The sequence below is a fragment of the Crotalus tigris genome, unplaced genomic scaffold, assembly GCF_016545835.1.
Source record: "Crotalus tigris isolate CLP2741 ecotype Arizona unplaced genomic scaffold, ASM1654583v1 scf7180000017613.987060, whole genome shotgun sequence".
NCBI lineage: Eukaryota > Metazoa > Chordata > Lepidosauria > Squamata > Viperidae > Crotalus > Crotalus tigris.
This window is the reverse complement of record NW_024096512.1, coordinates 289367-350314: the sequence shown is the minus strand read 5'-3', so window position 1 is coordinate 350314 and position 60948 is coordinate 289367. Positions and strand designations below refer to the sequence as shown.

Here is a 60948-nt window from a genome sequence, read left to right as displayed (position 1 = left end):
CCCCATTTGGGGTCAAACGACCATTTCACGGGGGTCGCCAAACAAGGCTGTCCACCATTTTTTCCCCCTTTTCTTTAGCTGTGCTACTCCCTCTTATTCTATTGGCTTTTGAAAGCCAATAGAATAGACTCTATTCAAGAGACTCTATTCTATTGGTGTTCGAAAGCCAATAGAATCTATTGGCTTTCAAAAGCCAATAGAATAGACTCTCTTGAATAGAGTCTAATTCTATTGGCTTTCAAAAGCCAATAAGAATTGTCCAGGCTGTCTCTGCCCTGCTGAGCCCATCAAAAGCCCCAGTCTGCAAAGGGTGCTGCAAGGTGAACTTTCTGGAAAGCTTCCCTCCCTGCTGAGCAACTACTAAAAGTAAGTAAAAGAGGGCTAGGGGTGGGAGGTGGGAGGCTGGGGGGGCACAGGGAGGGTTGCTGGCGCGTGTGGGGCCCGGCGGGTGCCTTACCTCCCTTGGGCTGGGCCAGCTGGTGGCCCAGCCGGTGGTCGGCCTGCGCCCTCGCTACCGCATGCCATGGCCTCCCAGGAGCGCCTGGGCCTGCCTGCCGCTGCACCGAACATGCGGTGGCCAAGGTAAGGCTAGTTGGGCAGCGGTGGGTACAGGGAGGGTTGCTGGCACACGTGGGGCCTGGCGGGTGGTTTACCTCCCTTGGGCTGGGCCAGCTGGTGGCCCAGCCGCTGGTTGCCCTGCGTCTCGCTGCAGCAAATCTAGAAGGACGCGAGACGGAGAGCAGAGGAGGGGGTGAGAGGTTCGACTACCACCGAACCGCCCTTTCCACACGGCAGGAGCCAGGCCCGCTTTCCCACAGGTGCCTTCCCAACACCCTCCACGCCAGCTGGCTCCGTCACCAGACCTCCCAGCTGATGGGTGCAGGAGTTTGGCGCTGCAGCGGCCTCCCCTTCGCCCTCCGCACTGGCCAAAGTGTTGCCTGGCATTCCAGCTTGTTCGTGGGAAGGGGCCGAGGCCAGCGTGCCTGGCAGGTGTCCCGTGGTCCCTCCACACACGCGCTCGTCGCTTCCGGCTGCGGCTGCTCGGGAACTGGGGCGCCCCTCGGCCTGGGAGTCAGGCGGGACCATCCCTGGTGGCATTATTGGCAGCCTCTCCTGCTTTGCAAGCGGGCAGTGTCTGAAGAGAGTGCTCGGCGCGGCGAAAACTCCCACGGGGAGCGAGGCAGCCAGGGCCAAGGCAGCACTGGGCGGGAGTCGTCCGTTGATCTCAGGGCCAGCCGTGGGAAGCCGGTCAGAGGCCGGTGGTACCAGGGTCGGAGCTCCGGGCTGCCGTCGGGTGGGAAGGGAGGGCGGGAAGGGAGATGTGGTGGGCGCGGCAGCTTTTCTGCAGACCCGCCTTCCTCCTTGGCGTCTTCGGGGCCCATGGCGGTGGCTGGCCGGGAACCACCGTGCTTGGGTGAGGAGTTGGCAGCGGCCGGCATGGCCCGCGGGTGCTGGTGCTGCACCTGTGGGAAAGCGGGCCTGGCTCCTGCCACGTGGAAAGGGCGAGGCGGCCGTGCCTCTCCGGACCCCACTCCCGGCCGGCCTCCCCCTCGATCCTGGGGTGGGCAGGCGGCCATAGGAAGGCCCTACGGAGCATCGCCGGCCACGCTGCGCCTGGCAGGAAGATGCCGAGGCTGCTTCTTTGGCTGGAGCAGTTGCCAGGGCTTGCATGGTCCTCAAGGGCCGCTGACGCGCTCCCTGCAGCCGGCGACCATGCAAGCCCTGGCATCTGCTCCAGCTGAAGAAGTAGGCGGCTGGGAGGCTGCTGCGGCACCTACCTCTTGCGCCGTCAGCTGGCAATCCCCGGACCTGCCCCCATCAGCTGTAACGTCAGGCAATGCTTTGGCCGGTGCGGAAGGTGATGGTGCTCAGTAGGCTGGAGGGGCGGGCAGGTCCCAGAGGGCAGCTGGGAGAGGGCAAGAGGTGCCAGGATGAAGATGGGGGGCTCCAGGTTGGCGGGTGTGAGAGGGCAGCCGGCGGTTCTGAGGCGTGCGAATCCTCCGCGCAGCTTCCAAGGCCCCAGATGTGCCGCTGCTTGGCTCTCCGCCAAGCTCTCCGCCAGAGCCTCCCCCACCGTCCCCGGGCAATTGTGCAGAGCTGCTTGTGCATCCTTGGCAGCACCTCCCCCCTTCAATCTCCTTCCTTCTCCATCTCCTTCCTTTCCCCTTCAATCTTCCTTCCTTCCTTCCATCTCCAACTCCATCCCTTCCCCTTCAATCTCCCTCTTCCTTCCTTCTTTCCTTCCTTTCTCTTCAATCTCTCTTCCTTCCTTCCTTCCTTCCCCCTTCAATCTCCTTCCTTCTCCATCTCCTTCCTTTCCCCTTCAATCTTCCTTCCTTCCTTCCTTCTTTCCTTCCTTCCCCTTCAATCTCTCTCTCCTTCCTTCCTTCCCCCTTCAATCTCCTTCCTTCTCCATCTCCTTCCTTTCTCCTTCAATCTTCCTTCCTTTCTTCCTTCCTTCCCCTTCAATCTCTCTCTTCCTTCCCTTTCAATCTCCTTCCTTCTCCATCTCCTTCCTTTCCCCTTCAATCTTCCTTCCTTCCTTCCTTTCCCTTCAATCTCTCTCTCCTTCCTTCCTTCCCCCTTCAATCTCCTTTCTTCTCCATCTCTTTCCTTTCCCCTGCAATCTTCCTTCCTTCCTTCCTTCCTTCCTTCCTTCCTTCCTTCCTTCCTTCCTTCCTTCCTTCCATCTCCATCCCTTCCCCTTCATAAACTGCTTATAAACTGCTTTGATTCTTCCATTTATTGTTTAAAGTGGTTCAATACTTCCATTTATTTCTTTTTATTCCCTTAAAACTAGTTTGAATCTTCCATTTGTTGCCATTTATTCTCTTAAAACTGATTTAATTGTTTTGTTTATTTCTGATCCACAAAACCTATAACCTCCATGCCATTTCTCACTCTTCTTATTCCTTTCTGCTTTGCTTTTTATTCCCTCTCTTTCATATACTTTCTTTCATCTTCACTGAAAGAAAATCCCTCCAGGTGCCCACTATAATCTATGGTTCAAATGAAAGCAGCCTGTTCTTATTTATTATTTATTAAATTTCTGTAAATTTTGGTCCCACATTTAAAGGCAGGGTAAACATGCATTAAAATACATGCAGCGGCGGCACAGCATTAATGATGGCCGGGCTGTTTTTCTTGCCATGCCCACTTGGTGGCCACGCCCACTTGGCCACGCCCCTGGCACCCGGTGATGTATAAGTGGTTGAGGGTCACCACAACATGGGGAACTGTATTATGGGGTCGCGGCATTAGAAAGGTTGAGAACCACTGTTCTAGTCCATCATCAGCCACAGAAGTGCAGTAATGATCTGAGACCAGCCACTCAGTATCAGAGTTGCTGTGGGGGAAAAATAGATCTTGTGCTGTGTTTAGATCTAAGTGCATAATAAATTAAATTATATACCATAATAAAACAATGATTGATTTCACTCAACTTCTGAAAAGAACAGGCAAAAGCATTACCCATTTCACATTTTATCCTGTGAATCCAAAACAGTGTGATTAGTTAATGATAATTCTTTAGAATTTTTAAAATTTTTAATGATCAAAGGGGGGGGGGAAAGGGAGACAAGACACTTAAAACAGGGAAGCTGATGAATTTTTCAAGAACTATTGTAAACTATTGTAAACTTTGCAACACAGAGAATATTTAAATTTTAGAAATTTTAATTTTTTTAGCAAACAAAGAAAAAAAGTCATGGAGATAGACAATATAGCGACTTGCAAAGTGTGCCATGATTCACCTTATGCTCACAGAAGACCCAAACTATGTATGTATCAAATGTAATCTGTTTGAATTACTAGAAAAGGTAAAGTTTTAGAGGCAACTATAGCCACTCTGAAAAATCAATGAGCAAAGCAAGAAATCCCAACTTAAACAAGAAGACTACAACAAAATAAAACACAATAGGGAGCAAACAGCTTCTAAAAAAATGATGACACCATATATAAAGAAGAAAACCAATATACCCAAATCGAACAAAATAGGGAACAAACAACTTCCATAAAAAAATGAGACTACATATTTACCTAAAGAGCAAGACCAATGGAAACATGTCACTCTTCAGTATGAATTTCATACTGGAATTCAATATAATGTAAACACAAGCAATAGAATATAATCCCACCAGTGTCCTAAACTTTAAGAGAGATGGTTTTAACAAACTCAAAGACAGCCTAAGCAAAATTTCATGAATAAAAATCCTAAAGAGGAAAACAACTAAAGAAGCATGGGAAACACTGAAAAATACAAACATAAAAGCCCAGTCCAACACAATACAACTGAAAAAGAAAAACAAGAAATCCAGCCTGATTGCACAAAGATCTCTCTGATAAACTGAAAGACAAAAAGGATAAGTACAAAAAATGGAAAGAGGGAAATCACCGGGACCTGATGGATTACATCCCAGGGTTTTGAAGGAGCTGACAGACGTTATCTCAGAACCATTGTATCATATCTTTAAAAAATCTTGGAGCACTGGGGAACTACCTGTAGATTGGAAAAGAACTGATGTGGTTTCTGTTTTCAAAAAAAAAAAGGGGGGGGGGAGGGGGAAACAGATCCAGGAAACTACAGACCAATCAGCCTGACATCAATACATGGGAAGATCCTGGAAAAAATAATAAAAAATCCAAATAAAATTATAACTTAATAGCCAGCAAGGTGGGTTAAAAACAGATCATGCCAAACCAATCTTATTTCATTCTTTGACAAAGTGACTAAATTAGTAGGCCAGTAAAATGCTGTGGACATAGTATATTTAGACTTCAGCAAGGCATTTCACAAAGTATACAACTTACTTCTTGGAAAGCTGTAAAAATGTGGGATAGATAGCATCACCACCAGATGGATTTGTAACTGGCTGAAACGAATAGTCCTTAATGGTACTGCATCTACATGGAGGGAAGTAAGCATTGGGGTATCACAAGGCTCCATCTTAGTACTCTTCAATATCTTCAAAAATGACTTAGATGAAGGAATAGAAGGGGAACTGATCAAATTTGCAGAAGACACCAAACTGACAGAAGTAGCCATTACCCCAGAAGACAAGCTCAAAATCCAAAAAGATCTTGAAAGACTTGAACAATGGGCCCTACCTAAGAAAATGATATTTAATGTGGAGAAAAGCAGGGTTTTACACGTGGGCAGGAAAAACCAAAGGTACAAGTACAGATTAGATGAAACCTGGCTCAAAAACAGTAACTGTGAAAGGAACCTTGGAGTCCTAGTGGACGATCACTTAAACATGAGTCAGCAATGTGCAGTAGCAGCCAAAATATCTTGGTTGTATACAGAGGCATAGAATCAAAATCATTTGAAGTATTAGTACCGCTTTATAAAGCTTTAGTAAGGCCACATCTGGAATACTGCATCCAGTTTTGGTCACATTACAAAAAGATGTTGAGACTTTGGAAAAAGTGCAAAGAAGAGCAACTAAGATTATTAAAGGTCTGGAGCTAAAACATATGAAGAATGGTTGCAGGATTTGGGAATGGCCAGTCTAGAGAAAAGAAGCACTAGGGGGGAGATGATAACAGTATTCCAGTATTTGAGAGGCTCCCACAAGGAAGAGGGGGTCAATTTATTTTCCAAAGCACCAGAAGGCAAGATAAGAAACAACAGACGGAAATTAATCAAGAAGAGAAGCAATCTGGAATTAAGGAGAAACTTTCTAACAGTGAGGACAATTAACCAGTGGAACAGGTTGCCTTCAGACATTGTGGGTGCTTCATCCCTCAAGGTTTTTAAGAGACTGGACAGCCACCCCTCTGAAATGTTATAGGGACTCCTGCTTGAGCAGGGGGCTGGACTAGAAGAACTCCAAGGTCCCTTCCAGCTCTATTCTATTCTGATTGAATATTGAAATCTTTTACCTTTGCAAAGGGGCTTCTTTGCTCACCCAAAAGTACAAATCATCAAGTAATTCAGACAAAGCAAAAAGCCCATCTCAAATTCATGGATCAAGTTCTTATCAGCTCCACACCAAACACAGGATGTCTGAATTTGGAGGCAACAATGTGAACCTCCAAAATTGGCTTCATTCCATAAATTAATTTTGTACCATAATTCCAATCTTGATTTATGTTCAAAAGATCAGAGAAGAAACTGTCAGCAAAATGATCAGGAGACAAAGTAGCTTTATTTGTGGTTGAATTCACAAATGTTAAGCTCTTCAGTGGGTAAAAGTTAAATATATAAAATCAATTATTTAGTGATAAATTCCACGCTGAGTGGCTAAATTGCACTATGTTTGATTAATAAGATTAATGTAAAAATTATCATTACATCATCAGGCAATATATGGTATCTTAAATATAGGTAGTCCTTAACATATGGCCACAATTGAGCCTAAAATTTATGTTGCTAAGTGAGACAGTTAAGTGAATTTTGCCCCATTTTATGACCTTTTTTGCCACAATTGTTAAGTGAATCACTGTAGCTATTAATTTTAACACAGTTGTTAAGTGAATCTGGCTTCCCCGTTGACTTTGCTTGTCAAAAGGTTGCAAAAGGCAATTATATGACCCTGGATTACTGCAACCACCATGAATATGAACCAATTGCCAGGTATCCAAATTTTGATCACATGACCACGGAGATGCTGCAATAACTGTAAATGTGGAAAATGGTCTTTAGTTACTTATTTCAGTGATGTAACTTCAAGTAGTCACTAAATGAAACTATTGTAAGTCGAGGACTACCTGTACAGCAAAACGTACTAGGGATTTCGTCAGCATATTCCTAATATCAGCACCGCAGACTTTGCTTTTTCCTCTTTCTCAGATCAAAAGGGCCACCCGTCTTCTTCCTCTTCCTCCCGATTTCGAAGTTCGCTCTTCCATAGAAGGCCCTAACCCTAACAGTACTTAATTATAAAGACTACTGAACGAGCGGAGAAGACGGGCTTTCCGCACGCTGTACCGAACCACCCTCCGACTCGGTAAGTCACGCGAGACTCCTGGACGCACTAGCACGCCTCCCTCGCGCGCCTTTAGAGGCACAAGACACGCCAGCCAAAACTTCCGGGTTCATGCCGTTTTACGTTAAGACGGTGCTTGGTTCAAATAAAGCTTATTCATGCGCGCGCGCCCACTCCCACGCGGTTTAGCAACCGGCAGCAGCGCTTTGTCGGGCTTTAAAGCGACTCTCAACCGACCTGTCGTCGTTTTCGTGGATTCTTACATCTCTGTATTGGTTTCTGTCATATTTATTACTGTTTTTTTTACAGCTACCCATTATTCTGCTGTCTGTGACCGATGAACAGTGCTCTAACATACGCGCGCTGAAACTTCAGCGCAACGCGTCCTCGTTTCACCCAGTTTTTTCCCCGTCAGCTACAACGAGTGACTTTAATGACCTCCAATATCACGTGACAACGCCCCCATCGTTGTAATCGTTCGCGCTTTTAACTTCCAAAACGCAGCGAAGTTACAAAGTTGCGCCTATTAAAAGCAAGTCTAGGGAATGGGTTTTTATGAACAAATTTATTTCGCTTTTCTCTTGGGAATTTTCTGTGAGGCAAGTTCATCTCTACCGCAGTGGGTAGAACAAAACCGTTTGGGCCTGCAGAGGAGAGATGAGTCTGTTTCTATTCAGGCGGATTCGGGGACAACCTACACGGGGTCCTAGTGGAGCTGGGTCCTGACGTGACCTTTGTAGGCTCGAAAGGCGTGAGCCGGGCAGTAGAAACCGGCGCTGGCTAAGAAATAGGCTCTTGAGCACCGGCAGATCCCACTTTGAGGATTTATGAGCTGGGTGTGGGGAGCGCACGTGAGGAGGCGGCGGCGGTGGTGGAGGCGGCGGCCGTTGGGACAGCATGGTGAGTTTGGAGGGTAAGCTGGGGAAGTAGAAGGAAGAGAGGGAGTTTGGGTTGGCTTCATCTAGTTATTCTGTTCTCGGTTAAAAAAGAGGATAACGCTTATAGAATTCTCAGTTTGTTCACATTTGGGTTATAGGACTCTTTCAATTTCAAGGTATTTCTGAAATATTTGTAAACAGTGGGACTCTAATGTTGCTTGTTTATATATTATTGATCACAAATATTTGCATCCTACTTTTCATGGTAGCATACTTTACAAGCAATACAAACGGTTGTAAAATAAAAATGCAATATGTATTATGTAAAACAAGCTTATGATCCTTCCCATAGGGCAGCTGGTCATGTTATAATTTACTTCGTAGGGAGGAAAAAGTCCACCTGAATAGGCTTCCATGTTTGTTGCTTGCCTTTCTTCATCTCTTAAGCAATCTTTTCCATGTTTTTCTCTGTTAATATGATTGGCCTTGGAAGTAGGCTGTGGCATGTTTATACTTGTAAACAACAAAAAGGAATCCAGTGATTAATGATTAGCAGATGTTATTACTCTATTAGGAATTTTGGATGATTCATTTAATCAGTAATAGTTTCGATATAAAAAATGTAGATCTGAATGTTCAGCAACATAGTTTAACTAATTAAAACAAATATGAGAAGACAAACATTTTTGTTTAATACTCTAAATCAGTGGTTCTCAACCTGTGGGTCGGGACCCCATTTGGAGTCGAACGACCATTTCACGGGGTTCGCCAAACAATGCAATGTCCGCCATTTTTTTCACCCTTTTCCTTAGCTGTGCTACTCCCTTTTATTAGAACAGAGTCTAATTTCAAAAGCCAATAGGAATTGTCCAGGCTGTCTCTGCCCTGTTGAGCCCGCCAAAAGCCCCAGTCTGCAAACGGTGCTGCACCAGTTGAGTAGTCCTCGACTTACGACCAGTTGAGTAGTCCTCGACTTATGACCGGTTGGGGGTCGCGGCATTAAAAAGGTTGAGAACCACTGCTCTATACGTTACTCCTGGTTATTTTTCAAAGAAGATAATTCAATTATTTGCTTGTTCAGTATTGATTAGTCAGTATAATCCATTTGCCATAGTGGAAGTTAAATCATACAAAAGGTTAAAGAACATAAAAGGGTATATACTGACATTCTGCGGACATTAATGAAAACATGAATTTTTATTTACACAATTGCCCACGTGTCCAAGGGCTACTATGATTAGTATTATTTTAAATTGATATGCTATCCAACTCCCAATGACTCTGGGCACCTCACAAATAAAAATATTGAAAATAAGAAAAATTAATACAATAATAGAGAAAAGTAAAAGTAAAGGAATAAAACAGTAACAATGAAATAGGAACAAAAGAGAATCAAACCTCCATAATTCAAAGAGATTTTAATAAAGATGTGGTCAATGAGCCAGGTCTTTAAACTCTTTGAAACACAGCATCAGGATTTCAGGGAGAAGGAAACTTCATTGGAGATGACGTGGATTACTACAGTGAAGGCACAGTTCTGGAGTCTCAGTAGATGGCATTTGTAAATCAAAGGAATTCAGAGTGTGTCAACCCTGCCATATAGGCTAGGCAGATACTAGGAGAGTTCCCCTCAGGTAACCAGGCCTTATGCACAGCAACATTCCATGCTATTTTAATCTTACAGAAGGAGGAAATCTTCGTTGATCAGAGAAGGATTTGATGTTAATTGAAGAACTAAGTAAAGTTCAGTCTTATGAATGGTTATTTGTTTTTCTCCTAACTAAACCAACTGTCGAACATTAGTTTGGTGTAGTGATTAAGGCATCAAGCTAAAACTGAGAGACACTGAGTTCTTGTCTTGCCTTAGACACAAATCCAGCTGGGTAATCTTGAGCCAGGCAGTCTCTCTCAGTCCTAGAAAATAAGCAATGGTAAACCACTTCCAAAGAACCTTGGGAAGGGACTGGTCCAAGCAATTGCCAGGAATAAACACTGAGTTGAACCTAACCCCATCCCTCAAAAAAGCAAAAGCCAAATCTAATGACACATCTGTAATCTACCAAAATCTTGATTTTAGTCTAGTTTTAATTCTGCCTACCTTTGCAGAAGAAAAATGTGGTTCCCATTATGTTAAATTTTAGATATCATTATGAAAAGCTAGTTTTTTTTTCATTTTAATACAGAATCTTTGCAAATGGTCATGTATTTGCATTTGATTGTTATATTAGCTTATGAAGTTGCATTGACAGTGACATTTGGGAATAATTATGTATCATGTGGGTGAGGTATATATGTATCAGACTTAATTTTCTTGTGTCGTGTTTTATTTCTATAGTGTATACTCCCAACATTATGAAAACTCTAAGCCTCGAATACAATATTCCAAATTCAAAATATTAAAATTAGATGGGAAGTTTAAAATAAACCAGAAGTAAGTTAAAGGGGCCATGCTAAGCATATTGTTGGGTAAGGGTGGATAACCTTTGGCCATACTTCCTGACACAAAAGGAACTGGTATTAAAACCACTGTTGCTTGAGTAGAAGCACAAGCTCTGTATCAAATAAAAGAAAGGTGAAACTATGCTCAACCCTGACATTTTTCCTTCTCAGATTACCACCCAGAACTTTTCATAGGAAAAAAGGTTGCCACTTCTGTACTCTCTATACCAGTGATGGCGAACCTTGTAGAGACCGAGTGTCCAAACTGCAACCTAAAACCCAGTTACGTACCGCCGGGTGCCGGATGGGCATGGCCTGTTGGGTGAGCGTGGCTGCGGTGGTCACGGCACACTGGGCGGGCGTGGGCAGGGTGGGCGTGGCCACCATTTCTCCTTCACAATCCAGCGCCACCACGTGCAAGGAAACAAAGGAAGTTTTTTGGGGGAAAAAAGGTCAATTCCAACTTCGCGATCTTTCACGAGAAGTTGGAATTGATTGACCTTTTGTTCCCTTTCTTTCCTTACTTGCCCCACTTTTTCCGAGGCCGCTTTCCACTCAGACGCGTTGCTGTTGCCAATGGCCCAACCGCCCACTTCAGTGCCCTTCCTCCCCAAGCCTCCGGCACTCCACCTACTGCTTTGGTCAGCCTGCTGACTCCCACCTCAATACCCTGCCCACTGCCGCCTAGCACAGCTGCCCCAGGACTGCAGGGGCTGGCCTGGCATGGGAAGGGCACGCGCCCCACCCTCCCGCCACCATGCAGGGTAAGGTTGCCACCCCCACCCAGATGCCCTCGCCTCCCCCAAGCGTTTTTTTACTAACCTGCCTTTCAGCTGCATTCTGTTTCTCCATTCGCTTCTCAGCCTTTGCCGCATGTTTGTGGGACTATTGGTAAAAAAAAAAAGTTCCATCAGACTTTCTAACTTCTTGAGATCTCGCAAGAATTTAGAAAGTCTGATGGGACTTTTTTTTTTAACCAATAGTCCCACAAACATGCGGCGAAGGCTCAGAAGTGAACAGAGTAATGGAATGCAGCTGAAAGGCAGGTTAGTAAAAAAACGCTTGCGGGTGCGGCAACCTTATCCTGCGCGGGTATTGATGCAGGTTGCTCATGGACGGGACTGAAGACCTAGGACTGAGGTGATGGCGCGCGTGCCCACAGAGAGGGCTCTGCGTGCTGCCTGTGGCACGCGTGTCATAGGTTTACCACCACTGGTCTGTACTGTATAACAGATAAATTTTGTGAACTAGAAATAAAGTTCTATTTTCAAAAATAGATTGATATGTCTAAGGACTTGTTGCATATAGTAGAATTCTTGCTTTTAGTTTTTCTGGCCCTTTAGAATATATTGCTACTGATACTGAATCTCAAAAACGCTTCTCTTGACCCAAGGATCTTTTTCTTCACACAATAAAAAAGGTAAATGTCTACAGAAACTGATTTATAGTCATGTTTCCTGGTTTATAGATCTTAGCCAAATATGTTCACTGGCTCTATCCCTTCCTTCCCTTTCTCCTCCCCCCCCCCCTAATCTTATTTTGTTATTTCATGCCCTTCGTATTTAACCTGATCTATCAACCTAGAAAAGGTACCTGGCATGATATGGTCCCTTACTGTTGACTTATAGATATTGCTTTAAAATTGTTTCTTATTATCTAACATAAATAGTTGCTTAGGTTAATATGGGGCACAAAAATATGTAATCAGTTTTCATGTCCTTGAAAAAGTACAATTATTTCCTGTAAGAAGTTTAATGATACAACTGTGTTATTTTCCCTCCCTTTTTGTACTACATTTGATAATGGTTTTTCTCAAAAAAGTATGATTAACAGATTTGTTTAATGGTGAAAGCTTTGAAAAAGAGTACAGTTTATTGATAAACTATATTGATTCACAACTGTTGTTACAAAATAAGTTCAATAGAATGAATAACAGACTTGGAAGTCTTCTAGACCAGAGGTCCCCAACTTTTGGGCACCAGAAACCGGTTCTGTGGAGAGAGGTTTTTCCGTGGACTGGAGGGTGTGTGGTTTTGTGTGCTGTCTGCATCTCATGGATGGGGCTCTGCTTATTTGTGCAGACCGGTTGCTGGCATGCCATGGACTGATACTGGTCCACGGACCGGGGGTTGGGGACCCCTGTTCTAGACAAATCCCCTGCTCAAGCAAGAGTCCCTATACCATTTTAGTTGTCCAAAAAAAAAAAAAACCCTCCAGTGATGGAATACCCATAATTTCTGAAGGCAAGCTGTTCCACTGATTAATTATTGTAAATGTCAGGAAATTTCTCCTTATTTGTAGGCTCGAAAGGCGTGAGCCGGGCAGTAGAAACCGGCGCTGACTGAGGAATAGGCTCTTGAGCACCGGCAAGATCCCGCTTTGAGGATTTATGAGCTGGGTGTGGGGAGCGCATGTGAGGAGGCGGCGGCGCCTATTGGTTCTCTCCATTAGTTTTCATCCATTGTTTCTTGTTCTCCCCCAGGTGTTTGGAATGTAGCTTGACCCTCCTCTTCTTTGTATCAGCCCCTTAGATAGTGTAATACTGCTATCATGTCACCCCTAGTCCTTCTTTTCATATCCAAATCTGCAATCGTTCTTAATATGTTTAGCCTCCAGTTTCCTAATTCTTGTTGCTCTTCTCTGCGCCCTTTCTAGAATTTCAACATCTTTTTTATATTACGGTGACCAAAACTGGATGCATTATTTCAAATGTCTCATGAAGGCATTATAAAGAATGTTCTTTGCTCATTCGAAATAGAGATTAATAGCAGCAAGGAACACTTTTTATTATATAAATATTTAAATTAGAAGAATATCAAAAAACAAAAAAATATACATCAATATCATATACAGTGTAAATTGAAAAATCTTCAACTTTTACTGTTGTGTAGTTAAGTCGGAATTTGATGTGAAAGCTGACTGCTTTATGGTCCTACATAATCCTCTTTATGAAACAGTGAAATGGTTTGTTCATTTGCTAACACATTGCTGTTTGTATAGTAAGTGTTTTGGACTAGCACTGGAAAAACCCCAGTTCAAGTACTTCCTCAAACCGTGGAAGCTTGCTAGGTGATTTATTCTCATTCCTATTTTAAAGAGTATGTGTGCTAAGGAAATATAGGAATGGATACTGTCTACTATGCTTTGATTTCTTGAATGAAAGGTGGGGAATAAATCCATTAAAAATGATTTGAATATTATACTGCTCATATTTGATATAGCTTAAGATTCTCTAACTGAAACATTCCAGTCGATAGCTAGAGTATCTTTGGTCAGGTTTCAGGGGATAATTTATAGTTAAATCTAAGGATGTGTACAATCTTCCTTGAGAAAGTTAACAGACCACTGTTGTAGTTATTTTTGATATATAACAATTAATTACAACTCCTTAATACATCTTATGAGAGTGGGGTATTTTTTTGCTACCTTGAAAATTATCAATATTTAAGAAAATCTCTATAGACTCTATTATAAGTGTGGGATTAATTGCACAAATATGCCCATAGACATGCTCCCACAGGGTCCTTGAGATAACAAACGGACTGCTCCAGACACAGAGTACATTCATCAACCATTTGGACAGAGTCTGATAAGAACACCTGCATAGCCTTGCATCTGGAGAGTGTCTGTTATGTGATACATTGTAACCACCCCTATACACGTCTTTTGATTACGCTGTGTGATGTAAAAACTATAGTAACAATAAAATAGGGTGTTGGAGTCAGCTCTGAGCTCCCATCCCGAGATACCTGCGTGTGTGTCTCATTCTCCATGGGAGACCACCACATCTGGTGACCCCGACGTGATCCACTGAGGGATATGTCCCTGCCGACTCTTTACTTATCGCCTGGAATAGGCTTGGTGCACCCGACGAAGTTGCTGGCAACTGACTCCTCTTCGTAAGTATGGGGGGGTGGAATGTCTCATGCTCAAAAGCAGCATGTGGAAGAGCTGAGGCTACTTGGCAGGAAAAAATATCTTACTGATCAGGAACAGAAATTAACCCGTCACCTTTCTAAATCTGAGGCTGTTAAATTGCTTGCTTACGTATGGGCTAACTGCTCATCCTATCCGGAGTCTGGATCTTTAAAAGTAGATACATGGAGGAAAATTGGTGCCGTCCTCCATCAGTCTCCGAGAGCCCCCCCAGAGATTTTGTGCCTTTGGAAAATTGCCTATACCCTGATTCAAACCCATGCTGACTCGCCTCATCAGCCTTTATTAGACCCTCCACCGTACAAAAGTCCGTCTGTTATGTTGGCCACTCCCTTACCACCTGGAGCAGGTTTTAACCCTCCTTCTGCCCCTGCAAATTCTATGGATCCTGATAAACAACAAACAGCCTCTCCTGTTCCTGCCACGTTCCCGCCTGTCTCCCGGCCCGGAATCATCCGTGGTGCTTTTCAAAAGGCTTTGAACAATGGTGATTTGAGCGTTTCTGAACTATCCGAGACAGAGTTGTTCCCTGTTACTTATCAACAGACTGCAGCAGGCATAGTGGTTGATTGGGAAGCACTTCCTCGGGCTATGATCCGAGAATTGAAAAAGGCTACAAAAGATTATGGCATAACCAGTCCCTATACTAGAGGACTGATACACTCAGTTGCTAGTGCATATCGAATGTTGCTTCAAGATTGGAAAGATCTGTTCCACATGCTTCTTAACGGAATGCAATATGTAGTTTTTGAATCTGAATATAAGAGAGAGGCACAAAACAGAGCTAATCACCCAGGTTCACAATGGTCAGCAGAACAACTCTTCGGAGAAGGCAATTTTGCTATCCTTAATGCTCAGGCTCAAACTTTCACCCCCTTTGCATTTCCGATCATTAATACTTGTGTTCTTTCTGCCATGGCTCGTGTTGATGAGTCTGGCACCCCGATTTAATCTTTTTCTGCCATTCGCCAAACTGCAACTGAATCCTATGCAGACTTTGTGAATCGCCTGCAAGTTGCCATTGAGGGTCAAATTTCAAACAGAGATGCAGCAAATGAAATCCTCATAAAATTGGCTTATGAACATGCAAATGTGGACTGCCAGTCCATTCTTAAACCACTTGTTTCCAGTCCCACGGCCACCCTAGCGGACTTTCTTAAAGCCTGCCGCATTGTGGGAACCAATGCTTTTCAAATGGACACTCTTGCAGCTGCAATCCAAAAGGGGAATCAACCCCAAGGCACTTGCTTCAATTGTGGAAAACCTGGTCATTTTAAAAAGCAATGCAGAGCCCCAGGAGGCGGCGCGGCTCAACCCGCTGCCATCCCCGGAGCCAAGCCCAAAACTGTGTGCCCAAAATGTAAAAAGGGTTTTCATTGGGCCAATCAGTGCCGTTCCTCTCAGTCCAATCGGGGAAACTAACAGAGGGGTCTGCAGCTAACCCCTCTCCAAAGGCTGCATCCTTTTCAGACTTCACTCCTGCTTCGCAATATTTTTCTGGCATTGATTTAAAATTGGCTTCTGATCTTTCTGTTACTTTTCCTAACCTACTCATGGTTGCTGAAACCCTTTATTCTGGACCCTTGCCTCCAGAAACGGAGGGAATAATCCTTCCCACACCTGTTGCTCAGGAACAAGGAGTGTTTGTGCTTCCAGGTATGATAGATCCCACGTGTAGAGACACCCTAAAAGTCCAATTTTATACCAGTCTCCCTGTCACAATGAACCGGGGGGATACGGTGGCACGCTTGGTTTTATTACCACGTGCAGCACCATCCATTCCAGAGGCTGCATATGCACCTCACTCTGGGAATTCTTCCTCTGATTTATTGGCACTAACAAAGCAAATTACTCCCCAAAAACTGGTGATGCCTTTTTTAATCAATGGCATTCTCTTCTCTGGTCTTGTAGACTCTGGTGCGGATGTCTCAGTCATAAGAACAGCTGAATGGCCCTCTAACTGGCCCCTTGAATCCTCACCGGCAGTCAGGGGAGTGGGAGGACTTCAACAAGCAAGCTCCAGTAAAAATTGGCTTACTGCACAACGAATCACAAAAGGCATTTCTGCTAAATTTAAACCTGTCATCCTCCCTCTTCACACAAATTTATGGGGCAGAGACTTACTCTCTCAATTTAATGCGAAGTTAACTCTGGAAGACTAATAATACCTCCTTCACCCATGAAGCAGGGGAAAATACCCCCGGCTTGCCTGGGATACAAAACACTCTTAATCTTGTACTTTTTACCTTAAACTTTTTGAATGTTTCTGGCACCCCTGGCTCAACTGCCACAAGCAGGCATTTTTCTGCTTCTCCCACAGATTCTTCACGCCCCCAGGTATACTATCGACGTTTGCCTGATCCCACCTGGCAAGGGCCTGCCTCCCTCATTACCTGGGGTCGAGGTTACGCTGCAATAGACGACCATGGCGAGATCATTTGGACTCCAGCTCATTGTGTTCGTCCTTATATGGCTCAACGTACACCACCTCAGCCAGGCATATGAGGATCAGGGACTGTGGGCCTTTAATGCTTTTGTACGGGATGCCAGGCGCACTGCTCTTACACTTAACGTCACGAACTGTTGGATTTGCATGCAAATTCCTGGTGACAGTTGTGGTGGCCTTATTTTCCATGCCATCCCGTTCAATGAAACAGGATGGAAGCAGCTGTGGAACATAACTACAGAGACATTGAATATGACATATGCTGTGGGCGCTCGTATAATGGAACCTGCCAGATTTTGTTTTTATAGCACAGGACTATTCCTTAATGCCACTTATTTGGGAAATTATAGTAATTGTCAACAAGTTATTTTATGGAATTCAGCAAAGAAATGTAAATCCATCAAAAGCAATCTTACTAAAATAAACAACACTTATCGAAGCAATCAATGGACAAACGTCAGTACCTACATGGCTTGCCTTGACATGGAATCCATAATAACATTTGCTAATGAGTCTCACCAGGGTTATTATGAGTTACCCGATATGTGGCTACTATGTGGCCGTAGAGCCTATCGCCAGGTGCCTAAGGATTGGAAAGGCACCTGTACACTGGGCCTTTTGACCCCTGCTGTATATGCCTTGCCTCATCTCCCTGATGGACGCCTGCGGAACAAACGTGATACTGGTTCCTCGGATCCACCCCTAACATTGGGTGGTAGTTTAGAGACTCAAATCAGCAGAGGAATATTGCCCAATCTAGGAGTTGCCATGAACTATAGGGACCTTCATTTGCTTAACAATTGGACTGTTCATATGTTTAATGAAACAATCAACAGCATTAAAATGATTAATCAAGAAATGGGGGAAATAAGGGAAGTAGTTTTGCAAAATCGGTATGCTTTAGATATTATTTTATCAGCAAAAGGCGGTGTATGTGCTTTAATTCATTCTCATTGTTGTATGTATATACATGATTTTCAACCTAATATTTCTGCTACAGCGAGGAAAATGGAATCTATGATCCAAAATAATCCCTTACGCAGCGATGGATCAGGCACCGTGGATATCTGGGGTGCCCTTTGGTCCTGGCTACCGGATGGATCCTGGCTACGATCTTTGATTTCTATTATAGTAACCATTTTGATATTAATTGTATTGCTATGTTGTTGCATTCACTGTATTCCCTCCCTCCTGCAAATGTGCAAAAATGTTACGCCCTCCACTAGGAAGGACGCCTTAATTAGTGAATCAAGATCCCTTCTGGAACTGGAAGTGAGTAACATTAAAAAAACACAAAAGCAGGAGATGTGGGATTAATTGCACAAATATGCCCATAGACATGCTCCCACAGGGTCCTTGAGATAACAAACGGACTGTTCCAGACACAGAATACATTCATCAACCATTTGGACAGAGTTTGGTAAGAACACCTGCATAGCCTTGCATCTGGAGAGTGTCTGTTATGTGATACATTGTAACCACCCCTATACACGTCTTTTGATTACGCTGTGTGATGTAAAAACTATAGTAACAATAAAATAGGGTGTTGGAGTCAGCTCTGGGCTCCCATCCCGAGATATCTACGTGTGTGTCTCATTCTCCATGGGAGACCACCACAATAAGAATTATTGATAAGTTGCAAACTTTATCAAAGAGGAAGACAACTCTGAATTTAAAAGTTCCTTATTAATGGCATATTGGCATATAAATTAAATAAATAAATGTCTCTCTCCCCATTCCCTTGAAATTAAGATTAAGAGAAACAATAATTACTAATTTATGTCCACTGCCATAACTCAGTGGATCTCTTTTAAAGCTGAGTTATTTCAATGGAAAAAAACAATTTTCCTTTTAGATAGACTAGCCAAGATAATCTAACATAGTGGGTAAGCAGCTTGAGAATTTCTTTGATGAAATTGATTTTGTAGGGCAATTTCAGTTGGATTCTTATCTAGACTTGCTCAATGTAATGATCTAACTTAACCAGAATTAAAATAATATAATTCTATTGATTCTTCTCGATATTTTCACAGCATCATCATTGAGCATAGTAACATGTAGAATCATTTGAATGAAAAGACTTGAGAGCCATAATTTGAGTTTATTAATTGGCCGAAGTTTGCATAGGAAGGGAAAATTCAGTATGTTTTTGAGAGGATTGTATTCTTCCTAAAATTGTTAGATTTATAGATTTTCAATGGTCTCCCACTTAACAACTATAATGGAGCCTGTCCATCACTGTGATAAGTCATGATAGTCATAAACTGGGCCAGTCATGTGATCAACCCAATTTTACACCCTATTTTGTGGTCATTAGGCAAACGTGATCATAAAGTAAATACAATAATCGTTAAGCAAACCAATTGTACTTGTAGGCATGATTTTGCTGAAAACTGGAAGTAAATGCTGGTTTTCAACAAAACTGTCGTAAAACATGATCACATGGCCATGGGATGCTGCAAACAGCCATAAATGTGGCCCAGTTGCCAAATGTCTGAGTTAAGCTAGTAAGTTGAGAGCTATCTATAGGTCACTTGATAGCACAGAGGTAATCTGACAATAATGGTAGACTTTGAAGATAGTTCAGAAGCTGCTATTAATTTAAAGCACATCCATTATTTTTGAACTGAGTAAATATTTTCCTAGGGTTTGAAATATTTGGAATGGTTATAAGATAAATTCTGAAACAAGTTTTGGGACTCAATTAATAACAAGTTTTGGGACTCAAATAATTTTAAAGTTGTTCTCTTACATCAACAATTTGTGTATTAATATATTTATTAAAGGCCTGTCCGAATGCTGTCAATTTCAAAGATTAAACTATGTGACATCAATTTAAAAAAAACTAATATTCTAGATTATGCCTTCACTTCCTTGTTAATCACTTTATTATTTTTGAAAATAATTTAATATTTTGTATTTGTAAATAGTGTTTAAAATGTATTGTTATTTCTAAATACAGGTATCTTTGACTTACTACCATTCATTTAGTGACTGTTCAGAGTTACAACAACATGGAAAAAAGTGACATGACCGTTTTTCATATCTATGACCATTGCAGGATCCCCATGATCAAAATTTGAGTGCTTGGTAACTGGCATGTATTTATGATGGTTGCAGTGTCCTGGGGTCATATGATCACCTTTTGTGACTTTCTGACAGGCAAAGCCAATGGGGAAGCCAGATTCACTTAACTATGTTACTAACTTAATTGCAGGGATTCACAATAACTGTAGCAAGAAAAGTTGTAAAAATGGGATAAAACTCCCTTAACAACTGTCTTGCTTAGCAACAGAAATTTTGGACTCAGTTGTAGTTGTAAGTCGAGAGCTATCTGTATAATAATTCTCAATAAGACATGTCCATCTTGATTTCTCATCCTTCAATGGCCCCAGTGCCATAGCTTGGATAGGTGGAGGCCTTTATATATAATAAGTGACTGGGGACTGTGCTGCTAAGATAGCTTATGTGTTGCTTGTTACATTGGGCCACAGAGAAAAAAATGCTATTCAGCAGGGCTCCACAGCATTCCATAAGTTGTTCTAACTAATCTTGGGACCTAATTCATGTAGGCAGGCACATGTTAGACACTGTCTCTCTCAAATCAGATATCTATATACAAAGGGCAGTTCCACAAACCCTTTGTTATGAGCAGATCATTTCTTGGTCCTGGTGAGATTCATTACCTTTTGGGATCCCCCAGAGAAAATGGCCTTACTAAGGTGACACATGTTTGGACATCTTATGGACCTTGATGGTTTATGTTGGGGCCTTAAAAGTTATCCCAGTAATCTTACGGGTGCACCTGGCCACTTGACAGTATTATCAAGTCAAACATGTCAAACACAAGACCCGGGGGCCAGATACAGCCCGCAAAGCCATCCTGGAAACAGTGAGGGAACGTCCTCTGCTGCCTTGGCCCTAGCCCAGGCCGGCCAGGAGCCAATGTACAATTTTGTGGTGGCTATCTATGCTGAAACGCATTCAGTCTTAGCTCCACAAGGCTGTCTGGAAACAGTGAGGAACCAGCCCCTGCTGCATTGGCTCCACCCCTGGGTGCATGCTGGGGAGGTGTCACCCTTTGTGGGGAATGAAGAAATGCATCATCGCCTGGAAGTGGCCAGCAAATGGCCCTCGCCTACTTCACATATCCAGCTTGATAGGCTCTGGGGGAGGGGTTTCGGCAGGCAGCGGAGTGCTCTCCTCACAGTGCCGAGAGGCTGAGCCAGGCAGCACAAATCCAAAAAGAAATGCGAGGCCGCCCAGCTCCCACCCTGCCCGGTTTCAGCAGGCAGTAGGGCAATCTCCTCACAGCACCAAGAGCTGAGCCGGGTGGCGTGAATCTGATGAGAAGTGCAATGCTGCCTAGCCCCAAAGCCTGCCCAGTTTCAGCAGGCAGCAAGGTGCAAAGCTGGCGAACTTCGCATCACCCGGCTCAATATCTCAGTGCTGTGAGGAGAGCATCCCGCTGCCTGCCAAAACCAGGCAGGCTAGGGGCTGGGCGGCATCATGCTTCTTTTTGGATTTGCGCCGCTGGGTTCAGCCTTTTGGCGCTGTGAGGAAAGCGCCCCGTTGCCTGCCGAAACCAGGCAGGCTGGGGACTGGGCAGCATTGTGCAGGTAACGTTGACTCTCACGCTGCTCATGACATCCCCTCTCCCAGAGCCCACCAAGCCAGATATGTGAAATAGGTGAGGGCCATGTGCTGGCCACTTCCAGGCGATGGTGCATTTCTTCATTCGTCACGAAGGATGACACCACCCCAGCTACGTTTCTTGCCTGTTTTTCTCCCTCCCTCATCTCAAATATTTTCCCACCATTCTGTACCTAGGAAGGAAAGAAGGAGAGAGAGGGTCTGAGGGAAGTCCTGCCTTAGTCCTGCTCTGCTGCCCTTTCACCATCCCCTTGCCCCCTCCTCCTGGCCTATCCTGGGGGTGTCCCATTTTATTGTTAAGGAAGCTTTGGATACAAAGCTGGGTCTCCTCCCATGGAGAGGGAATGGGCTTCCCTCTGACTTTGCCCTCATACCCATCATGAGCAACCTGGGTAAGGAGAGCAAGCACAGCAGCAGCAGCCTTGAGGAGGAGGTAAGCGCAGCTGGGTGTCCTCTCGGGGAAGTGGGGCTGGGCTTGGTGCCTTGGGTGCTGGAGGGCCAGGCTGGGCATTTGACCTCTGCTGTCCAGGGCTCCTGACAGCCCGCACCACCATCCAGGCCCCCCCGCATGGCCTGAGAGGAATAGTGAGGTTCTTCCAGTGGACCATGCCTTGGCACTTGCCCTGGTCCCACCCCCTTCTGCCAGAGACCCTCAGATCTGTCCCACTCCTGCCCAGGCCCCCACAGGCACCCTTGAGGAGAATGATATAGAACTGGCCACACCCACTCCATCCACGCCCACCCAGTAGGCTGTACCCACTCTGGCCACACCCACCTGGCCCCCGAGGGTAACCGCAGTGCTGATGCGGCCCTCAATGAAATTGAGTTTGACACCCCTGAAGTAGCCTTTCCCTTTTGGTCAGAGTGGTCCCTGGTTTTTCAACGATCTGAGAGAGAAGTAGTGGAAGAAAAGTTGCCTGTAATGCCAATTACTTTATAGGCTGGCAAGTAGATCTCCCTACCTAGCCTCTCTGACTATTAGCAAAATGCTGTGACAAAGTCTTGACTTTCTATGGATGGAGTCAATTGTGGTGACTAGGATTACAACTGATTGTGTTGCCTGAGGCTGCTTCTGATCTGTGAACTCTAATGGAGTGGATAGGATACTCTGTTGTTGTCTCTGACCATTTGAAAACCTGATCTCTGTCTCCTGTGGCTCTTTAACAGCTCTGAGGGGGACTATTATAGATTGATCCAGGATGTGGTCAACATCTCATTCAAAGATAGATGATGCCAGCTGTTTTGAAAGAGGCTGTGATATGCCTTCTCATTAAAATATTCTCCTTGGATCCCACTAGTTTTCATAGCTATTGTCCACAGCATCTATTTTTAGGGAAGGTTAGTGCCACTGTAGTTTTCTTATGGGGTGGTCAGTTTGTATGGCTATTTCTAAACTGGTGTTTGATGTCAAAATCTAAATTAGCAGCCTAGGGGATTCCATCCTGTTTCAGCCATATTTTCTGAGAAGAATCTTTGATTTAAAGGCCCGATATAAAAAAACAAAAAGGAAACCAAAATGCAGAGCAAGATAGAAAATTCTGGTCGGCAGTTGCCATTATTCCCTGCTCCAGAATTTATCATGGAAGCATTCTTGCTATAGTAAATTTAAGAACTGAAGCTATAAAACCTTGTAGAGAATACATCCTCACATCTAATTTATGGTCATAATCAGCTTTGTGAAGAAAAGTCTAAATTAAACTGTAGGATTTTTTGTAAAGAGCTTGAATATAGATAATCAAATCACATCCACTGTATCAGTGGAGAGTTATAAATGATGAAACATATAGACACACTTTCCCCTTTTTGCTTAAGAGTATCCTTTTGGATCAAACCCCAAGCCAGTCTAGTCCAGCAGTCTGTTCTCACAGTGGTCGATCAACCCTACAAAGAAGCTCGCTAGTTTCCCAGCAGATGATCTTCTGAGGCAGTCACACTGCCATCAAGGCTATTAGCCTTTATGACATGTATGTATTGTAGCATTACAATACTGCAAGTATATATAAAAGGGGAAGCTTGTGTTGCAATACCATTATATGTTTTGTTATGTTGAAGAAAACTCTAGATTCTGTGAATTTCTCTGATTAGCTAATTAGGAAAAATAGAAGGAAATAAAATATGAATATGAATAATTGTTATTATGCTTCACATACTATGACAACAAACAATACTTATTTTTGCTACAAACTATACAGAGCAAAAGGGACTTTTCTTACCATAGTTTGATGATGATATAACAATGGATTTGTATTACCAACACAGTGCCCCAGCGTATACAGGGACAGGAAACTTTTGAATAGTTAAGGGTGCTTAACATTTGTAAAGTTTATTTTGGGGTTTACATGGCAGTATTAATATGATTCATAATATACAACTCAAACTGCCAAGGACATTTCCCTGTCATAAGCTTTAGGTTGTAAATAAAGATGTGAATATTCTTCTTTTGTTTTTTACTTACACACAATCCATTGTAGTTGCTGAATCATAAAATATCATGGCTGAGTTAATATTTAATTGTTTCACTTAGACATGATATATGAACCAAAGTGCTGCTGTTTAAAAACCATAGATATGAAGAAGGTAACACTGTCTGATGGCACTATTAATGTTAGCTCGTCTGTTAGCTGATTTTCAAGTGTAATATTTTATAAGATGAGAGATAAGACTATTAAAAAGAATAAAAGGATATAAATGTAACATCAGAAATTAAAATTATAAAAAAACAGAATGTTAACTTTTAACTTCCTAGTGTATGACATTCAAAAATTAATTATAGTGGTAAATAGCTCAACTAGAATTTATCAAGAAACTCAGCTTATGTACTGTATACTTTACATAGCTAACCAATGCAGAAATGGTTTCGTGTTTGCCCGAAAGTAAGACCTCTGAAAATAAGCCCTTGCTTGATTTTTGGGGGTGGTCCTATCCCAAAAACAAGCGAGACAAAGTGCATGCCTAAAAATCAATCTGGGGTAGGGGAGTGAAACTTACAATTGCAGCCAGGCCTCCCATGGATCAACACTTGCCTTGCCAGCCCACTTCTGCAGCTGAAGGAGCAGCTTCAATCCGCAGTTCTCTGATTGCGAAATGCAGGCCGGAGCTCCATTCTCAGCTGCAGAATGAAGGTGCTCCTTCGGCAGCAGAAGAAGTGTGAGCCGGCTGGGTGGGGCTGTCAGTGCCGCAGCCATGAGGTGAATGAAACAATCACCCCCCCCCGAAAATAAGACCTGGTGCCTCTTGGAGAAAAAAAAAAGCAATATTATCTATATCTGTGATTTCTGATAAAAATGTTTATATATTGACTCTAATTTTGTTCACTAAGTTTAAAAAGTTTAATGTGAAACATTTGCATTTGTCTTTTATTTTCAAATTCATATGCCATTTTATCTGTCACATACATTTTCCAACAGCCCTTAGATAGAAAGATTTCTCATTTTTATGATGGAACTGGCCATGTACATTTTAACTTCAAAAACCATAACTATAGCACATCATATGACGTTAGAAAATTATAGATATGCAACTTCATGTTATCCAATAAAATAATATATGTTTCACTATTGTCTCATTGGTTATACAAAGAAAGTTTTTCAAGTGGAATAAGCATGAATTTGAGAATTAATGGGAAGTACAATTATTGAATGCATTGTTGATTTTATCCTTCTGCTTATTTTAGTAAATGCTGACAAATCTGGGCTTCAATGTATAGAATTGTAGCTACGGTAGTTATTCACCAGATTTTCAAAAACAGAGATAAAAGATAAAGTTAGGAAAAATATTGATATTTCATACTGATTTTTCCAGCAAATTTAAGAATAGGTAAGATTGTTGACTTCAATGTAGATAAAGTATAGAACTATATCTTTAAAAATATTAAAAATAAAGTTAAGTCTGTTTATATAATCTGTTATTCTGAATATAATCTGTAATAGTAGACAAATGATACTTCCTATTAAAAGTGTACTCAATTTGGTACTTTACAGATGTGATAGATTATAAGGTTTGTTGTCCAACATATTTGGGAAGTGTCAAAGCCGAGAGAGCTGTTATAAAGCCACATTTTAAAATGTCAGTGCTTTAGCTTAGAACTAATAATAATTCAGTTATAAGAAAATGATGCTATTTAAAGATTGGTTTTAGCGTACCTGTGAAATAAAGTTTGTTCATGTTAACATGCATTGGTTTATTCTTCTACAGGGGGTGATAGGTGTGCAGCTGGTGGTTACCATGGTGATGACTAGCATTATACAGAAGATCATACCTCACTACTCTCTTGCCCGGTGGCTTCTTTGCAGTGGAAGGTAAGATAAGAAACCAGAATTAAACATCTGATAAAATGGGTTCTTGTCCATGAACGCTGATGCTAAATTTGCTGCATCTGTAAGATGCCATTGGATATTTTGCTGGCTTATTCTATTGTATACCAAGTTTGTCTGGGAATTGATTATAATTATAATGGTTCTAAAAATAATCATGTTAAATCTTTTCCAGTCTTATCTAAAAATGTGCATTATACTGTAGCTTAGCGTCTTCTTGAGAAATAAGTGCTATATACTTTATTGTACTATTACATATGCTGTCCATGGATAGACACTTCTATCTCACCTTGCTTAATAATATGACCATATATTTTCTGCATAATTGTCTCAATTAAAATATGCCTCCTATAAGAGGAAAATCCGATTTGAAATTTAAAACAAGAGGATGGCTTAAAGACAATAGTCATTAATGTCAATTATAATACTTGTGACAAATTACTTAATAAATTACTTGTTAAAAACAATTAAAGCACATTTGGGCTATTCCCAGACTCCCTAAATCCTTTAGAATTAATTGTGAATTTCCATTTGAAATATTCTACTTTTTGTGGTATTCTTGCTAGCAAACTAGAATAATGGGTGATCTTTGAAAGATTAATTCTCTAGTTAGATATTATTTGATTTTTATAAATGCATTTAAATTTCAGAAAGGATTAATCTAAAAATTATAAAATAAGAAATAAGCTCAATTTCCTGATTAAATAATTAAGTATCAAGGACCCCACAATTCTATATATAGTTACAACAGTCACCGCACAATGTATGTAGCCAGGTGTTCTTTTGGTTGGATTTACTAATAACTGATGATTTATCTACTCAACCTAAATCTTCTCTGTCTTCATCAAGAGCTTAATTGATGGATGATTCTGAGACATGTGTATAAGCCAGATGGCTGCATGGCAAATAAAAGGGAGTCTAGCACTCATAATTGGCAGTTGCTTGCCACTATAGAAATTTGTTAAAATACCTCACTAGAGAGGACAGGTGGAAGGACTAAGTATGTAGAATATGGTAGGGTAGCTTTGGCCTTGCTAAGCCTTAAAACAGCAATCTCCTTATTGGTCCTCTAGAGATTCCTGCGGGATATTGAACAGCTGGTCGTGGACTATTGAGTTTGTCATAATTTATCTACAGAATTATCTGTGGATAATTATCTGGTGGAATTTCCATCACAAAGCAGTGGTTATTACATCACCAGTTCTAGTAGTTTTGGTTGTGGGTGTTAGGCAAAGACCACACTTCTCTTATCTGCTGCATTGTCCATGCTTCAACTCCCCTTCTTATCTATCCCTATCTCTGCTCTTTTGGCTGCCCTTCACTCTGTCACTTCCTACTCCTGCTGCCCTTTGCTGTCCTTTTCCTCCTGCTCTCTCTGTTTCTGTTTTCGTTTCACATGTCAACATCATATGTAAGATAATCACAAATGAAGAATACAGTTCTATATTGCATAACTAGAAGCTTTCATGGGCAAGTATGGATATAATTAAAACTATTTTAACCTTACTATTTGAATTGCAAGGGCCTATATTATATTTAGTAAAATGTCATTTCAATCGTTAATGTTTTTTGGGGGGGATTGTTTTTTAGTTTGCGGTGGTACCTGCATCCCACAGAAGAAGAATTACGTATTCTTGCAGGAAAACAACAAAAGGGAAAAAGCAAGAAAGATAGGTACGAAAACAGTGTGGGTAACTAATTATTTTCTAATCTTTACATAGTTGTAAATTGTGGTTGATTATTTAATTTTCCTTAATTACAGAAATAAATTTTTAAAAGTGATTTTGCATAGAAAGAAATTGTATGGGTATGCAAATCTGCTTTTTAAAATGTTGATACCATACTAAAAATCAAAGGGTTAGGGTTAAGGTAGAGGAAATGGAGATAGGTAATCTCTAATATACTTGCCCTTGTCTCTATTATGCATTTTATTAGCTTAAAAGGATAAGAAAAGGTACAGAGTACAATTAGAACTGAGTTACCTTGCTGACTTCCTTGTTTAATTTAAATATGTATACATCATAGTTTATGTGGAAGAATTTAAAATGAACAGGTATTATAATAAAAAGAGTAACACTAGAATACAGTCAGGAATTACAGCTTCTTTGGTCAATTTAAAAAAAACTTATCCAGATGACAAGCCAAAATCAGTATTATGTGACCATCCAAGATGCAAGATCTAATGTTCTACCGACTAATCTCTTGTTATACTGACACTTAGAAGGACTTCTATGTAGATAATTTTAGAACATTAACATGGAAGAATTCTGTTTGTATAATACTGATCCCACACTAATTATAGTTTAGAAGTTAAATATTCAAATAATCTATAAGATTTCTTCCACTAGAGGATTGAAGTCTACTACGTCTGTCCACTGGTAAAACTACTATAAGCAAGGCTGAGAAAAGTCTCTTTTAAAATTAATTATTTGTATGTTTTATTTAAAATTATTGAACAACAGTAAATGCCATCAAGTCAAACTTGACTTCTGATAATTATAAAGATGGGGCTGTGCTGTTTTCTTGGCAGTTGTAGTTCAACAGTTTGCCTGTGTTGTCTTCTGTGAAGTTTTTACAAATTGGCTTTCAAGCCTTAATACTACTATTGAGAATGAAGTGTACCACATGGTAAATTAATTAAATTACTCCATCACAGAATAAAAGTTAAAATCTAAAAGTATTAATTTATTTAAGGGCCTGAAAAATACTGTCTGATACCAAAATAATACACTGATCAAGGCATTCCAAATAAGAAGGACTGCTACTGAGAATAATTTAACTGTTACAACTCATTCTTTCACTTACTATGTCAAATTTTTACTTGAACAACAGTGTTTTCCATCTGAAAGGTTTATACAAATTGTGCATCAGCTTTATTGCTCCATTAAATTATAAAGGCTAGAAATTAGGTTTTCCAAAAGAAAGTTCAGCAGCCAAATGCTCCTGCGGATTTAGTACATCCTTCAGTACCTTGTTTTATGTGTTCTGGAACAGTTGTAAATTTATTAAAAGCAAATTAACAAAGGTAGAAGAGAACACCTGAAGGATGCTTAGTATGCAAGGCGATTTCAGCTATTCTTCAGAAGAATTTGTTATAGAAAAATCATTGATAATAAAGCCTGTGAGCTTTTGGCTGTGGCTCCAGGAGCATCTTTAGGAGCTTTTGTGTTCTTGATTCTTAGACCATAAATTGCTAAATTTCTCTTGCCTATTTTCATTTCTTGCCACTCAGCAAAAGAGTTGCCAGAATTTTATGAGTTGGGTTTGTACACATGCTTATGAAAAATTCTAGCATAAAAATGGAATGATAATATGCTCATTAGTTCAACTCAGTTAAATAAATTCAAGTTCATTTGCACATGTGTGCACACATAAGCTGAGTAGCAATTTCTAAGTTTTCAGCCTTTAGAGTCACAGATCAGTTTTCTTTTCAGCAAATAAATTTGATAGCATTTCTGTCTTTTGAGTAACATTGTAATATTGAAAGTAGCTTTATTAAAATCTATTAAGTACTCTTTGAGTTGTTTGTCATCCTCCTTTTTTTTCTTATCTCAATTGATTCTTTCTGAGGGTGAGTGAGAAGAAAAAAGAACAAAAACATTCTTTTGCATTATTATATCCTAATTCCAAACTCCTCAATCTTTTCTCATTTTCTGTGGTTGCTGTATAATTGTGTGGGAGTACAAGAACTTAAGCGCCCAATGATGTATGTTTGTGGTAACTTTTTAGAAGAGAATGTTCTTAAGTTAGATGGATAGATATGAGTTAGATGATCATATGATCTGGTCCTTGTTCATTCTCAAACTGCTTATTTGTTGCTACATGGGATTGTTAGAGAAAGATTGCAATATTTTAGTTTGTTCATGTCACAATTATAATATCAGTAAAGAAGATACGGTTCCTGAAAATTTTTATAGCAGAATCTCATTTTCTTAAGTGGTTGAGTGGGCTGTATAATCAGCCTTGTCTCAGAGCTACTATTATTGTTAGCAGTAGCTGAACTGGAGATGGCTTGCACTTCATCCCATTATTTTTCTTTATGAATGAGGCTGTTTGTGTCTCATGCTACTTTTTAAGTAGCAATTTTAGAGTGTTAGTGTTGATGTGATATTGACAGTTTTTAATATATGTTTATCTTAACAGGAAGTACAATGGTCACATTGAAAACAAACCATTAACCATTCCTAAAGATATTAATCTTCATCTGGAAACAAAATCTATCACTGAAATGGATGCATTGGGTAAGGGAGTATAATAAATTGAATCATGATAAAATTTTATGTTCCTAAGCATTTGTTGTTTTTGGGAAATCTTTTTAAAATATATTTTAAAAAAGGAGAAATGCTACAGCTTGAGGATCCATAGAATAGTATTTAGACAGTCATAAAATAATAAAAAAATCCATTAGTACGCTTAATTCATCTCCGTGTGTTTAGCCTTTTTATAAGCTATCCTTGGCTTCTTTGAACTTTCTACATAGAGGGAATATTTCAAATGTATATGCCAAGTTTTCCTTTTGAATTTCAAATATGTATTTTACAATAAAACTTGCTCAATTCTAGCAGATTCTGGAGGAAATAGAAACATGTCAAAAGGAATCATATTGATTCAGTCTTGTAACCACCAGATTTAGTAGATGCATGTAAGTAAATAGTTACTATTATGCAAATAGGTGGTATGTTTATAGTTCATTTTAGTTTATGAGAATTAAGGATCGTCATTAGGATTTGTCTGAATGAATGCACTTTGCCCTAAGGAAGCAAAAATGTTCATCCCATAGAGATATGAAAGTGCTAACATTTTTCTCATTAAGGAGTTCTGAATTGTCACAAAGTGTCATCCAGCATGTCCATTAACTGAATAAGATTATTGTACAAAAGTCTCCTTTAACTATTGGATCCCAGAAGAGACCTCAGAAGGAAAGCAGAACAATATGGAAGTTTAGAGCAGTGTTTCTTAACTTCAGCAACTTTATGATGCCTAGACTTCATCTCCCAGAAGTCCATGCATTTTAAAGGTGCTGAGGTTAAGAAAAAGTAGTTTAAAAAGATGTATATCTGTTATTTTTATATTAGGATATTACATAATATCTTAATAAATACTTAATAAACCACCACCTTCAAGCTTTGCATTGGCCTAATGAGCTTTAGTAAACATTGGAAAACAGGTTTTTGAGTGCATATAAAAATAACTTGATGGAATGTGATATTTATGCAATTCTTTGGTTAACGTTAGCATTGTTTTTCACATTTATGTAAGTGATACATGAATCTATATTTAAAACTTTTAATATATTTTTTAAGATCAAATTATCTGATTGTTCCATTTGTAATATTTTTGAAACATCTGGGAATATCTGAGACCATAAGATTTTATTTCAACCACACTTGGTGGTTGAGAAAAGGACAAGTAACTAGGACTATTCATTATCAGTATACTTTCCTATCTTTCCATTTTCCTCATATAAAGTGCTTCAGGAAAATATACAAGTAGCCCTCATTTAGCAATTGCAGTCATTTAGCAAAGCAGTCACTAAATGATAATCACATGACTGCAACTGTGATTATGATTTTACTTCAGATTTCCTTTGCTTTACAATGTCAGAAAGATAGACCCCAAATAACTGGGTGAACACTAGGAAAGGTTTCGGAAACTTGATTCACAAGGAAGCCATGTAAAAGGGCAAATCCTATTGCCCTTTTCTTCCATTCCCCTGTCCTTTTAAATGCTCACCCCAACACTCAGATAATTAGCAAGAAGAGAAGATTTGTATTTACATTCATTGGAGAGAAAGGGATTGCAAAAGAATAAGGAGGCAGACAATGGGAATACACATCAAAAGGAATGTGCTGGTGCAGGCTGTTTGCCTAGTATGCTCTGGGTTGTGAGCCACCAGTTGCTTAGGTCAGGGGTCTCTAACCCCTGGTCCGTCGACCAGCAGTGGTCCATGGCATGCCAAAAAGCAAAGCCCCGTCCGCTGGATGCAGACAGCAAACAAAACCATGCCTCCTCCGGTCCACAGGAAAACCTTTCTCCACAAAAGATTGGAGGCCGCTGGCTTAGGCAAACAAAAGCCTTTAATGTGAAACTGATTAGGGTCTTGTCAGTGTCAAGCAGAAATACTAATGTGAGAATATCATATTAAAAAGAATATAACAGAAACCATTAAAAACCACATGTGCTGCAAGAAACATGCATTCAGAATATTAAAGGGGGTTCATTTAGCATCCTAGCCCATATCTTTGGAAATAACATGTCTTCAAGACCTTTCTAAAGGTGGGCACAGACGGGTGATATGAACTTGTGAGGAAATGTTATTCCATACGGCAAGGCATACCTTCTTGGTCTAATATGTGTGTATCACTTATTTGATGGGACCCATGCCAACCCTATCAGTTTTTGTTTGATGGAGGCTGATAGTCTCACAGATGTCCAGGTCTGTGCTCTGGAGATGGTTTATAAATGTGTGTGTGTGTATTTCCAATACTAAATATCCACTTTTTATTTTAGCCCTACATTATTTTCCTGAGTATCAATGGTTGGTGGACTTCACAGTTGCAGCTACAGTGGTATATTTGGTAACTGAAGCTTACTATACTTGGATGAAGCCTTCACAAGAAATGAATATCAGCATAGTCTGGTGTTTTCTTGTTCTCGCTTTTGCAATGTATCCTTTTAAAGTGTTAAACTTTCAAAAATATGAATATTTTGTGAAATTCACGGCGGACTTTTTTAAAAAAAATGGTTCATAGGAAATACTTGGTGCTTTTTTTCTAATACAGCATTCCCCAATCTGATATTCTTCAAATACAGTATGTTAGATTGCATCTTCTAGAATTTTCCTGCTGTCTAGGAACAGACATGGTATTTGATATCTATGGTATTTGGATAATACCATGCACTAATCATCACCAGGCATATTTTAGTTCATAACACAATATTTGTGTTAAGGATGGGAAAAAATTCTACAAATTGGGATTAGTTCATCAGAACTAAGTTAAAGTGGTTCACACAATAATATTTTATGGTAACATTTGTCCCTGACATGTTGAATAAAACACTTTATAACCATCTAGTTCAAAGTTACCTAAAGTGCCTTCAAAATGATTATGCTTGATTTTGATATATTTAGAATAATAATAATAGTAGTAGTAAAGTTGGAAGGGACCTTGGAGGTCATCTAGTCCAACCTCCTGCTTGGGCAGGAAACCCTACACCATTTCGGACAAATGGCTGTCCAGTCTCTTCTTAAAAACTTCCAGTGTTGGAGCATTTACTGCTTCTGGAGGCAAGCTGTTCCACTGATTAATTGTTCTCACTGTCAGGAAGTTTCTCCTTAGTTCTAGGTTGCTTCTCTCCTTGATTAGTTTCCACCCATTGCTTCGTGTCCTGCCTTCAGGTGCTTTGGAAAATAGCTTAATTCCCTCTTCTTTATGGCAGCCCCTGAGATATTGGAATACTGCTATCATGTCCCCCCTTGTCCTTCTCTTCATTAAACTAGACATACCCAATTCTAGCAATCGTTCCTTATATGTTTTAGCCTCCAGTCCCCTAATCATCTTTGTTGCTCTTCTCTGTACTCTTTCTAGAGTCTCACATCTTTTTTACATCGTGGTGACCAAAACTGGATGCAGTATTCCAAGTGTGGCCTTACCAAGGCATTGAAGAGTGGTATTAATACTTCACGTGATCTTGATTCTATCCCTCTGTTAATGCAGCCTAGCAATGTGTTGGCCTTTTTGGCAGCTGCCGCACACTGCTGGCTCATATTTAAGTGATTGTCTACTAGGACTCCGAGGTCCCTCTCACAGTTACTACTATTGAGCATGGTGCCACCTATGCTGTACTTGTGCATTTGGTTTTTCTTGCCTAAATGTAGAACCTTGCTTTTTTCACCATTGAATTTCATTTTGTTAGTTAGTGCCCAGTGTTCAAGTCTGTCCAGATCCTTCTGTATCTGAAGCCTGTCTTCTGGAGTGTTGGCTATTCCTGCCAGCTTGGTGTCGTCTGCAAATTTGATGAGTTCCCCATCTATCCCTTCATCCAAATCGTTGATGAAGATGTTTGAAGAGTACTGGGCCCAGAACAGAGCCCTGGGGCACCCCACTACACACTTCCCTCCATATAGATGCAGTTCCATTGAGGACCACTCGCTGAGTACGGCCGGTCAGCCAGCTACGGATCCATCGGGTGGTGGTTCTGTCTACCCCACATTTTTCTATCTTGTCAAGTAGTAGGTTGTGATCTACTTTATCAAATGCCTTACTGAAGTCCAAGTAAATTATGTCCACAGCATTCCTCTGATCCACTAATTTTGTCACTTGGTCAAAGAATGCAATAAGATTTGTCTGGCATGATCTATTTTTGACAAACCCATGTTGGCTTTTAGTAATGACTTTGTTTGCCTCTAGGTGTTTGTTGATTCGTTGTTTGATTATCTTTTCCAGGATCTTCCCAGGTATTGAGGTCAGGCTGATAGGTCTGTAATTTCCTGGATCCATTTTTTTTCCTTTTTTGAGGATGGGAACTACATCAGCTCTTTTCCAGTCCTCTGGTAGTTCCCCTGTGTTCCAGGATCTTTGAAAAATATAGTTCAGTGGCTCCGATATCACATCTGCCAGTTCCTTGAGAACTCTGGGGTGTAATCCATCTGGTCCTGGCGATTTGAACTCATCTAGGCTGGACAGGTGCTCACTAACGATTTTCTTGCCTATCTTAACTTGTGTTTCTGTTTTGTTTTTTATGGCACTATTTTTGATAGGTTGGTCTGTTTTTTCCCTTTGTGTAAAGACAGATGCAAAAATGAGTTAAATAGTTCTGCTTTCTCCCTGTTGCTTGTCACCTTCTTGCCACTTCCACCCACTAATGGACCAATCATTTCCTTCACTTTTTTCTTGTTTTTTACATGTTGAAAGAAGCTTTTTTTGTTATTTTTGACTTTGGTCGCAAGTCTTAGTTCATTTTGAGCCTTGGCTTTCTTCACTTCATCTTTGCAGGCTCGGGCTATTTGCTGATATTCTGACTTAGTTATGTTCCCCTCTTTCCACTTTCTATACTTGTCCTTTTTATCTTTCAATTTGTCAGAGAGTTCTTTATGCAGCCATGCTGGTTTCTTTTGAGAGCTGTTGTTTTTCCTCTTTGTTGGTATTGTGCTAGACTGTGCTTTTATTATCTCATTTTTCAAAATTTCCCAAGCTTCTTGAGTTGTTTTCCCCTTGAGGATTCTCATCCATGGAATCCTTCCCAAGCCCTCTCTAAGTTTATTGAAATTAGCTCTCTTGAAGTCCAAGACTCTAGTTTGACTGTGTTCTATTGCTTGTGCTTCTATAATGTTGAATTCTAATATTGCATGATCACTTCCTCCCAGGGTTCCTATGGCTTCAACACCTTCTATCATTTCATCTCTGTTAGTGAGAATTAGATCCAAAATGGCTAATCCCCTAGTTCCCTTCTCTACTTTTTGGGAGACAAAGTTGTCTGCTAGGTTTGCCAGGAACCTGTTTGATCTTCCACTTGGTGTGTAGTTTGTCTCCCAGTTGATATCAGGGTAGTTAAAGTCCCCCATTACTATTGTGATGTGCTTCCTACATACCTTAGTTAGCTGACTAGCAAAAAGTTCATCTATTTCCTCTGTTTGGTTGGGTGGTCTGTAGTATACACCTATGGCAATGTCATTCCCCCCCCCTTTTATATTGACCCAAATGCATTCAAGACAGTTTTTATCATTGTTGTACTCTATTTCTGTGGAGATGTAGTTATTTCTTATATAGAGAGCAACTCCACCTCCTCTTTTATTTGGTCTGTTTCTTTTAAATAATTTAAATCCCTCTAGCTGTGTGTTCCATGTGTGAGTTTCATCCCACCATGTTTCCGTAATGGCAACAATATCGTATCTGCCCTCATTAACCTGAATTTCTAGTTCACCCTGTTTGCTGTTCATACTCTGTGCATTGGTGTATAAACATTTGAGTCCTTTGTGGGTGGCCCTGTGTTTCCTTTCTACATAACCTGTGTGGTGCCTGAGTTCCCCTATTGTCTTACCACCTATTTGGTTAGTGCACTTTATGTGGCACTCGCTATTAGAGGCTTCATTTTGCTTGATAGCAAGGTTAGTATTCTTGTCCACACACACATCTATGCTACATGCACTGATAGCCCTATAGTTTTTAAATTGCCGGGGACAGGGTTGTTCCGTATCAATTAACTCCCTGTCCCCGCTGTTTAGTTTAAATTTCCCTCCAGAAAATCTGTGAATTTATAGCCGAGTAACTCAGTCCCTTTCTTTGATGGATGGAAACCATCTCTTTTGTACATCTTTTCATTGGACCAGCTACAAACATCGTGACTAATGTATCCAAAGCCTTCCCCTTTACACCACTCCTTTAGCCACATATTGAATTGTGCTATGCGCTGGCCTTTTCCGTTTTGCTCCTTATACACTGGTTATTATTAAAACAATTGTGGAAAGTGTAATTACTTAAGGATATTTTATTATTATACTGTAGCCTGAATTCTGTAGATGCTTGGCAATTGATGGTTGCAGTGTCCTGGGGTCACATGATCACCTTTTGTGACCTGATAAGAAAGTCAACATGGAAGCCAAATTCACTTAACAACCGTGTTACTAACTTAACAGCTGCAGTGATTGACTTAACATCTGTGGCAAGACAGGTTCTAAAATGGGGTAAAATTCACTTAACAAATGTCTCACTTAGCAACAGAAATTTTGGGCTCAATTGTGGTTGTAAGTCGAGGACTACCTGTATTGTGGTTCTATTGTAGTTTGAAAGTAATTCTCATATCTCTAGTCCCATTAAATCATACTTCCTCTTACATACCAAGACTTTTAAGTAATTTTATTTACTTCCCTTATTCTGAATATTAGAACATAGATAGTGAAAACTATGGGCCAATAGTATTTTTATTATTCACTGAAAGATTTAGTACTTAGTACAAGAAAATGTATTCTTTCAAACCTAGGAGAGGCTGCTTATTTTCTTTTATAGCATATGGACAGGCTCAAGCATAGTTTTAACTGAAAAATTGAGCGTTGTAAACCAAGGTAAATCCAAAAACACAAGGGAATTCTTGGAAGCTGGACACTCAGATTAATCAGCCATTAATAGATGCATAGAGATAAATCACATTTACGCACTATTCAAAATTGTGAAAAAGCTAAGAAGGAAACAAAAAGACCATATCTTCTCCAGCAGCTAACATCCAGATAAGTAGGAACTATCACCAGGAAAAGAAACAGGAAACAATATCCTAATCAAGGAACTACCAAGAAGACAAGCTAATAAAAAGCAGAAAACTACTTTAATAAAGGAACTACCAAGGAGAAAACCATACCCCCACCAACACTGGTAGAGCAAGCTATTGTATATAGAGAACAAGACACCCACACACTAGCACTGCTTATGCAAGCAAACAAGTTCAGAGAACATCAAGGATGCCACAGTTCAACCTTGAGCTACATATATCCTTCTCTGTTAGTTCCAGAATTCTTCATAAAATGTCAAATTCCATATTTTGGGAGTGATAGTTCAGAGTCACATTTTAAGCATTAGCAACTATACTTTTACTCATAATTGTGTTAACTATAATGCCTTGAGACTAAAAATGAACCATAAAAGGATATGACCATATCAGTCAAAGACCCTTTAGGTATTTTACAGAGCCAACATAAATATATCTGCTGTTTCTCCTTTTGAAGACATTATTGTGAGAAGTAAAAACAAAATATTTTTCATGAATGAATGAACTTTTAAAATTGTAAAAAATATCGTATATTCAATATTTCATAAGCCTTGGACCTGATTTCCTAAGATTTCAGTTTCTTATTTTACAGATAATATACAGTATATTGCCATTACTAACTAGTATATTGGTTAGTTTTGTGTAAAATTAAATTTGTTGATATAACTTCAGATAAAGCATCTATTAAATATCTAAATACTTCAGGTGTATTTGAAGCTGCTAAAGCTTTCAGACCATATTTTTCTGATGATACAAGTTTTAATTCCACGTACTTCAGAAAGGTTATATTCAAAATATAACTACACAAAATCCTTCAAACCCCTGTTGCTAATCAAAGCTTCTGGTAGATAGTACATTGCATGAATATATATGTTTCCACATATATCTGTAGTAGCAAGTCTTAAACCAATGTTTCTCTCTCTCTCTTTTTTTGCCTGTGACCCCTTTACAAGCTTCTTTTTCTTTCAGGTCCCATCCATCCAGGTCCCATTACCAGAGATGGATTATCTTGTTTTCTGGCATTTGCAAGAGAGTATTTGCAGTATAAAAATTCTTTTTTGGGTGGGGGGGGCACATGACATGTTTTTCATCTGTGGCCTTCTTTGAAATAATCTAAATAGTCAAGGGGCCATATGGCCGCAGTTTGAGAACCATTATCTTAGACTTCTGTGATCATTTGTCTTTCAGGAAACTACTACATTCCCTCTACTCTTTAGGAACTGCTATCTTTATACTGTAGTATCATTTTTTTCTTCTAAATGTTTACGACCCATTTCTTCTGCAAAAGTTGTGGCTGGTTTTCAATTTCTATAATCCATATTCTGTTTCTATTTACCTCTTAGATACTGCTTTCTTTGTTGATGTATGTTCCTTATGGAAATGTGTCTTCTATGTCAGCTCTGGCTGATAGCAGATCATTTAGTGGTTGTGTTAAAATATGCAGTATGCAGCAAATAGAAGAGAGATAGGGCTATATTTGACTTTAGTGTGTGTGTTTAAAGCTGATAGATTCAGAATGGAACACCAGTGTTACTTTTGATTGCTTGTTCAATTCTGACAATAAATAAAACAAATGCCCTAGTCTAAAACTCTTCCTATACTGAAGAAACCCCAATCCACAAAGCATGCAAGTATTTTTATGCATCTGAATTCAATCTTGGTGTATGGCAATTAAAAAATGCTACCACTTTTGATGTCATACAGATTTTTATTGGAACTTTTGAACAATTACTTTAAAAACTATAACTTTATAACAATGCCCATGTAACAATAATTTCTAAATTTCTTATTTGTTTAAAAGGGTCAAGGGTTTCTTCAATTATAATTTAAAACATTTAAAAATCTTCTAAAAAGGATCATACTATGATTAATAAAAGTAAAAATAAAAAAGACTACTAAGTTTCATTTATATATTCCGCCCCCTGATATTGTTAAATACGGTAGTTTCTAATAAGGAATCTAATTTCTAGTCTAATAATCTATTCTTAATGAGCTAATAGAGCTGCTTAATTTTCCTTTAAAAGAGTATTGCTTAATTTTGAAAATATACAATTATTCAAAAACTTAATAGTTTACTGAGTTTTTAATGTTTTCATTAAACCTGAAGGGCTTAATTACAATTCTTAAATGAAAGAAAAGTCAGTTATCTTATGGTACATTTAATAATAATAATAATTTTTACTGAAGTTTAAAAACACAAAGATAAAACTAATGTAAACTAAGAGAAATATTGAAAAATGGGGGAGGGAAAAATATAAAATGAAAAAACAGAAAAAATATAGAAATGAGTTTCCCCTTCATTAAGACAAGTATATTTTCAGTAATGTAACATCTTTTTAAATATTTGAACTAAGCAAAAAGGAAGTGGCTGGCGGCAATGCGAAGCAGCGGACCGGTTAGGTGGCTGATGGAGCGCAGAGGTGGCGGCTAGTGGTAGCAGTGGGCCGGGAGGCCTGCAGGTGGCGGTGAGGCAGCATCGGCGAACTGGAGGCTTGCAGGCGATGGCATTCTTTTCTGCGGACCAGGAAACCTGCAGGTGGAGGCAAGGTAGCAGTGGCAGACCGGGAGGCCTGCAGGTGGTGGTGGTGAGGTAGCAGCGGACCGGAGGCCTGCAGGCAGCGACGAGGCAGCATGACAGAGACGGCAAAGCAGTGGAGGACCTGACCGGCAGCCTGAAAAAACCTGGCTGAACATCGGAGACGGAGCAACAGCTAGAGGCAACTGAGGGCAACAGAAAGACCGGCTGAGCGCAGAAAGGCAGTCAGAAAACCAAGGCAGAGAGGGCAGAGATAAATAACAAATTAAGAAAACAGTAACCTTTAACTTCAATATAAACTGTAATTTTTCTTCTCTTAAAACCAAAGGGCATACTACCTCATACTTCCTCTACACCAAAATAACAAGGCACAAAAACAAGCACAGACAAGCAGAAAAAAACAACAGCAAAATAGGCATAATTATCCAGAACAGAGAAGCTCGAAACAAGGCCAACAGCAAAGCACATCCAGCAACCAAAAAGAGGGACTATCAAACACCAAACTCATGGAACAGGTGACTCATACTCTTGTGGTATGCTTGTTTCATGTATGCTCTGATACCCAGCTATACATGCATTAGATTCAAATTATGTGAACTACTACAGAAAAAGATTAGGAACTTAGAGGCAACTCTAGCCAAACCCCAACATATGAAAGAAAACTCCACCCAAACCGAACCAAACAATGAACAAATAACTCCCAGAGGACTTGACCCTACTGATAAACCCTGGAGGAAGACAAATGGAGGTATGTCACACATAGAAGAAAACACAATACCCAAAGAAAGAAACAGCATACAACAAACAAACCCCTTCTGCCCAATCCTACCCAACCAGAAGCAGCCCTATTAAAACTGAGCAATTGATTTCTCCCCTTAGATCAGTGGTTCTCAACCTTTTTAATGCGACCCCCAACTGGTCGTAAGTCGAGGACTAAACCGGTCATAAGTCGAGGACTTTCCCTGCCTGGGAGCGCCACGCATGCGTGGTGCCGCCCCCTGCGCTGGCCGAGGCATAGCTGGCAAGCGGCAGAGATGGGGCAGGCTGACCACCGGCTGAGCCACCAGCTGGCCCAGCCCAAGGGAGGTAAGGCACCCGCCGGAAAAGCGGGGAAAAATGGCAGACAGCCTTGCTTGGCGACCCCCGTGAAATGGTCGATCGACCCCAAATGAGGTCGTGACCCATAGGTTGAGAACCGCTGCCTTAGATGGAAACACGCAGACCGACAACCCCTCCCAAAGAAGACATGGAGACACCTAGCAAAGAAACAACTTCAAATATTCCTAAAAAAGCCACATCAACGAATACACCAGAGATAAACAGAAAAGCACCCCAGACTGCAGCCCCCTCCCCCAAAAAAGAAATGAGAGTGTTGGTAGTAGGAGTCTCTATCCTCAAAGGAACACAACCATGTATCTGCAGACCAGACATACAATCCAGAGAGATATGCTGTCTCCCTCGAGCAAAAATCAAAGATGTGGCTGAGAATTAGGCCCACAGATTACTATCCCCTCCTCCTCACTACATTGGGACAAATGACACAACAAACAACCTGAGTACAATAGTGAGGGATTACAAACAACTAGGTAATAAAGTTAAGAAGCTAGGAGCACAAGCAGTGTTCTGATCAGTACTCCCAACAAAAAGCCAACACCCATTGAGGGAAAAAAGAATTTTAGAAATAAACCATTGGCTAAAGGGTTGGTGTCGCCAAGAAAACTTTGGTTTCCTGGATCACTGACTGCATTTCCTACATGAAGGACTATTGGCAAGGGATGGATTATACCTCATGAAAACAGGCAAAAATATACTTGGAAAAAGACTGGCCCAACTCATCAGGAGGGCTTTAAACTAAAACTGAGGTGGGAAGGTGACCAATCTCTAGAATCTCCAGACCCCAAAACCAATCAAATCCCAAGAAAACAAATCAAACAATGAGGTAGCAGTGATGAAAAAAGAAAAGAAAAACCTGAACAACAATCAGGAGATAAAGGAAACACACCCATGGACAGGCATAAAAGCCTTAAATGCTTATATACCAATGCTCAAAGCTTGAGGAACAAACAGGACGAACTAGAAGCAATAGGACACGAGGGAAGGCATGACATAGTTGGCATAACAGAAACCTGATGGGACGAAACCCATGAATGGACTGATGGATACAAATTGTTCAAAAGAAACAGGTCTACAAAAAGAGGAGGAGGAGTTGCACTATATGTAAAAGAACACGATATATCTGCAGAAAAGCACATGATCAAAGATAAAATGTCTCCAAAATGTGTATAGATCAATATCAAAGAGAAAAAAAGTGACATTGCCATAGGTGTATCTTAGACCACCTAACCAAGCAGAAAAAATAGATGAACTCTTTGCTAACCAGTTAATAAGCGCATTTAGGAAGCATATCACAGTAGTAATGGGAGACTTCAACTATCCAGATATGAACTGGGAGACAAACTGCAGTGAGCGAGAGATCAAACAGATTCCTAACCAACAACTTTGTCACACAAAAGGTGGAGGAGGGAACTAGAAATAAAGCTATACTGGATTTAAGCCTTACAAATAGAGAAGAAGTGATTGAGGGAATCGAAATTGCTGGAACCTTGGGTGAAAGTGACCATGTCATACTGGAATTTAATACAACACAAAATGGCAACAGAAAACAATCCAACCAGTGTCTTGAACTTTGAAAGAGCTGACTTTAACAAACTCAGAACCTAGGAAAGATCCCATGGATGAAAATCCTAACGCGGAAAACAACCCAAGAAGCATGGGAAACTCTCAAAAATGCGATCATAAAAGCCCAGTCCAGCACAATACCACTGAAAAAGAAAAACAAGAAATTCAAAAAGAAACCAGCATGGCTACACAAAGATCTCTCTGACAAACTGAAAGACAAAAAGGACACATACAAAAAAGAGAAAGAGGGACACATAACTAAGGCCAATTATCAGGAGACAGCCAGAACGTGTAAAGATGAAGTCAGGAAAGCAAAGGCTCAGAACGAACAAAGACTTGCAATAGAAATCATGGATTAAAAAAAAAAAAGTTTCTCCCAACATATTAACAACAAGAAAAATGTCAAGCAAACTGTGGGTCCATTAAAGAGAGAAGATGGCAAGGAAATAACGGGCAACAGGGAGAAAGCAGAGCTACTTAACTCATACTTTATATCAGTCTTCACACAAAAACAAACCATAGCCCAACATACCAAAAACCACTGCAAAAGACAAATTAGAAACAAAAATTAAAATAAGCAAGAAAACGGTAAGAGAACACCTATCCGACCTTGACAAATATAAATCACCGGGGCCTGACAGATTACATCCCAGAGTTCTGAAGGAGCTGGCAGATGTTATCTCAGAACCACTGCACTACATCTTTCAAAAATCCTGGAGCACAGGGGAATTGCTTGAGGATTGGAAAAGGGCTGATGTGGACCCCGTCTTCAAGAAAAATCAGACTCGGGAAACTACAGACCAATCAGTTTAACATCAATACCTGGGACAATCCTAGAAAAGATAATCAAAAAACAGATCTGCGAACAACTGGAAGCAAAAAAAGTCATAACTAGTAGCCAGCACGGGTTTGTTAAAAACAGATCATGCCAAACCAATCTTATCTCATTCTTCAATAAAGTGACTAAATTAGTAGACCAGCAAAATGCTGTGGACATAGTATATTTAGATTTCAGTAAGGCATTTGACAAAGTAGATCACATCCTACTGCTTGATAAACCAGATGGATCTGTAGCTGGCTGACAAACTGTACTCAACAAGTAGTCCTCAATGGCACAACATCCACATGGAGAGAAGTAAGCAGTGGGTACCACAAGGTTCCATGTTAGGCCCAGTATTCTTCAATACCTTCATAAATTATTTAGATGAAGGAATTGAAGGGGAACTCATCAAATTTGCAGATGACACCAAACTGATAGGAGTAGCCAAAACCCCAGAAGACAAACTCAGGATCCAAAAAGATCTTGACAAATTTGAAAATAGGGCCTATCCAACAAAATGAGTTTCAGTGTGGAGAAAAGCAAAATCTTACATTTAGGCAGGAAAAACCAAAGGTACAAATACAGATTGGGTGAGACCAGGCTTAAAAACTGTAACTGTGAAAGCGACCTTGGAGTCCTAGTGGACGATCGCTTGACTATGAGCCAGAAGTGTGCAGCAGCAACCAAAGAAGCTAATACAATCCTGGGTTGTATAAACAGGCATAAAATCAATATCACACAAAGTATTAGTACCCTTTTATAAAACCCTAGTAAGACCACACCTGGAATATTGCAGCCAATTTTGGTCACCATATCACAAAAAAAGATGTTGGGAGTTTGGAAAAAATTCAGAGAAGAGCAACTAAAATGATCAAAGGCCTGGAGACCAAAACATACGAAGAATGGCTGTGGAACTTGGGTTTGGCTAGTCTAAAGAAAAGAAGAAATAGGGGAGACATGATAGCAGTGTTCTAGTGTCTGAAGGGCTTCCACAAGGCAGGAGGCCAGGTTGTTCACCAAAGCACCTTTCAAAAGGAAGGACGAGAAACAATGGTTGGAAACTGATCAAAGATAGAAGCAACCTGGAATTGAGAAATTTTCTGATACTGAGGTCAATCAACCAGTGGAACAGCTTACCTCCAGAAATCGTGGGCATTCCATCACTGGAGATTTTTAAGAGGAGACTAGACATTCACCTCTCTCAGACAGTATAGGTTCTCCTGCTTGATCAGGGGGCTGGACTAGAAGACCTCCAAGGTCCCTTCCAGCTCTATTCATTTCTTATTTATTAGGAAATAATAGAATCGTATAATTCAAACAAAAGTCCATTAAGAAATACCAAAAATAAGTATATTTTAAGTTTAAACAAAACAGTGTAATATTTCTTTTCCTCACTTACACAGTACTGTGTCATTTTTTATAAAAATATATTTTTTCTTATCTGTAAACAAATCTTTTAAAACTCATCAAACTTAATCAAGGAAAAAAGTCATTAAGCTCTATTAGAAGTAACATATTTAAAATTTTAATCTTTAATCCCATCAAATGATATCCCACAAATTAATTCTTATCTTTTCTTCATCTCTTCTCAATTTTAATACTATAGCTTATCATTTTCTTTAAAAAATGCAACAAAATTTCTCTCATTCTGACATCTTATCTAAAAATGAATTGTTAAAGCTTCATCATTCAGTTCTAGTCAAGAAAAAACATTAAAACATAGGGGGAAAAAAGAATTGTATATATCTTAATCTTGATTGAATCAGCCAATTTGTAAACCTTAATTTTACTTTTAAAGCTCTTGGTGTTTATTCCTTTTAGGTCATAATCCAAAAATTGATTTCTTTCTCTCCTTGTCTTTTCACAGGAATTCCTTCTTAACACATCTCTGTTGTAAATCCAAAATAAAATTGTCCAAGTCATTTCTCAGTTAAAACCCAGATATCCAAGTAACACTATTGGTTTATTATTTATGTGTCCCTTTTAACTACTAAAACATCAACCAGTTTCATCTATAAGTTCTGTAAAATGCCTACCAGTATCTTTCTTGTATCTTATCAATTTTAAATCCATATCCAAAACAATCTAATCCTCATGTCCCAAAGGTGCTTTTTAAAAGACAACTGGACTTCCTTTGTTTTTTCTTTGAAAATGTTTCATTTCTCATCCAAGAAGCTTCTTCAGTTTGGGAAACCATGATCTGGATGATTGAGAATCTCCATAGACATTCATTCTGATTTTCAGTTATATTCTCTTCTATCTCTTTCTTTTAAGCCCATTTTTGTTGTATTAGATAGTCTAAAGCAGCGGTTCTCAACCTGTGGGTCCCAACCCTTTTGGGGGTCGAACGACACTTTCACAGGGGTTGCCTAAGACTATCGGAAAACACATATTTCCGATGGTCTTAGGTACTGAGACACCACTCCTCTATCCGGCCACCGCCACCCTCCTCCTCTGCCGGCTCCTCCGCCTCCAGGGCGCCCTTCTCTGACAGGGCCTGCTCCTGCCGCCGCAGCACCATCACGCGCGCCCCCAATGCCGCCCCGGGCCGGCTGAGCTGCGTGGGCGGCCAAACTGAGCCGGTCTGGGCTGCTGCTGTTGCTGCCGCCGGGCTGCTCCGCCACTGCCGCCACTGCTGACTGAGTTGAGCTGCAGCGCTGAGCCGGTCCCGACACCTCCTGGTTGCCCGGCCGCGCTCCGCCCCGGCTGCCCTCCACGCCAGAGCCTCCCTCGTGCTGGCCAGCTTGCCTCCCGTGCTGTCGGAGGCCGCCTCGGCCCTCTGGTGCCTGGCGCAGCCCTGGGGCTGGTGGGCAGGAGCGGCTCCTTCCCGGCTCACCAGGCTCCAGGCCTTGGAAGTGGCCAGGCAGCGGGGAAGAGGGCAAGGCGGTGGCGATGCCCGTATGTGCATTGGAGGCCAGCCAGTCAGGCCGGGAGGGGAGAAGCGGCACCTTCCGAGCGGGAGCTGGCGCTCTGGCTGCGCCCCTCTCGCGTGCGACGAGTCGGGGAAGGGTCGTGGCGATGAAGGGCTATGCAGCGTGGAAAGGAGCTCCCACATCCCCGCCACTGCGATGGCGCTCAGGAGGCTGGAGGGGTGGGCAGGTCCCAGGGGGGCAGCTGGGAGAGGGCAAAAGGTGCCGGGATGAAAATGGGGGCTCTAGGGTGGCAGGTGTGAGAGGGCGGCCGGCGGCTCCAAAGCGCATGGATCCTCCACGCGACTTCCGAGGCCCCGGAGGTGCTGCTGCTTGGCTCTTCGCCAGAGCCTCACCCCCTCCCCTGGCAATTGTGCAGAGTTGCTTGTGCATCCTTGGCAGCACTTGCGTGCAAGGCTGTGTGCCCAGGCCGAAACGCCGCGCTTTTCCTACCGCTTCTCCCGTTGGTCAAAGAGGCAGACGCAATTTCCTTTTCCCTGGTTCTTTTCATCTGCACTGGAAAGGACAAATTGGGCTATTTTATTACCGGTATCTGTTGCTTGTTTTATTACTTGTTGCCTTTGCTGAACCAGGGAAAATTTGTTAAAGTGATTTTCAGGAGCTGCAGCATGCCTCCAAGTAAAGCCGCAGCAATTACCCGGCCAATTTTCCCTGCTAGGGCGTCTGTGGGTGTCTCCAGACCTTACTGGACTACCATCCCCAGCAGCCCTAAAAAGCATTGTGGAAGAGTGGGGAATGCTGGAAGTTGTAATTAATCACCATCTCCAAAGATCGATCCTTCCTTCCTTCCTTCCTTCCTTCCTTCCTTCCTTCCTTCCTTCCTTCCTTCCTTCCTTCCTTCCTTCCTTCCTTCCCCTTCAATCTCTCCTTCCTTCCTTTCCCCTTCAATCTTCCTTCTCCATCTCCTTCCTTTCCCCTTCAATCTTCCTTCCTTCCATCTCCATCTCCATCTCCATCTCCATCCTTTCCCCTTCAATCTCTCTCTCCTTCCTCCTTCCTTCTCCCTTCAATCTTCTTCCTTCTCCATCTCTTTCCTTTCCCCTTCAATCTTCCTTCCTTCCTTCCTTCCATCTCCATCCCTTCCCCTTCAATCTCTCTCTCCTTCCTTCCTTCCCCCTTCAATCTCCTTCCTTCTCCATCTCCTTCCTTTCCCCTTCAATCTTCCTTCCTTTTTTTCCCCTTCAATCTCCTTCCTTCTCCATCTCCTTCCTTTCCCCTTCAATCTTCCTTCCCCTTCCCTCCTTCCCAACATTGTTGAACAAGGAAGAGTAAGCTTCTCCAGCGAGCATTGCTGTATTGTTTTTGTGATTAATCACTATGCTTTAATTATGTTCAATTCGTAAGAATGAAAATACATCCTGCATACCAGATATTTACATTACGATTCATAACAGTAGCAAAATTACAGTTACGAAGTAGCAATGAAAATAATTTTATGGTTGGGGGTCACCACAACATGAGGAACTGTATTAAAGGGTCGTGGCATTAGGAAGGTTGAGAACCACTGGTCTAAAGAGAAGTTTCTGGGTACATTATTACCAAATATCCTTGACATTTCTGAGAATTAAAATACTTTTTTTCCATTCTGTAGTAGTGAATCTGCCTCTAGTTAACCAGCCTAAAGGGTCTCCTTTTATCATTTTTTCCCCTCATCCAGCATATATTCCCAAAGGAAAAATTTTTTACAGGTAAACTCAAAATCTGCATATATTTTAATAAGATTTTAGCAACCTACAGGATGTATTTCAAAATCTCATTTTCAATTAATCTGGCCCCCTACTCCATTTAAAACTAAAACCAACATTTTAATCATCTTTTTGATGCTTATTTCCAAATAAAAAAGTTTTTCTTTAGGTTTTACACTTACCAAAAGTTTTTTTTCACTACAGGTAGAAGGAAAATCACCCAGTATAATGAAACTTGTTCTTCTGAAAGTTGTTAATATCAAAAAAGCCATTTACAAGTCATTTCTACTAAAGATGATCAAGAAAAAAAGGGGACAAACCCATACTTCTTGAAAGCTCCAAATTGTGGCTCTGGAAGAGTTGTCTCTCCCAACTCCCACAGCTCTAAAACCCACCAGAAACCACTATTTTACAATTTCATCACAGGGAGCATCTGAAGGAGCACTCAGTGATCCTAAGACCTCTCCTTTACTGAGCTTGTGGCTTTATTTTCTCCCATGTTTGTTGTCGGCTTAGCTAAAAGCAAACTCACTTTCAGTCTGTCATTGCTTTAACAGAAGTCCATCTTATGATACATTTAGAGCAAATTGGGGCTAAGGTTTCTTTTCCAAAAGTATTCATTTTCCACATAATAGCTGGTTTCTGAAAACCTGCACATTATATTATTCCTCCTCCCCAACCCTATTGGTATTCCCCAAGAATGCAGTCTTTTTTTTCTGTACAGGATCCAATTTTTAAAATTTGCCAAATGAAAAACAAGTTCCAGTCTTCTTTAGGTAAAATGGATTTGATTTTAGTGGGGTTTTCTTTTAAGTCTAGTATACACATTTGTGCACAATCAGGAATATTTAGATTGTTTTGCTAAAATTTAGCAATGTGATTTTGTATAGCATTTTTGCAAAAATATGAGAAGTTGGCATTAATCTTTTATGATGTCATTAATAGATTATTAGTCTGAACACATTTATCTTATAGCTTAAAAACTACTCCGGCTCTCCCCCCCCCCGCCAAATAGGTCCAAAATTAATTTATGACAATATCTATAATTTTCCCTATAGGATAATCTCTGTAACATTAGCACTTGGGTTCAAACATCTTTATTTAGAACTGTATGAATTTTTTTTCCTTGACACTTATATACAGCAAAATATTGTTCTCATTAACTACACACTACTTTAAAGTTGAAGAAGGAGGTGAAAAATCAGTCTGTGTAACTTTTGGCTTCTTTTTCTTTGTCAAAGCAATGGTAATTCTGATTGTAACAGAAAACTATTTGGAGTTTGGACTTGAATCAGGTAATATTTTGATGTTAATATGGACAAATACTTAATTTTAACAATAAATATTTTATAGATGTTTTGAAAAATATTTACCAATATTTTTTGTTTTCAAATCTTCTATTTCATAATTTTTCCCCATTAGTATTACAGTCATGAAATATTTTTCTGTAAATTATAAATATTTGTAGGTTAGAGTTCTGAACTATTAAATTCAGTAATACTATATTCTTTTGTAATAATGATATTATTTTCTAATAATGTATTGCACTTTCAAATAGTATTTTGATTTTACACATAGCAAAGGATGTTCTAGATTATGCATAGCTGAATTGATATTTTGGCTTAACTATTTAAAACTATTCTATTCTTTCCACATTAGCAACCTAATATTCTATGTTTACTTTCTACATTCTATCTACAGGTTTCTCCAATTTTTCAGAAGGTGCAATGCGATTTTTTGAAAAACAAGGGTTGGAATCCCAGTAAGTATAAAACACAATATTACAGAAGAATATATATTATCATCAAAATGTTCTCCTTGTAACATTTTTCAGAATTATGGATCCTTTAATTCAGAATCACATCTGCAATATCTGAAAGTATACCAAAAACTTACATTTTGTTTAGGAAAATAATTCTTAGTTCTTCTGTCTGAAATGCAGGAATCCTGTCATTGTATGCTTGGACGGAGACATAAATTTATATAAAAATTAATAATTGTGCTTTTTATAATAATCTGTATAATGTAAACCAACAATTTCAATTATTGGGTAAATTAGAAATAGCATAAATAAGTAATATTAATAACCAAGTCTTAAGGGACTTTTGGAGACTCAGAAGAGATGTGGCCAATTTCACCTTAGACGAGAGAAGATTCCACAAAGTGGTGCCACTGCAGACAAACCTGCTGCCCAAGGCCATTAAATGTAGGCAATGGAACCTTATAACAAGCCCTCCTTGCTGGATCTGGTGAGATGGGCAGGTAAAATGAGGCAGAGATAGTCCTTCACATAACCTGCCATGAAAGGCTTTAAAGCTCAACACCAACACCTTGAATATAAGTAGAAACCTCTTTATGATTGCAGGAACAATTTGTGACCAAGAAGAAAATTCTGTTAGATTCAGATGAAATTTAGGTGGCAGGAGACAGGCATACAGCTTGTTAGATGGAGCCAGTGTTGAAAAGTCCATGCAAATATGGCCTTTTTCTACACTATTATCTGTAAGCATAAGTTGGTGTAATATTTCCAGTTTTCAATTATAACGGCTTTTTAAAGGTTAGAATGTTCCTTGGGTGGGGTTTTTTTTTATTCTGCTTCTCTTTCAATCACCTGTATTGTTAGTAGAAAAAAAATACAATATGTACTGTTTTTAAATGTTAGAAAAACTAACTGTCACTCTTTCTCTTTTAGGGGTCCTGTTTCTAAGCTAACCTTCAAACTTTTCCTGGCTATCCTCTGTTCACTTATTGGAGCTATCTTGACATTCCCTGGTTTGAGGCTGGCTCAGATGCATCTAGATGCTTTGAGTTTAACAACCGAAAAAATCACCCAGTAAGCTAAAGTGTATAGATTTCAACTTAAATTGTATTCTCCGCTCTCAGTAGTAGTATTCTTATAACATGGCTCTTTTTTTTCTGTCAAATTTCAGAATGTATTTTCTAAAATTCAGTAAATTTAAAATCTTATTAAAATGCATTTTAAATTCATGAAGAATTTTCAAAGGAAACCAACTAATAGATTAAGAGAGTGGAATAAAATAGGACTATGTTCAGACACCTAAAATTTAAGAGCTAAACTGATGAGTTCGATCCAGATACTCATCTGTTCACCCCTCTATATTTTAGGTGAATGAATACAGTCCTATTTTTTTTTTGTCTCCTATTATCCATTAATGTGTTTTCTTTGATTAATCTTGGGAGGAATGATGTTCCAAAGGATCAGTGCCATGGCAGAAGCTGCTGTTTTGCTTTACCCAGATGATATTCCTTAAAGGATGTGACCCTTAACATGCCATTCCTGCCAAACCTGATAGGACATATAGATGTAACTTAGATTAATCCCTCAAATAATCTGCCAAATGGGGTTTTAAATGTCATTACCAGCACCTGGAATTGACTTGAATTTTGGACTCAGTTGTGGTCATAAATTGAGAACAACCTATATATGTAACCACTCTCCGTATTCCCTTGTTCAAAGGGGCAAGCTTCCAAACTTTCTTGCAGTTGTATGTGTTAGGGAATATTTGTAATGGCAAACAAATTAGACTTGGGGAGTTAATTTTTTATTATTCATTTTACACAAGAATACTTGATAAGCTTGCAATGAATTCCAAGGTTTTTTCAAGCTCTTTAGAAACCATAAATAATTTAATGTAACAGAAATCAGTTAGACTAATATTTATTTCTCTTGCTTTCAATATAGGATAATTTAGAAATATCTTTTTTCTGTAATAATACAATGTATTTCATTTTGTTTTCTATTTCTTCCAGAACTCTGCTACATATAAACTTCCTGGCACCTCTGCTTATGGTGTTGTTATGGGTAAAGCCAATTACCAAGGATTATATTATGAACCCACCATTAGGAAAAGAAAATGTGCCTTTGTAAGCTGCTTTGGAAATCTTTATTTTTAAACCTTATAATAAGTATATATTTAAAATGTAATATTTTTATAGATATATTCTTATTCATAACCTTAGTGTTTAAGACAAACATTTTCATCTTTTCTGAGGAGAAATCAAAGGCCTCCTCTATCCATTCAATCTGGAGGCACAAGTAGTTCTCCTTTCTTTGATTTCTTTTCATTCACATTTCTCTCCCCTCATTCTTTCTCATAGGAACACGTTCCCATCTGCCATTCCTATCTTCTCCCCAATGTTTGCATGTGTGCTTGGGGTGTGTGTGGGTGTGTGAGGAATGATATTTAGAAAATTACCGTGTTCGTTCTTTAATCTACAGAATGTCAGAAGCTACATTTGATACTCTAAGATTGTGGATTATAATTCTCCTATGTGCTTTGAGGTTAGCCATGATGCGTAGCCATCTCCAAGCCTATCTGAATTTAGCACAGAAATGTGTGGATCAGATGAAAAAAGAAGTGGGAAGAATAAGTACTGTTGAATTGCAGAAAATGGTAAGCCTAAGGTTACTATAATCAAATATATAAATTAACAAGCCATTTAAGTTTTAATTAATGAGCATGATGCTATTTTTAAAAATTAGACTAAGGCAGAATTTGATGTGTTTTTCTAGAAACCACCACAATATACTTTAGTTACTTTTAAGGGTAAGATTGTCTGGTAATAAGACTGATAATTCATTTTTCATTAATTTTGAGTGATATTATTATTGTTTTCTTGAAAATGGTTATACTTTTAATATATTCTATTTCATAAAATTGAATGCTTATATATTTTTATATAAATAGAATTGTGTGTGGATTCCTTTGTCTTTTTCAATTTAGAAAAAGAGATTAGATATAAATAACACATGAAATTCTATTTTAAATAAGAAACAGCAAATACAAGAGCATTCTGAAATATTATTCCTTTTAGAATAAAAGTAAATCCTTCGGGAAAAGTTGAAAGGGTTTTTTAAATATTGAGAGTACCTCCTTAACTATTAATTGTTTTCCTTTGATCTGAGGGATTATTTATCTCCTATAGTTTCTGCTCCTCCCATATGGTCAGACAGAGCATGCTTGAGTTCCATTAAATAATATTGCCTGTTGGATAGCAGGAAGCGGGTGCACGTCATGGCACCTACCCTCTTCAAACAATCTAAAGTGTACCCTTCAAATCTAGCTTTATCCCCAGACATTTTGTGAGAAGTTTCAGTTATTTAATTATTAGGTAGACTTTCTTTTGAATTATATGATCTGTTTTGTATTGTTTTTACTGTTGTAAACTGCCCAGAGTTGACCAGATTGGGCTGGACTTTAATAATTAAATAACAGGAAAAAGTGTCAAAACAGTTTGCTTTTCATAATATTTTACTATTCGTTTCCTTTCCGGGAGTTAGCTATTTGTGTTCATGAACAGCAAATATATTTTTAATATAAATAACTCACTCACTTTTCAGACTATAGAACAAGATCATTTTTATAATAGCATTGTTATAAAAAACTATGTGGATTGGATTCAGTCAAAAGAGGAATCAGAAAAAACTTTCCAGTTTTTTCAGGATTAGAAATGCATGCTTAATGGAGAGGGAATTGAAAAGAAAATGGGAGACTACTTGGACTAGCGTGGCATTACCTTCTGCATATTCATTCTGTTAACTGCTGTTTGAGTCCACATTTTAGATCTTTAGTTGTTGAGAGAACTATTATTCATGGCTCTGTGGGCTGTCAGGGCAGGGAGTAAAAAATGTAGGCTTTGCTCCCTTTCCAACAGATGAGTATTGGGATCTTTCTCTTGAGTGGTTGATTGTCAACACATTCCGTAAAAGTGTTTAATGTGCTTATACCATTAACTGTGTGTGTTGTTGGCTATGATAATTTATATGATAGTATTCTCTTCTACCCCTAATTGTGCAATATTTTTGTTGACTTCAGGTGGCCAGAGTGTTTTATTATCTTTGTATAATTGCTCTTCAATATGTGGCACCTCTGGTTATGTTGCTGCACATGACTCTTCTATTAAAAACTTTAGGTAAGAAATATTCAATAAATGAAATAAAATGCTTATGGGCAGTTACTGGAAAAAATATATTAGGTACAAAAATCATTTACAGGGGGTTTGTTTTGAAAGTAGACAAAGGTAGATGCAAAAACTTAATTTCTTGGTTATTCATTTCTCTATTCCCATCCCACCAGTCATCTTTTAATTTCCAAATCAATATATGTCATAAATATCACTATGCAGGAAACAAAATGCTGCTGGCTGTAGTCATGCATGAACAAAGATGCAGTTAACATGTTAAGAAACAAACTTGCTTTCTTTTTTCAAACTGTGTCCATCAATCCCAAAAGAAAAACATTTTGTCTCAATTGCATATAAACCTTTAAATTGGTCTGAATCACTGTGTGTATTTCAATCCAGAGTTTTCTAGCTTTTTTTACATATTGAGTAAAAATGATAAAATGCCCCTTCTAATTTTTCACATTTCCTACATAACTTTGAAATATTTTTATATATTCTAGACAATTTTTCTGACGACATGTATCAACAATACATCATTTTATAAAAATTCTGTTTAAGATTAGAACACAATGTAAATTTCAATCCCTTCAGCCACATAAAGTATTTTCCCATTTTTCCATCTCTAGATTATTGCCAAAATATTTAGCCTATTTCATTACATGTTCTTTCACTTGTTATTTTTATGTTTCAAAGTTTAATAAAAGTTTATACATTTTAGCAATTACATTTTTATCATTTGTACACAATTTTGCTTCAAACATTTGTGTTTATGTATTCTCATTTATAAAATGCTTCTTGTGCTGAGAGCACAAAGGTGTTTCCAGTCCCAAGCTGGGTTTCTATTTATTCTGCATTTTCAATATGTCATTCTAACTTAGTAATTTTTAAAGTACACATTAGCCTTAACTTTGTTATACTACAAATAACCATGCCATTGAAATCTCAGGTTGTGTTCTTCTAACTCCATAAGCCTATTGTTTCTTAGCAGCATCCATTTCTTTATTCAAACAGCAAGTTGCAAAATATAAATTCAAATCAGGTAAACGTAATCATCCGCTTTCCTTTGCATCTTGTAACATCTTATATTTAACACATTTTTCCCTGGCACACAAATTTAGGTATTTCCTTCTGCCACAATTTCAGTGATACATTAGTTCTCAATATATGTATTATCTGAAACAAAAACATCATTTTAGGCAAGACTTTCATTTTTCTATCACAAATTCTTTCCAGCGATGATAGTTGCGGTTTCTTCCATCTTATCATGTCTTTTTCAACTTCATTCCATGCCTTAACATAATTATTTTGAAATAACAAAGAGTTAATGTTTGTCACAGTGATACCCAAATATTTTACCTTCTTCTCAATCTTAAAACCATTATATTCATCAGTTCTGTTTGATCTTATGTTTTCATATTTTTGTTTATATCTTCATCTTCTATTTTTTAACCTTGAAACTAGTTAATGCACTAAATTCTTTTAATTTGCCCATTAATATTTTAGTTCACCTTAAAGGATCTTCCAGAACCAACACCAAATTATCTGCAAAAGCCCTTCTAACTTATAAGTTTCTTTTTTAATTTTTATTTCCTCTCTAATCAGTATTTCAAGAACCAAAATAAACAAGAGAGGAATGAACAGTGGGCTTCTCTATCTTTTGTTCAATCTCTATTAATAATTATTTGTGCTTTCTGTGGCATATAAATTGATCTTCCCCATTTTCTTACCCAAGTTCTCTCCAAAATTCACATCAATCAAAACCCTGAACAAGAAAGCTTAGTTCAAAGGCCTTATCCAAGAAAATAAGTGTGGCTTGCTTTTCAAATATTCCAAAATGTCCAACACATTTTCTAACTTTACATTTTATGTAAAAAAAAAAAACCACATTAATCCTCATCAGTAAATTCTTGCAAAATTATTTGCAGTTTATCAGCTTAAATCGTGAACAACTTAAGTCATGATTCTATCATGATATTGACTTATCATTTCTTCTTAAATTCAAATGTTTTTTAAAAGCTATTAATGCTATATTGGCCTCTTTCCAATTGTCTGCAATCTTTCTTCCTTTTAGGATATAATTCATTATATTTTGTGAAAGTTTTAAAGATAGTTTATCACAACATTTATAAGAAACTAATAATTCATCTGGTTACAAGCATTTTTCCTACTTTAATCTTTTTTATAGCTTCAGAAACTTCCCTTATACTTATAGATGTTCAGAATCTGTCTCTGTTCCTTTGTAATCCTTTGTAAATTTTGTTTCTTTAGATATTCAAAAGTTTTTTTTAGAAAGATGTCACTTTTTTATACAAATTGGAATAATAATGATGAGAAGCTTTTTGCATGCCACATTGCTAATCAATATAATATCTCTCTTTTGTAATTTCAGTACTATTATTTTTTCTTGTAATTTATGTGCTAGCCACTTCCCTGATTTACAGTATTTGCAAACTCAATTTTTTTACATAATTCATTTTTATTTCCATTTCCTGTGCTATTAACATAGACAATTGTTGTAAAAGCTTAATTTATTGAGAAATACCTATCTTTTCTGGAAATTTCTTTAATTCTTTTTCTTTCCAAATATTTCCAAATTAATATTTCATCTTTTTAAAAATGAATCCTGATTTAATATTGAGAAAAGTTTGCACCATGTGTCTCAGGTTTCAAATGGTGTCTCTGTCTTTATAAAAATATTACTTATCTTTTTTAGAAGCATGTAATTAAAATGATATAAAAACTTAGCAATGTTCTTGCCTTAATTATTTTTCTATAGGTAACTATTCGTGGGGCATTTATCCAGAATTAACCTCAGATTTACCCTCAGAGGACAATCCACAGAGCAGTTCAGTAAGCTCTGAATCACCATCTGATGATAGAAAGATGAAGGTAACCGTAATACAGCTAACAATGGCTCTGGCTAGCCTGAAGAACATTTTCACTCCACTATTATTCAGAGGACTCCTTTCATTTCTTACTTGGTGGATTGCTGCTTGTCTTTTTTCCACAAGCCTTTTTGGCCTGTTCTATCATCAATACTTGACAGTAGCATGATTTTAAAAAGCAGCCATTCAAAGAAGTCTGTGTTCCCCAACAAAGCAGAAGAATATTGGAAGAAATAACATAATAAAGTTTCATTCCTTTAATACCTCTTCTATTATCACAAGCAATGTAGTGTGTAATATCAAAAAAAAAAAAAACTTGACTTCATAACACTATTACCCAAATTTGTAGTCAGAATTATGAGAGGGTTACTTTGAGATTTGTTTAAGTATTTTTTTATTTTCATGAGTCCCATCCTACCCTGGGAGCATGATGTATTCAGTCATTGATTGACTGATCTTAGTGGTATTAAGATAAAAAGATCATATTAATGGTGACTGCCTAAAAGTGAACTTTTAACTGAGCCATATAAGGAGTCAGAAACTTGGATAACTTTTCTTTTGAAAAGCAAACTAATTCCACAGGACAAACGAAATACTGTATATTACAGTACAGGAAACATTCTGAATAGAGTTTGTTGTAAATAAAGTGCATGGAATAAAGAAAAATTGTCTTGCAGAAGGTGTTTTCATATTAGTACTGCATCACTTGTGTGAAAATTCAGGAACGTAAGTTTCTCAGATGTTACAGGCATGTGTCTCTGAGCACTCATGTATTTAAAATGAATGTTTAGTGTTTATAATCTGCAGGCAGTAAGCTCATGAATTGTTTGAAAGCTTACTACATGTACTTTGCTTCTGCACATTCTCAGATTATGTAAAATGGTATAATATGCTTATGCATTTCATTATACCACATACTGTAATGTGTCAGGAAGCTCTAAAATTGGTATTATAAGAGTAATATAATTATATTGTTTCGGTCTCATCAGTCATTTTAAAAATAATAAATGACCATAAGAATCATTGAATGTTTAGTATTGGTGCTAATAATTAACTAGAAATTTATTTAGCTTTTATGGGTTCCATAATTTAACAAATGCCATTATTATAGCACTAGTCGATGATATTTAACACTAATCAATACTAAACTAATTTTAACAAGTATAATTCTGTAAACAGTCTTTGAAAACATCAGCAGTGGAATGTATGCTGCAGAGTGGGCAAATTTTGATAATTATAATGGTGACTATTCCAGCACAAATATTTTTAAGTTCTGTAATAATAATAGATTAAATTTGTATGCCACCTGACTCTCAATGACTCGGGGTGGCTCACAACAATCAAATACATTGCAATAAAATAAGTAAAAAATAAAGATAAAAGATGGCAAACATGATGAACTGAAAGCTCTTCCTTACCAAAGATCTGGGTGAAGACCCAGATCTTCACAGCTCTAAACAACAACATAGTGAAGCTATATGGGACTGGGGTGTGGATAGGGAGGGGCTTCATTCTAGACTTGAGGGTAGACCTGACTACAGAGAAAGTGTACTTCAGAAATTCTGAGAAATGACATTGTTTAATTAAACGAACCCAAAAGAGGCCAACCTGCAGAATCAAATTGGCTGGGCAGTTGTTATGAGAGACAGGTGATCCCTCAAGTAATCTGGCCCTATACCTTATATAGCCAAAGATGACAGCCAGCACCTTGAATTGTACCCAGAAGTAAAACAGTAGTCAATGCAGATCCTGAAGCTGAGATTTTCCATGGGCATACCAAGGCATGCCTGTTACTGGTCATGACACTGTTAATGCTTATATTTACTGTATATTCCCATCTTTTTCAAGCTCTACATAAAACCACTAGGTGAAGTCATCCACTGGTTTGGAGTTCATCAATGTCACACAATCATTTCTTTTGACCAGGCCAGCCAATGAACCACAATATTTTGTGAAGTGAAAAGTTATAATTTCACATATAAGTTATCTTCGCAATAAATTTCATCCTTTTTGGAGAGAAATATCCTTCCATCTCACTATTATAATCACTATATAAATGTATAGGTTAGCAGTCTTTAAAAAAATATTTAAGTCCATATTCTCTCAGCAAAAATGAATGGGTATATATGCTAGTGGTAGACGGGCAGGACAGTTACAAATATTTGTCCAAATGGTGGATCATGACCTATAATTACTTGATATAAAGTGAGTCACGTCCATGGCCCTTTTGTTATTTCCTATAACCTTAGATTGAAATATATCCATTCAAAAATTAGAATTAGGTCTCATTATCTGTATGGATAAAAAGAGGAGTGCATGTCTGAAAAAGTAAAGGTTAATATGCAGATAGCTACAAAAATCAAAGTATTGAATGGAATATAAATAAAATATCCAACTAGTGAACATTAAAACTACTAATAGAAACTACTCCAATTATATTAGACTTGAAGCAAAACTTATAAAATGTGAGGTATAATATTGGCAAAGAGTCCAATTGACTCTTTGCCAATATTATACCTCACATTTTATAAGTTTTGCTTCAAGTCTAATACAATTGCAAATTTGACTACCATTTCAAAACTAAGTCTAAAATGTTCCTAATTTGTGCCCAATCAGACTAATATAGAATCAATAATGTTGATTAGATTTAAGCATTGTCGAACAGGCTTATTTTTATTATGCTGATTATATGAGGAAAACTACATATATACTTGAGGTTGATTGCCAGCTTTTCATAAACCATTTAACACTCCAGAGTTTTAGAGTGCTCAGAAAAGTAGCATATGATTTTAAAAAAACAACTGCCAGAATATGGGTTTTAAATTTTGAAGTTTGTGCTCCTTTCCTAAACATTAATGTTTTTTTTTAACCAAAATTAAGTGCAGTTCAGTTTATTGATAGTGGCTTGAATGAATTTTATGGAATTCTGAAAGATACATTTTTTATTTTAAAAAATTGTGAATCTTCAGACATGCATGCAGTGGGGCTTTCCTGTATCTCTTCCCATCAAAGTTTCTTCTATCTTTTCCTAAAATCTGATGTTGTAGATTGGTGCATTCAAATGGTAAACAACTGAAGCAAGAGGGAGAAAATGGTAGAAATAATGCATACATTATTTTGTAAGTGCTTTTGCTATTCAAGTACCGTACTTTTCTTTCAAAAGTATTTTTTTGCTTCAATATAACTTATTTTATGTCATTTCTGCACATCACTGATTATTCTTCTGTAAGAAACAAAACATTGATATTACAATGGTAATTTGGTTTGGTACTTTGATATTTTTCCCCCACCCTTATGTTTGTTTGTATTCTTTCTTTGATTTCTTAATTATCAGTTGCTTTTGTACAAGAATTTTTTTACTTATTTGGTGGAAAAGGCATGCATACATAGCTTCATCTATTAAAATGAATATCAAGACTTTCTTCTGAATGAAGAATATATACATGAGCTGGAAACATAAAACATAGGAAAATGGCAAATGAAAGAAAGTTTAATGTTGAAAAAAACCTTGTGGAAAATGAGTTGTAACTAGTGACTGAAATCCAGTGTTACCTGGACAAATGGAATAAATTATGTGGGAACAAGAAAGAAAAGCATAATCCATATTGAAAGTTTTCATGCAATGCTACATAGCAATCTTTCTGGATTGCCACATACAATACTTCTTGTGCAAATTTTATTTTTAAAATATTGGTTAATTGCAACCTATATTTTAATGAAATTAGGTTGTAACTCCTAAGTTTGTGTTTCCTAAGTTTGAAATAAAATTGTTTTACAACATTTTTCATATTTTTTTTTGTAAAATCACATTCAAGTAAATTCATAATGCCTTAAAGTACTGAAATGTTTCTGAAGAATTACATCATCCTTTGGTGGTGAATCTTGATGACTCTCTTACATGGGAACATTGCAACAACTATTGCTTTCCAGTTTAAATATGTTGTTTCAACCTTGTTTTAATGCAAAATATATATATGGCATTTGAATACGTTGAATATTTTTTCAAAATATTTTCCATCTCTGTGATTTAAATAAATTTAATAAATATGAGTCAAACACTCAGTTAGGTTTTAGAAAAGCTATTTGCAGTTGGTAGGAAATATTTTTGTGCTAAGTATTGGGAAATAATTTTATACAGTATATTCATAAGGATGAACAATCTATAAACGCACTTTTAATTGGAACAATATGTTACACAGAATAACAACCTACAGAATCATGTCATTCTCCAATTGATATTTTTCTACTTTTTAAATACTCTACCACACTGGTAAGATATTGGTATAAATTATTTGTTTAAATAGATAGATTGAATGTATCTTTTAAAATAGATGAAATGAAATAAAAAAAGAATTGTGGAATCAGAAGAAATAATCCTACTATATATTAAGAATATTTAATATTTAACTTAGACAAAGTTTCAGACACCCCGTTGGCTCTAAAACTCACCAAATAACTTTAGATGGAGAATGATAGACTCCCCAATCTACCTCGTAGGCTTATGTCTATAAAATGAAAGGAGACCCCCCCCCTCTTCTTCCATTACATTGCTTTGAAGGGAGACCCCACCCCTCCCCGTTATACTGCTTTGAGTTCCTAAAAAGAACCAGATACACATATAATCATTGATTGATT

The 60948-nt window shown here is 38.8% G+C and overlaps 1 protein-coding gene across 3 annotated transcripts; it reads left to right on the top strand.

Moving 5' to 3' along the window:
• Window positions 1–7675: 7675 nt before the first annotated feature.
• Window positions 7676–57709, top strand: TMEM161B (transmembrane protein 161B). 3 transcript variants are annotated; one of them, XM_039325990.1, is made up of 12 exons: window positions 7676–7829; window positions 25476–25579; window positions 27185–27268; window positions 29738–29835; window positions 32105–32261; window positions 48647–48798; window positions 49205–49265; window positions 50196–50336; window positions 51275–51388; window positions 51744–51918; window positions 53341–53437; window positions 56205–57709. In XM_039325990.1, exons 1-12 carry the CDS (start codon window positions 7827–7829, stop codon window positions 56480–56482), a joined length of 1464 nt encoding a protein of 487 aa, XP_039181924.1. In that variant the 5' UTR covers window positions 7676–7826; the 3' UTR covers window positions 56483–57709. The 3 variants fall into 3 exon arrangements, with proteins under 3 accessions (XP_039181924.1, XP_039181931.1, XP_039181939.1); XM_039325997.1 differs by having other exon boundaries at window positions 7695–7842; XM_039326005.1 differs by lacking the exons at window positions 7676–7829; window positions 25476–25579 and having other exon boundaries at window positions 27210–27281.
• The last annotated feature ends 3239 nt before the right edge of the window (window positions 57710–60948 follow it).

What these genes read in the sequence shown, in the direction of transcription:
- TMEM161B (XM_039325990.1), top strand. An exon ending in TGGCTTCTTTGCAGTGGAAG is followed by an intron (nt 25,580 to 27,184) that starts GTAAGATAAGAA and finishes ATTGTTTTTTAG; the next exon opens with TTTGCGGTGGTACCTGCATC. An exon ending in CTTGTTCTCGCTTTTGCAAT is followed by an intron (nt 32,262 to 48,646) that starts GTATCCTTTTAA and finishes ACTTATATACAG; the next exon opens with CAAAATATTGTTCTCATTAA.